The sequence below is a fragment of the Lithobates pipiens genome, unplaced genomic scaffold (assembly GCF_037356315.1).
Source record: "Lithobates pipiens isolate NorthernLeopardFrog02 unplaced genomic scaffold, aLitPip1_a1.2 Scaffold_22, whole genome shotgun sequence".
In the NCBI taxonomy this organism is placed as follows: Eukaryota; Metazoa; Chordata; class Amphibia; order Anura; family Ranidae; genus Lithobates; species Lithobates pipiens.
The window spans coordinates 85,144,929-85,205,835 of record NW_027507784.1 but is presented as its reverse complement, the minus strand read 5'-3'; the positions used below and the strand labels follow the sequence as shown (position 1 = coordinate 85,205,835).

Genomic DNA, 60,907 nt, shown 5'->3' with positions numbered 1-60,907 from the left:
CCTCCTTCCAATGGTAGCCTGACTTGGACCCCCCTCAGTTCTCTAGTGATCACATGGGAGGGGGTCAGTAAAGTAATGGGGACACTTTTGTGCTGGGATGGTCCCGGTAACATGACCGAAGATCGATGCTGTCATGGATCCAGGACCATGCCAGCACAATAGTGTCCACAGTTTTGTTTCCAGTGCCAACACCTGCGCCAGATTGAGACACTGCTATCACTTTAAGAAAACCGCTGCAACAGCTTAAGATAAACAAATTGGCGCTAATGAAGACCAACCCCTAGCTGTACAATGAGGACCCCAGCGCTCCGAGTCGCACATTACTATGTGTGCTGGGTAGTTGTCCTGAATGTGATCGCTTCCTGCGCAGGGCTAGTGGTTGCTAGGGCGCTGGCCGCTGTCAGCTTCATAGCAACTGGTGACTTAATTGACTGCTGGAAGCAAACAAAGGGGCATGGACGCTGGCTGACATCACTGTCCGAAGGTGGCCATTTATTTTTGGATTGTACCGTTAGCCTGTGTTTCATTTGATTTGGCGACCCGCCAGAATATGTAACAAGCAGCATTTCATCGCCGCCATCTTGCTACACCCCACGCTCCTCCACTGTAAGCATACACTGAGAAGGGGGCTAGCGGACATCTTGTTACACCCACTCGAGTTTTGCATTTTACACTTATTTTTAACAGTAACCTGACCTTATATAGTGAAATACAGGACTTGGAATTCCGTCTGACTGTTTAGATGTTGAATTTTAAAAGCAGCGGCGAGCCTGGTGATCCGACAGGTTTGCTAATCGGACAGAAGTTCGCTGCTTTTAAAATTCAACATCTAAACATTTATACAGAGCTCTAAGTACCGTGTTTCACTATATAAACTCAGTATAGTTTATATAGTGAAATACAGTATAGTGTTAAAAAAAAGTAAAATGCAAAACTTCGGTGGGTGTAACAAGATGTCCGCTTGCCCCCTTCTCAGTGTATCCTTATTGTGGACGGGTCACTTTCGATTTATTTTTTCTGTCGTATGAGAATTTTCGTGACTTTAGTAACCTATTCAACATCTACTTGCGACTGTTAAGCGTAAAAAGTCGTACGATATTCGGATCGTGTGTACGGGCCATAAGTTGGCCCTAGTATGTATAAAGCCTCATACACACGATCAGACTTTATACTAACTTTCCCGTGAACTTTAGTACAAAGGGCGGCGGCCGTGAACTTGTATTGCATACACATGATTGGACTTTTTCAGCCAACTTTCACCAAATCACGTGGTTTTTCTGCTCTTTACTGCCATCTTTGGTCAACTTCTGTATTGTAGTCTGATCTTTTGCATTGGTTCTGAGCATGTGTGGTTTGTACTTTGTACAAAAGTCCTATGGTTTTCTGTACACACGATCAGACTTTGCTTCATCGGACTTATGTTGTCACAAAGTTTGTCCGTTCACACAGCCAACAAAAGTCTGATGAAAACAGAAAAAGTTTGTCCGATGGAGTGTACACACAGTCGGATGTTGCCTTAAAACAGCTAATTTGCATGTTTGTTGTCAAAAAGTCTGATCGTGTGTACGGGCCTTAATACATGCGAGATAGTTGAAGTGTAGAAATGTCATCAGCACACCAAGGATTCCTGAAAAGGATCCAAAGATTTATTCACATGGTCACACGGTACACATATGGCAACATTTCAGAGCCACGCACGGCCCCTTTGTCAGGCAAGATGAAGTGCAACACAGATCACCGAGTATTTAAAAAACAATCCACCAATCAGTGCAAACAATTGCGGCCTAAACCCGCCCCCTGGCATCAAAATTATGTCATAAAACCAATTTTTACATGTGAGATAGGGACCTTTTAAGTTCTTTGAGGGCAGGGACTGATGTGAACATACAATATGTAGAGAGCTGAGTAAATCGTCAGTGCTATATAAATACCTGTGAGGGCCGATTCACACTGCTGCGTGGTGCGAGATCGCATCACATCACACTGCAGTGCAAATCACATGGAATGTCTGTTCGATGCGAATTCAGCCATACAGATAGCGGCTAAATTTGCATCGCATTCGGATAAAACTCTCACAGGACCCTTTTTTTGGTCCGCAACAGTGAACACCCGTGTGATTCGATTCGATTCATGTCCGAATTTGCAGATCTGATTTGGGGGGGGGTGTCATTATCTTTTAGGGCCGGTTCATCGGATGTGATTCGTACCGCACTGCAGATCACATGCGATGTCTGTGCGATGCAAATTCAGCCATACAGATAGTATGGCTGAACTCGCATTGCATTCGGACCAAATTCGGCACAGGATCCTTTTTTTGGTCCGCAGCAGAATCAGATCACATGGGTGTTCACATCCATGCGATCCGATTCTCGTCTGAATTTGCCATTCGCACTGCAATATGTGACCTGATTTGGGGGTGTCATTAACTTTTAATCAACACTCCCAGCAGAGGACAGTGCAAACTGCCACCTGGAGACATGTGTTGTGGGAATCCGCAGTGAATTCGCAGGGATCCCGCATCGCAGCATTGTGAACCGAGCCTAATAAATAAATAAAATGCACAGGCATCGCTCCCAGGTGTCTCAGTGACACCGGTGACAGAACCATTTGTCACTTGACCAGTTTACAGTTGAACAAGACCATACGCCGAGTAAACAATCTGTTCTAGGAAACTGATCTCAGTACTTGAGAATTGTAGTGGTGTGCAAGGAAAAAAAAAATCAAGTTTTTTTTATTTATTTTTTTGTATTCTAACCACTTATGGACCGCCCGCCGCAGTTTTAAAGCGGCTGTTTGAAGGAGGATATCGTTGTTGGGTTATGGCAGCAGCTAGCTGCCATAACCCCGGTATCCCCTTCTTCAGCGGGCGGTCTGCTACAAGATAAAAGTGGTCTCTGCGGCGGATTCTCCGCGAGATCACTTTTATCGGTGGCGGGAGAGGGTCCTCCCACCGCAATCCGGTGCCTTCTGCCGCTTACCAGAGCTGTCGGGGGAGGCGATCGCGTCCTCTTGAAGGCTCAGCATGGAGACGAGTGAGGAGAAGTTGGCCCCCACCCGTCTCCATACAATTGCTGGGCGAAAGCGATGTCAAAACGTCACTTCCACCCATATCTCTTAAAGGGACAATTATTTTTTATTTTTTGCATTTTAGTCTAAATATGAAATCTGACGACTTTATGACCCCAGATCTCATATTTAAGAACCTGGCAGAACCTGCCATGTTTTTTTTTTCTATTACAAGGGATGTTTACATTCCTTGTAATAGGAATAAAAGTGAATTTTTTTTTTAACAGTGTAAAAATAAAAGGTAAAATAAATAATAATAATACATTTTTTTATTTTTTTTTAAACGTGCCCCGTTTTGCCGAGCTCGTGCGCAGAAGCGAACACATAGGTGAGTAGTGCCCTCATATGAAAGCGGTGTTCAAACCACACATGTGAGGTATCACCGCGATTGTTAGAGCGAGAGCAATAATTCTAGCCCTAGACCTCCTCTGTAACGCAAAACATGCAACCTGTAGAATTTTTTTAAACATCGCCTATGGAGATTTTAAACATTTGTCGCCATTCCACGAGCGGGCGCAATTTTGAAGCGTGACATGTTGGGTATCAATTTACTCAGCGTAACATTATCTTTCACAATAAAAAAAAATTGGGCTAATTTTACTGCTAAAATTTTGTAAATAGGTATTTTTTCTCCTTCACTGATGGGCACCGATGAGGAGGCACTAATATGCAGCACTGATGGGGTTGCACTGATAACACAGAAGACTGAGGACAACTAGTGGCAGAAAGAAACAAATCCAGTACTGTGGAAAGAAAATAAATAGGATTTTTGTACTCACCGTAAAATCCTTTTCTCTGTAATTCACCGACCGACACAGCTCCTCTCTGGAACAAAATGGGTTGTCAGCCTTATCACTGGAGATTACTAGGCAAGTTGTAATACAACACTTCAGAACTTTCAGTTCCGCTCAGGGGGCGGTCCCTAGGCTACAACCCCACAGCCTGCTCTAGCAGAACTCAGTACATCAACAAGCAGTATAACGTAAAGAGAAAAAGGAGGGGGCGGGTGCTGTGTCGGTCACTGAATTACAGAGAAAAGGATTTTACGGTGAGTACAAAAATCCTATTTTCTCTTATATTCACCAACCGACACAGCTCCTCTCTGTAACAAAATGGGATGTCCCCAAGCAGTGCCAAACGAGGGGTGGGAAAAACAGCATAAGAACTTCATCCACCATGGTAAGTGGGAACTAGTGTAACTAAACCCACAAAAAAACAACAGTGTGTGGAAAAACACCACATAACCGGGTATCCTCAACAGGAGTGATTCCCAAGACCGCAACCATTTGCAGAAGTAATGCAACAGTGCATTAACCTAACAGAACTGCGTTTTTATCGAAAAACCAGGAAAAAATATCGATTGCATATGGAATTGCAACTACACGGCCTCTTGCAAAAATTTGCGGCCAAAACAGGCATCAGTCGATGCACTGACGTCTACCTTGTAGAACTTGGTAAACGTATGGACAGACGACCAGGTTGCCGCCTTACACACCTGAGCGACCGACACCTGGTGTCGGAAAGCCCAAGACGTTCCAATTGCCCTTGTAGAGTGGGCCATGACCGGAAAGGGGGGGCACCTGCCCCTTCAAGGCGTAGGCTTGTACTACAATCTGTCTGATCCACCTGGAAATGGTGGCCGACGAGACCGCCATACCCTTCTTTGGACCAGCCACCGAAACAAACAGCGAGTCTGACTTCCAAAAGGGAGCCGTGGCAGACAAATACACCTTCAGAGCCCTAACCACGTCGAGAGCGTGAAGGGCCACCTCTTTGGGGTGCTTCGGCTTAGGACACAACAATGGTAATACAATACCCTCATTGATATGAAAAGCCAAGACCACCTTCGGTAGAAAGGATGGTTGCGGACGCAACACCACCTTATCCCTGTGGATGACCAGATAAGGCGACTTGCAAGACAAGGCTGCCAACTCCGAAACCCTCTCGGCCGATGTGATGACCACTAGAAAGACCACTTTCTGGGAAAGAGTCAACAGGGGAATCTCCCTGATATTTTCAAACAGCGTTTTTTATGAAGCACCGACAACACCAGGTTCATATCCCATGGGGGTAACGGTGGGCGCACCGGAGGGACAACATGTCGTACCCCCTGAACGAAGGTACCCACTAAGGAGTGCGATGCCAGGGGTCGTTGAAAAAAAGACAGCCAAGGCTGAGATTTGCCCCTTGATGGTGCTCAATGCCAATCTCTGGTCTACTCCTTGCTGGAGAAACAACAGGATCCTTGCTGTGGAAAAGGAACGTGGATGCCACCCTTTCTCCTCACACATGGAGATGTAGGCCTTCCAGGTACGATGGTATATCTTCCGAGAAGAAGATTTCCGTGCCCTCAACATAGTTGGAATCACAGAGTCTGACAGACCCCGGTTCCTCAACACCTGGCTCTCAATAGCCATTCCGTTAAAGCCTGTGATGGTGAAGCAGGAGGAAAGATTGGACCTTGAGATAGGAGGTCCTCTCGCAACGGCAGTCGCCAGGGAGCGTCTGCCACCAGACGCACCAGGTCTGCGTACCAGAGCCTCTGGGGCAACCAGAATTACTGGAATCCCCTCTGCTTCCACTCTGCGAAGCAGACATGGCAACAGTTTAGTGGAGGAAAGGCGGAGCCACCAGAGCATCTGCCCACGGATCTTTTGTCCTGGACACGAATCTTGGCACCTTCCGATTGAGACGGGAGGCCAATAGATCCACATCTGGTGTGCCCCACTTCAGGCACAGCGGCCTGAATATCTCCAGCTGCAATGCCCATTCTCCTGGGTCCAGCATCTGTTGGCTCAGATAGTCCGCCGGCCAATTTTCCACCCCCAGGATGTAAATGGCTGACAGGGCCAGTACGTGTCGCTCTGCCCACCAAAGTATGTGAGCGACCTCCCGAGCAGCGGGTGAGCTTCTTGTTGCCCCTTGGTGATTTATGTACACCACAGCCATGGCGTTGTCCGACTGTATCCCGATCGGACGCCCTTGAAGACACATTGACCATGGGTGGAAGCACAGCCTGATCGCTCTCAATTCGAGCAGATCGATCGGCAACTCTTGATTCTTTCGTCGATCAGAGGCCCTGAGCCGACTGAATCCCCATTACTCCACCCCAGCCGGATAGACTGGCGTCCATAGTGATCACCGTCCATTTCAGAGGAAGGAACAATTTTCCGGACTGAATCACCGGGGACCTCAACCACCAGATCAGAGAGTCCCTGACTGGCTGGCTCATCTGGATCTGTCGATCCAGGGACAACTGAGGCTTGTCCCATTTTAACAAGATCTCCTTCTGCAGTACTCTGGTGTGGAACTGGGCGTAAGGTACTGCCTCGAAGGAGGCTACCATGAGCACCAGTACTCGCATGGAAAACCAGAGCAACGACCACTTGCGGTTCATCAGCAGTTTAACCGCGGACCTGAGAGTCTGCAATTTATCTGAAGGGAGAAAAACGCTCACTTCCCTGTAGTCCAACAGTAAACCTAGGTACTCCAGACGCTGAGTCGGCACAATCACTGACTTCTTTAGGTTCAACAGCCACCCAAATTCTTGCAGGGTCTGCATGATGATCGCCACATTCTCCTCTAATTCTGAGGCGGAAGATGCTCTCAGGAGGAGATCGTCCAGGTAGCCCACGACCGCGATCCCACGTTGTCTCAGCAACGCCAATACTTGAGCCAGTACCTTGGTAAAGACTCTGGGGGCTGATGCCAGACCAAAGGGAAGAGCCAAAAATTGGTAATGGGCTTCCCCGACTGCAAAACGCAGAAACTTTTGATGCCAAAGGCATATGGGTATGTGCAGGTACGCATCCTGGATATCCAAGGATGCCAGGGAGTCCCCTTGATGGAGTGCAGCGACTACTGAGCAAATGGATTCCATTCTGAACCTCTACACTTTACTTTTAGTGATTGAGGGCTTTTAAGTCCAAGATCGGACGTACCCCTTCCTTCTTGGGAACCACAAACAGAATTGAGTAGAATCCCTGGAAGCATTCCGATTCTGGAACTGGTACAATCACCCCTCGATTCAGCAAGTCCCTTACTGCCCCCAACAGGGCCTCCCTGGCAAACCAGGGACACGGGTATGCTGGAGGGGAAGAATCTGTTTGGCGGCCAAGAGAGAAACTATCTTGTAGCCTGTGGAAATCAGATCGCAGACCCATTGGTCGGATAACCGGGAGGAGCCCCGGGCTGCAAAGTCCCAAAGACGACCCCCCACCCAAGACATGGGTGGGGGCAAACCTTCATGCGGTAGCACTTTTGTTCGCAGGCTTGCGGTTCCAGGAACGTTTTTGACCATCCGTGGGCTTCCTGTGGGCCTGGGGACATTTTGTCGAAGCACCGGGCAAACAAAAAAGCCGCTGGTGAGCGGAAAAAGAGGGCCCTTGCCTGCGGCGTGGCTCCTTAGCCTTCCTGGCCTGTGGGAGTAGAGTACTCTTACAACCAGTGGCATTTTTCATAATGTCATCTAACGAGGCTCCAAAGAGCCAGTCGCCAAGGGAGGGAAGATCCGTCAGGGCTTGCAGACCAGCATTTCAACCAAATCAGGCGCCTCAGCACCACAGCTGACACTTAAGCCCTGGATAACAGAGGGAGAATATCCAGGGCCGCGTCACAGACATACTTAAGGCTTTGCACTAGTTGGTCTGCTAGTTCCACGCAGAGAGGGGAGGCCTGTTGCTCTCCCAATTCGTGGTGCAAAAGTTTTGCCCACTCAGTCAGTGTCTGTGACACCAGTGCGGGTGCCAGTACAGGTCACACGGCTGACCCCACAACCGTAAACAGGGAACGAGCCACCGCCTCGGCCTTCCTATCCGTGGGATCCTTGAATGCAGGAGTCCCCTCGACCGGGATCGTGGTTACTTTAACCTGCAAACTGGGGGATCCACGACCGGAGGAGCCGACCATTTCTTGAGAAGGCTTTCCTCAAAGGGGTAACGCACCGCCATGTATTTTGGGACCGAAAAGGTCCATTGCGGGCGACCCCATTCCTTGTTAATGAACTTATCAAAATAAGTCAGATACGGGCACACCTTAGGTGAACGCGCTGGCTTGCGGGACCCAAAAGGGACCGGTACATCAGCAGAGGGATCCACTGGCTCCTGAATCTTCAGGGTATCACGCACAGCTGTGATAAGTGCTCTAACTAGCGCTTTGTTGCACACGGACCCAGAAAGGGACAGGGACTCATCATCACTGTCCAAACGGTCCTGGTCAGCATCATCTGACAAGACAGAACAGGCGTCAGAGCTCTCTCCAGAGAAGGGGGGGGGGGGGGTAGGGGCCGCTTTTTAGCACCTCTCTTCCCACGTACTGCCTCTATCTTGGCAACGAACGAATTGTGGACCGCCGTAAGGGTGTCCATAGGGACCGCGCAGTCCGCAGGTGACCCGGTTGCAATTGCCTGGATTTTGGGGGAAGAAACACCAATTTCTGAAGCCATGCTGACCCTACCCTGTCTGCCACCCGAAGGGGACTTAGGACTGTGACAGTCCCACCCTCCTGCTGCTGCTGTCTGAGGGGCTCTAACCCGTTGGACTCACCACCCTGTGCCATTCCGCGCTGTATTACCGCAATGCCTGATGATCCCCAGCGCTCCCAGATGCAGAGATAGCAAAAAACGGTGTCGGTGGCTGGCCGGTCGCACGATCAGTGAACGATCTGTGGGCAATCAAACGCGTGTTCAGAACACAGGATAACCTTCCCAGTGCTCTGTGATGACGAAACAGGAAGCAGAGGGCACAGGGGCAGCTGCTAGAGCACAAAAACGTGGTCCGGCTACAAGAAGATGGCCACCGGTGTTCTCAATAGGGAATAACCAGGGAAATGGCTGCCTGAAGCCAGTCTGACCCTTGCCCATACATAAAATGGCCACCGAACAGCGCTATGGGGGACTAGAGAGAACATGTGGCAGGCACAGCGCTGCACCTACACAGGGGCATGACTACACAGGCATCCAGCGGGATAACCTGCAGGACCCAGGCACCCAGCACAGCTAAAACCCCCAGGTGAGAGCCCAGGCGCACACACACACCGCTCAGCACATGTACAGCCCCCCTCATGGGGGGAGGAGGGAGTCAGGGACAGGGGGAGAGAAGAGAGGGGGGTGAGGGGGGCCCCCGAATCGACCTCCCAGGGAATGCCCAGCTGCTCCACCCCGACAGGCAGGGAGAGCTGTACTTACCAGTCCTGCAGCTGGCAGACATTGCACGGTAGTCAGCTCCTGATCAGTACAGGGAAGACTACTGGCATTGGCATACTGTGAGGCAGACATCAGTAGCCCGGTCATACGTACACCCCGGAGCATAAAGCTCACCGACCACCTCTGGAGCCGAGGTATGTCATGGCCTGCCGAGCCATAGCTGTGACCTGCACATGCTCGATGGCCAGACTGGGGAGACTACAAGGATAAGTGAACCAGCCTGTCACCCAGCTGGCTATTGATAGATCACAGGATTATTCATCTTGCACAAAAAACCAAGCTTCTGCACCACGGACCTATGGACCCACAGGGTTCCTAGGTCTATCTCCTCACTAGGCAAAATAAAACGGAGTTCTGCTAGAGCAGGCTGTGGGGTTGTAGCCTAGGGACCGCCCCACTTTTAGTTCTGAAGTGTGGTATTACAACTTGCCTAGTAATCTCCAGCGATAGGGCTGACAACCCATTTTGTTACAGAGAGGAGCTGTGTCGGTTGGTGAATATAAGAGAAAAATTATTTTATTTTTATTTTAATCACTTCAATACCAGGCAGTTATACCCCCTTCCTGCCCAGGCCAAGTTTCAGCGCTGTCGGATTTTGAATGACAATTGCGCAGTCATGCAATGCTGTACTCAAACTACATATTTATCTTTTTTTTCCTCCACAAATAGAGCTTTCTTTTGGTGGTATTTGATCACCTCTGCGTTTTTTTTTATTTTTATTTTTCGCTAAACAAATAAAAAAAGGGCAAAAATTTTGAAAATTTTTTTTTCTTTATTTCTGGTATAAAATTTTGTAAATAAGTAAGTTTTCTCCTTCACAGGCGGCACCTGATGGGGCGCTTTGGAAACCACAGCATTAGAAAGTAAAAACACACCAGAACAAGTGTTGCAAGTACTTTTATTGTAATCGTGAATATAAGCGTTTTTCTTTTTACAAAAAAAAAAAAAACTGTGAAAACTAGTTCTTATTACAAAGAGATCAAAAGTGGGTGTTGCACCGTTCATCCCAAACATTTAACCTGCAACTATTTTATTTTTTTACAATCACAGTTCAGGGATTCTTAAGAGATCAAACAACAGTCTGAAAGGAAGTCATATTACAAGCTTAGAACCAAGTGAATGAGCGCCCCCCCCCCCCCCCAAAAAAAAAAAAAACGTTCATGTAAATATTCAGTTTAAATTAGCTACATTCCAGGAGCATAAAAATGTTTTAGTTGGGTTTTCTTTTAAAGCAGCCACAACCTGAGCAGACAAGCCTTTCCCTTTGCCACCATGCTGTAGAGAAGGACCCTATATTTGAGGAAGCAGTGGTCTCTCTGCAGAGGTCTGACACAGCCCTGTTCTGCAATCAACAGATCTCATGCTTGCTGCTCAATGGAGAACTCTACATCCTACTCAAAAAGGGGTGTGTAGGACGTCTACAGAGACTACCAATTGGAACACTGAAGCTGGGCATTGTGAACAATAGGAGCCGTACAGCAGACATGAGGGAGGCGGATATTAAAACCCAGTAAATTGTATAGAACATCTATCTAGACAGATAGAACTTTTCGACTTACCATATATCTTTATTTCATCACTTTCAACATCTTTTCTTTTTTTTTTTAATACGAACATAGCATATAAATGTTACCTTATCGGCAAAGATATAATCAGGATCACTCTTGTATTCCATCATTACATATGGGGCTCGTGGTTCTGTGATAAGCATTTAAAGCAGAACTCCAGACACATTTTTTTTTGTAGACGTGGAGAGTGAAGAGGGATCTTAATTTGACCTGACTTGGGTTCAGTAACGCTGCCGCGAGCTGAAAGTCATTAGACTTTGCCAGGCAACTTGAGTACTACTTAATGTGACTGAGGCAACTTTTAGGTAGTACCTGGGTAATCTTCCTGTAATGTCAGATCCAAATCACATCAATATAGATGAGGATCCGACTTAGAGGCAGCTTCCATTAAAGTCTATGGGCACAAGCCGGATAGAAGTCACCTTGCAGTAGTACTGGAACCTTTTCTAGAGTTAAGGCCCGTACACACGCTGGGACTTTTTGACAACAAACATGCAAATTTGTTGTTTTGGAGCAACATCCGACCGTGTGTATGCTCCATCGGACAAACTTTTTCCGTTTTCATCGGACTTTTGTTGGCTGTGCGAACGGACAAACTTTTTGACAACATAAGTCCGATGGAGCAAAGTCCGATCGTGTGTACACAAAACCATCGGACTTTACAAACACGCATGCTCAGAATGAATGCAAAAGATCAGACAACAATGCAGAAGTTGACCAAAGGTGGCGCTGGAGTAATTGAACGTCCTCTTTTGAAGTGTCCAGCTGGAGTTCCACTTTAACCACTTGCCGACCAGCCACCGCAGTTGTACTGCGGGCAGAATGGCATGGCTGGGCGAAACAACGTTGTTACGTCTCTTAGCCCTGGGGCCACTACGGGCGCGCGCTGCTCGCCCCCGGTGTTGATGCGAGTGCCTGGCGGTCACGATCGCTGCCGACACAGAGAACCGGGATCTGTGTGTGTGTAAACACACAGTTTCCGGTTCTCTGTATGAACAGACGATCAGTCTCTTCTCCCTTCAAAGTATGAACAACGATCTGTCATCTCCCCTAGACAGTCCCCTCCCCCCTTCAGTTAGAACACACACTAGGAACACAATTTAACCCCTTTCCCTGCCAGTGACATTTTTACAGTAATCAATGTATTTTTATAGCACTGATCACTGTATAAAATGCCAATGGTCCCAAAAACGTGTCAAAATTGTCCGATGTGTCCGCCATAATGTCACAGTCCTGATAAAAACGCAGATCGCTGCCATCACTAGTAAACAAGCAAAAAAAAAATGTATATATTTATATTAATTATTATGCAATTTCAAAGCCACAGTCAATGTGAAGGAGGGCTTAGTTACATTTTAACCACTTGCCCCACGGGAAGATTTACATCTCTACCCCCCCATGACCAGGCCATTTTTTGCTTTTTGCCATTGTTACTTTGACAATTGCAGCATCATGCAACGCTGTACGCAAATTAAATTTATGTCACCCCCCCCCAAATAGAGCTTTCTGCTGGTGGCATTTGATCACCTCTGCATTTTTTATGTTTTGCGCTATAAACAAAAAAAAAAAAACTGACAATTTTTTTTATACTAGTAATGGCTGCGATCAGTGACTTATAGCGGGACTTCAATATTGTGGCGGACAAAATAAAAATATGCAGTCACTGTACTAATGAGGGGGGGGGGGGAGAAAAAAAATGGATGATGTGGCTTGCAGCGGGGACAACGCAGGCTTCGTTTGCAGGCAAGTGTCAAATAACGTGCCAGTATGTGATGCATACAAGCACATTATGCCTTTACTTTGCAGGGACGAAAAACCCGCCAGGGTTTACTTCCTCTTTAAGACAGCTCTCATTGACTAAAATGGTATTTTACATGTCACGCGACTTGGGGTTGCAGAAGTCGGATCCAGAGTCGCAGCAGCATGAACCCAGCACAATACAGTGACAAAAATGTGCAAGTCACTGTACTATTGACACCGGCTGGGAAGGGGGTTAACATCAGGGGCAATCAAAGGGTTAACTGTGTGCCTAGCCAGTGTTGTACTGTACAGTGGGGAGGTGCTTTTACTAGGGAAACACATGGATCCATGTCGCTACGTTGAGGGAACACAGGATCCCTGCCTTCCCTACTGACAGAACGGCGATCTGCCCGTTTACTTGGCAGACTGCTGTCCTGCCTCTATATGGAATGATTGGCAGGTGGCGGCAGACATAAAGTGATTATACACAGCTGGAGCGAGCCACCGGTGGTGCACATTCGTGCCTGCTAACCGGAAGAGCTGGATCATGTATATATGTGATCCGGCACACAGCTGCTGCTACTGGGCGGACAGCAAGTGGTTAGGGTTCCTACATACCCAAAAGCAAGGTAGATGGAGGAACCCCTCCCTTCAGCTTATTGTACTCCCCCCACTTAGTGTCTGCAGCCACTGATCAAAAAGTTTTCCAGCATGCCCCTTTGATAGAAGTCTATCTAAGAATCAACATCTATCAAACAGCCACATGCAGATCGAAATGTCACCACTTTCTGCTTAACCAGGCCCAATTTGAGTCCATTATGTCCAGCTTTAGTGAAATGTGAAAGGTGTAGAGCTCAAAGCAAACAAAGTTAGCAAGGCAGCAGGCTAACAATAACGTAAAAGGACTTTGTCCCTCCATAACAAATTGCCAGTGTCTGCACACAGCCTAAACCCTCCCCGCCACATTGCCAGTGCCTCAGCTAACACCACGGGGCTTCAGAGTATGGGTGAGCACATGATCTCTGACACGCCAGTGCTCTGGCTTTAGCAGCCAATCACCAGGCTGAACACTATCACATTCGGTGGATGGGGTGCCATGACACGGTTCCCTTGTCTATCTTCTGACACCAGCAACACCAACACTTAGGCCTGGTTTACACCTATGCAGTTTGCTTTTGATCTGTTTCTGCAGTGCTTTTTGCACACAAGTTTTTGATGCATTTTTAATGAGATTTGCATTTTTTATGCTTTTTTTTTTATTTTGTCCAATTTCTTGTTGGGTGGATTTAAAAAAAACATTTTGGTGCACATACGATTTGAGCCATACAAGCATGTGAGGTCTGTGCGGTGCAATTTGAACCATACATTTATACATTTTGCAAGGCTAAAATCACATCTGCCCTGAAAAAAATTCCTGTCGATTCAAAATGCGGTGTTCCGCACACACTAGTGTGAACCCAGGCTGAACCCTACTGAACCAAAAACGTACTATTTTGCTTTTAAAGAAGACCCTTTCCAAAAACACAGAGGCTAAACAAATAAAAAACATACGTGAACGTGTCCTATTGGAAACCATGTTTAATATACTATGCGCTTTAGTGCATTTCTGAAAAATGCCTTAAAGGCATAGGTGTGAACCGAGACTTAGAAAGGAGAGGATACTGCATGAGGGAGGTGGTGGGGGAGCCTGGCTGAGGAATGGGGATATCAGACACAGTCACGGTGCCCGGTCTCTTTAGTGGTATTACCCTCTGGGGCCAAGAACCACAACTGTACCAAAAAAGATAAAGGCCAAGAAAAGATCAGCACATTGGTGAAACTATACCAATGCAAAGAAGAAAGAAAAAGCAGGGGAGGTACAGCAATGGGATCTCTGCAATTAAACTGCAAAAGTATGTAATGGGAATTAGAGAATTTTGACCCTCTACAAAGATAAATGTCACAAAAAGGTGTTTCAATAAAGTCACACAGCAATGGCATAAAAAGCATAAAACCTCACAGCAACCAGTCAGATTTCACTTCCATGAAGGTGGACAGTTTTTATTGGTTGCTGTGGGTTACTAGGCCCTGCATTGCTGACCATGTACCAACCTTATATTCTCAATTTTTATATAGCTTATTCCAGAAGATAATTTGGACCCATCACCCTTTCACTAAAGGAAAAAAAATAAAAATAAAGTAAAATTGTAACTATGAAATGTATATATGATGACTATAACCTGTGACCTTCTAGTGCCGATTTAATGAATAGGATGAGAGCAACTCTATTACACACACATTATATATATATATATATATATATATATATATATATATATATATATATATACACACACACACCATTCCAAACTAGTCCGACACTTGAGGCAGCCGTGTCCCTACCAATCTATTAAACCTAAATTCCGGGAATTCAACAACTTTGCAAAAAGTGCAGGCACACTATGGGGTTGATTTATTAAAAGGCAAATACACTCTGCACTGCAAATGAAAGTGCAGTCACTGTACATCTGAGGGGGAGCTCTGCCGATTGTATCATCCAATCATGTGCAAGTTAAAAAAAATAAAAAATTGTGTTTATTTTCCTTGCATGTCCCCCTCAAATCTACAGCAACTTTACTTCCAAGTGCGCTTGTAGTGCAAAGTGGATTTTCCTTTCGTACCCCCCTACGACTCCAATTTGGTGCATGTCACCTCCAAGACTTCTCTATTGCACCCCCATCCGGCTGTAAGGGGAGACGAGGACACACAATGCAGCTATGCCCACCCTCCCCTCCTGCTGTCCATTCACAGAAGCCTTTGTATATTGAGAATAAGTTCACATAATACAAAAGGCTTCTGCGAATGGGCAGAAGGAGGAGACAGGTGTTCATAGAAGTTCCAGCAACTCTGCTCTTTAAGGAACCAAGACCACAGTAAGCCGCCTCAGAGCTCCAGAAGTTATCTTCCTGGAGCACAAACAACCTGTTAAATGTGAATAATAGAGGCAGACATCTCGCTAGACTTAAGTAATTTTTTTTTTTTTTTTTTTGCAAAGTAGCCGAATTCTGCTTTAATGCAAAGCGTAATGCTAATGGACCATTGATCCTGACATACAACTTGAGTTTATGTAATAAAAACACCATTTATAAAATATTTCATATTAGAAAAATTTGTGGAATTCTGGACTTTCTGGTTAAGTGGAACTTTTGCCACTGTATTGCAGCAGGGACATCTCTTCTGCAGTAAAGCATTCTTACTTACAACCTTCTTTCAATGCACAGCTCAGTGGACAATTCATTTGCTGGGATGAATGAAGTGCAGTGCATGCACAGGAGTTGTGTCATCCAAGCACAGTCAATCAAGACGACCCAAGATCCTGAATGAGGCCTGGGTGTAAATTTCATAACTGGCGAGGGAGCTTGTGGAGGTCATTTTATTGGAGTGGAATATAGTTCAGATTTAAAGTGGTTGTAAACCCTTACAAACCACTTTGACCTACAGGTAAGCCTAGATTAAGGCTTACCTGTAGGTCCAAGAAATATCTCCTAAACCTATACGGTTTAGGAGATATTTACCCGAAGACAGCCACCGCTGTCTACGGCGCATGCGCCGTAGACATCGGCGCGCAGGTGCACTGGGTAAGCCGCAGATCGTGGCGATATGCCGCGAGTGTCGGCTCCCGTGCACATGCGCGGGAGTGACGTCATCGCTGCTCCGGCGAATCACAGCGCTGGAGCAGCGAGACCCACCAAGAAGATGGACGCTCGGAACTACAGGGGACAGTGGTGACTTCGCTGGCTCCTGTGTCAGGTAAGTGACACATAATGGACTACTATGGGATGCATAATAGACCATTATGCTTTACCTTTGCAGGGAATGAAAGAGGAAGTAAACTCATCAGGGTTTACTTCCTCTTTGAACCCACTATAGTTACCATGGCAAGTTGGCTGCTCTCCTCCAGGTACATGTATGATTTGACAATAGAAGTGTGCATACATGTTTAAGCAACAATTTTTGTCCCAGTCTGTGGAAACCACCCCCCCACTCTCAGAGCCAACCACCATCTAGTGTCTATGGCCAGCTGTACAGATGTGGTTTCAGGTGTTCTCACATAGCATACAGATTGCAAATGAAATGACATGCCTCGAGTGCAATTTTCAGATGCACTTCCTTATAAAAGTTAGGGTACCCCTAAACCAATGCACTAAAAAGTATGTGCATTTTTAACCACTTACCGCAAACCGCTATAGCTGTACGTCGGTATTTTGACGTAGAATACCGGTGTTATGGCAGCAGATAGCTGCCATAACCCTGGTAGTTTCTACAAGGACCGGCGGTCCAATTTGAGATAAAAGTGGTCTCTGCAGCAGATTCGCCACAGGATCACTTTCATCAGCGGTTCATCTTTCTACCCGGAGCCGCCGGTAGCGGTGGAGATAATCCGATGCTGTCCCCTCAGTAGCATGGAGCCAAGTGAGGGAAAGATGCCCCCCCCCCCCCCATTCGGCTCCATAACATTGGGTGACGGAAGCAACCTCAAACACCACTTGCCCCCAATTATTTTTTTTTTTTAATAAGACATTTAATTGCTTTCAAGTGTAAATGAGATCTGAGGTCTTTTTTTTTGCTACAGTATCCAACATTTGAACTCCTCTTTAAGGCTGCCATGTTGCAGCCGGAAGCATTTGTTCTTGGCATGAAATAGGACAGACATATCTATTTTATATATTGCTGATGCAAATTCAAGCTAATTTTATTGTAGATTTATCACGGTGTGCTTGAATGAGTAACTCAAGGGACATCTACAATAAAAACCATGTATTGCTGTGCCTTACCTCCATTTCACTGGGGCTCAAATGTGCAATAGCATAGTCACACTTGGGCATGTATAATCTTTTTAAAGACATACAGCAGCACAGGCAGGTGGACCCCCTCCAATGACGTTTACCAGTGTCTACAAGTGAGGATAATATGATCAACTATAAAAAAAAAAAAAAAAAAACCAAGTAGATGAGCAGAAAGTCTGATCCAGAGATGCACATCTCTTAGGACAGGAACTTCATCTCCCTCATCTTGCATTTCAAACATTTTTACATATTTTTGTAAAAGGTCAATTTGTTCTTTTACATAACCCCAAGCTGTAAAAAGGGTTTACAGGTAGATTAAAAAAAATAAACGCACACAAACATCCAACTAATCTTTCGGTTTGAACTAGCTATGTACATTTTAGGTGCATGAAAACAAAAAGTGTGCAAAGGCCAAGTTTGCTTTAAAAAGCAGGCAAAGCCAGAGTAGAGAGGCCTGCCCCCCTGCCAGAATTCTGTACTAAAAGACCCTTGCTTTGTGTGGATGCAGTGGTCTCTCTGCAGAGGTTCAACACTAAATCAGAGATAGAGCTCTCCAATCAGCAGGGAAACATGAGCTTTGCCAATTGGAAACGCTAGCTCTGACTCAGCAGGGGTTGTCAGGCCACTGCTTCCACACTGAAAGGAAGGGTCCTTCTCTGAGGCATTATTGGTAGGGGACAGGCCTCTATTCATTCTGCATATATGCATTCTTAACATAAGAAACATCACTAACAAACTAAAATGAAAAAAAATGTTTCTAACTTGTCCAGGTGGAATTGTTTTGTTCTTGTTAATATCACCCATACACATGTGCATTTTTTTTTTTTTTTTTTTTTAAATAAACCCTTAAAGAAAATTTAACATGCAACGTAAAGTGCGCTGACCTCCAATTTGCACTGCTGCTATTTAGCAAAATACTAAACGCCACATGCTTCATCCTAAAATATTAATTCCTATTTCAGTTACATCATATAAGAATAGAGAGAAGTGTGTGAATACAGAAATCTGTGAAATAACTAGCATAAAATACAATCTATTGTAGTTTACTTTGTGGCATCGTACAACGACCGTCCATCCCGACTACTGCAAGTTTCGTCAAGAGGGGGGGGGGGGCGAAACCTCCATGTTGGCTAACCTGGAACCAGTAAGGTTTTCAGCCTGCCCAAGCTTGTGTCTGCACCAATAGAGGTTTTAATCTTCAAGGAATCAGACAGAGGAGTCTCAGATTCGTGGCGTTGTTCAGGATATTTTATAGTGCAAGAATTTGGGCAGTTGGAACAGACTAGCAGGTCAGGGAAGCTGTAGAGATCCAGTCCAGGAAAGGCACGAACGAATGGCTGGTTGGAAGTGCAGCGTGTGGCGTTTTTTTGAGTGCTGGGTGGTTTTGGTTTGGAGCAGTATGGGCAGTACCGGCCAGGGGGTTGTAATTCCTCATCGTCAGTGCCGTCGGTGTCCTTGTAGGTAAGTGCTGTCAGCACAGAGCCCCAGAGATACAGTGCAGTAGCCGTAACACTTGACTTTCTCTCTGTGCACTCCTCTTCTAAGGAACATGGAAGAACAGTGGTAGGGGGAGCAGGGATTTCTTCAGCTGGAGCCGGAAAAAACAGAGGCACCGACAAATCTGGGGCTGGCTCTGTGATGTAAGGAAGCAACCTTGTCCCGTTTATCTCCCAGGTAGCCTTGTGCAGGACGGCAACTGAAGCAAATAAAGTGGCAACTCCGGTTAAGTAGACCAGGCCAAGTATACAAGCCAACTGGAAAGGGAAAGGAGAGAAGAAAAAAAAAAAAAAAAAAAAGGAGAAGCAGCTTTTATTCAATAGTTCAAATCTATAAAATCATCTAACAAAACGTCCTTTTTAATTTTATTTCTTACAGGTACTTATATAGCACTGTCAATATACGTAGCCCTTTACACATGTATTGTACATTTACATCAGTCCCTGCCCTCCTCAAGGTGGTTATAATCAGAGGTCCTTAACACCCATTCATACATACACAACATGGGGTCAATTTATACAGCCTTTTTTTGCAATTCCATTATTTGCCAAAGAAAGTTACACGCAACAGTCAAGAAAAATAGTAATTACAGTATCTCAAATAGAAATCAAATAGGTAAATAATCTGAGGTCAGGTCCGAGGACAATGAGCCCGGTGTTGCAGTTTTTTTTTTTTTTTTTTAGCATCTTCAAACCCGTTACCAGAGAGGTGAAGGTCACAAGGCATCAATATGTAGGACAGTATATTTTTATTATGTATGCCAAATAATTGAAATTGAGGTAGGACTAAAGGCAAAAAACAGTTTCACTTTGGACAGAGTAAGGAAGGGTTATAATCTCCAGATCTTTTTTTTTGTGCCCCCCCCCCCCCACAATTGGGGAGATTTTTATATCACTTCCTGTCCCTTAGCCAAAACAGGAAGTCAAATGAAATCCAAAGTGAGGGAATCTCTTGGTGTCACCAAAACCAGTATTTCCAGTGGAAGAATTCCCCTCTATTCCTGTTCTGGCGACAACCCAAAATTTTTAATTTTCTTTCACTCTCTGCAAAAAATAGTAAACAGGACAAATAGAGGTACATCTCAGGGACACTGACAGCAATAAAAACCTCACAAGTGTTCTAACCCCACCCCACTCTATTCAAAACTAAAAAGTTTTACCTTTATGTAAGAAGTACAACCAAAGCACATTTGGATGTACTTGTCCTGTGGATCACAGGGAGTGCAGTTCGTTCTGCACTTCTGTGCCCAGTTTTCAGCAGAAGCTGAAGCCTGCTGACTTCACAGAGCCGGTCCAGGCTGGGGAAAGATCACAACAGTATGGTTGGGAAAAATCCCAAGCAAGAGACCATTCACACCTCTACTGGTTACTGCATCTAAAGCAGTGGTTCTCAACCTCAGTGCTCAAGTTCCTCCAATGGGCCATGTTTTCAGGTTTTCCTTTACTTTGCACAGCTGCTTTAAATCAACGACATGGTATTGAGCTATTTTATCTAAGGTAAGTTCCCAAAACATGGCCCGTTGGGGGTACTTGAGGACTGAAGTTGAGAACCATTGATCGCACATGTTGTATACTGTAGCAGAATTCTTTTCCATAATTTTTCTGACTTAAATGAGTAGTACAGCCAAAGTGCTGTGGATCACAGGGGGTGCAGTTCATTCTGCACTCCTGTGACCTGTTTTCAGCAGAAGCTGAAGCCTGCTGACATCACAGAGCCAGGCCAGGTTGGGGAAAGATAGTGACAATACGGTCAGGCTCCACTCCCAACAACCCTGGACCGGTACCTGGCTCAGTCTCTCAGCGAGCTGCAGAGAGTCAGAGGCAGCTGCTCCCACCCTCTCCACAGCCCAGCACTCCAGTGATTCTATTCTTTTAACATCTTACAGTGATTTTAGTATGTTCACCTTGACAGGGATCAGGATATGATGGTGCAGTTAACCATTAGGCTTAAACTCATATGAAGTTTAGCTATGGGGTGGTTTAGATGGTGGCATTTGAAGGTGTCCGAGGTTCAAAACAGGGACCAACCTGACCAGGTGGAAAGCAGAGTCTATTCTATCAAGGTCTCCAGCCACCAAATTCTCCCCCCCACCCCCTTATTGATCATGCATGGTTGTCGCCCAAGTGGTCAAAACCACCTACACATTCTTAATGTGTATGTAAGCCTTTCTTAAAATCTCGACATGACATTGCACTGTTCCTTAAGAAATGCATACTGGTTACTTTTATTATTGGAAGACATTGCATCCACCCTAAAAACCAAGTTAGTCCCCACAAGTGCGATGCACTCTGACCACGCGGAACAAGCACAGCACATCCATCCTCGAGTGGTCAGTTTGCTTCCCCCTGGCTTCCCCTAATGGTATCTAAAGTAAAGAGAACCCTTTATTTGGTGCCAAACTTGAAGCAAATATGCAGCTCACCAGCACTCAGCATGTAGCCTGTAATTACTATAGGTCTAGAGTACAGCAGACTGCATGTGGAATAACAGAGGCTCTGGCAAGACTTAGTACTGTCAGTAACCGCATCAAGCACAGGGCTCGATCAGTTCCTGGGCTTCTGCTACAAAAGCACTCCAAAGAAGCACCCTGTAAGCAGAGCGCTGTAAACACAATGCATCTGCACAGAGTATACACAGAAGTGATCAGAGCCATGGGTGAGGCAGCCATAACTGGCGGTGACTGAGAAGATATCTGCAAGTGGGCAATCTGTAGCTTGATCTGTGCAGTGTATGTCATTGCTTTCCTCTCACATATGAACTCTCTTCTCTTGTTGGCCAAAGAAGTGCTATGCAATATTACCTATGCCTTCATTGTGGGACATGCTCTGTGTGAGGATGGCTCCTGGCAGGACAGGACTACTGTCAACCATATGTCATTATCATGCAGAGCACAACCAACAGTGGAAGATTGGTGAATAAATGGCATTGTTCCAGCTAGTGAGAGGGGAGCACAGACTGCCAGAAGTGCCAGCATTAACATACTGTATAATAGCGGCATTTAGTGGTCAATTACCAAATCCTCCACTAAATACACTTATATGGCAAATCTATGAAGATGCAATCACAATAAAATTACAAGGATTATTAAAAAAAAAAAAAAAAAAAACACTTACAAAATATATACTTTTAAGAAACCATTAAATGTATCCCTAAGTTACAATACAATTACAGAGCAAACTATTTAAATCTAACCCCATACTGAGAATATAAGGATATCAAGGAACTGGAGAAAGTGCAGAGAAGGACAACCAAACTGAGCTGGAGGAGCTCAGCTATTAGGAAAGATCAGAGGAACTGAATTTATTCTCTTGAAAAGAGAATATTGAAAGGGTGATATGATCACCATGTACAAATAGATAAGTGGTCCATATAGTGAACTTGGTGTTGCGTTATTCACTTTGAGGACAGAGGACAAGGGGGCACTATGTCTGGAGGAAGAGAGATTTCATCTTTAACCTCCCTGGCGGTACGATTATTTCGGATTTTAGGTGCTAAAAGCAGTACAATTATTTTGCATGAAAATTTGCCGTCTTATATTGTAGTCCTGTAATTCTTAGGAATAACTCTCTTAAATCTGTTCAGACTAGCAGGGATCCCGGGTATGATAAAGTTTTAAAAATGAAATCATAAAATTATAATATAATAAAGAACTATAAATAATTATACCAAATAATAATATAACAATAAAAATTATTCAATAACGTAATCAAATCAAAAACACTGAAATTTGCTCAGTTGCAGAATTGTCACTGTCATTACTTTTCCATATTTGATGACGGATTCCCCCACAAATCGCTCTCTTAATTCTGCGAGTGATTACAATTTATTATCGCTGTTTTCTAGCTGGTCCAAAATAATTTTTGATGTAAAGGGACAGTTTTGGTTGCTATGGACAATCTCCAGTTTCCAGGCAGAAAGAATAATATAAAACTGCATGCAGGACACTGGGCAGACCACTAGGGACAAAGGGGATGTGAAATAATTACATACAGCAATGTAATCTGTAAGATTACATTATATTGTGCGTTTTACTTTTTGAATATGGCGTCATTCTCCATCCCTGTGCGCCGCAACGCTCGCAGGGAACGGAGTTCGGCTCCGTGATAGATCCGGCGGAGGACGAGCCGCTCGTTCAGCGCGGGGACATCCCTGGATCCAGGGGAGAAGGTATGTAATCTCCTCCTGCATTCAGCGCTGCGGTCCCGAGTCTGGCTTGGGGTTACCGCTTTTGGTACAAAAATTCCACTCCGAGACAGACTCGGGAACACCGCCAGGGGGGTTAAATACGGAAAGGTTTCTTCACAGTAAGAGCTGTGATAATGTGGAATAGACTCCAACAAATGCTGGTTGTGGCCAGCTCAGTAGATTGCTTTAAAAAAAATGCCTGGATTCTTTCCTAGGTACAGAATATAACTGGGTACTGACATTTATAGGTAAAGTTGATCCAAGAAAAATCTGATTGCCGTTTTTTTCCCCGAGCATGAGTGTGCAAGGCATCGCCATTCGGTGAGTGTCTTACCAAAGGGGACACTGAGTGCACGCGGTGTGTTGAAAGTTTTGTAGATTTCACATCAGGATTTATTCAGCTTTCCTTGTTTCAGACAATCCAGTCCTATGTATGGACTATGTTTGCACAAAAGTTATTATTGTTTATGTATTAGTGTCGATCACTATCATCGGGTTTATTTTTTACTGCTTAGCACTACTATTTAGTTGATACTGTAAGGGTTCCATGCACACTGGACGTTAAAATAACGTTATAAAAATGGCAGTAGCTTTGCAATGAGTCTTTCAATGTTTTTGCAATAGTGTTTATTAGCGAGTTATTTACTTTAGTTTATACTATAAATGCTTATTTACCTTTATGGACACATCAGAGGTCTATTGGACTCTTAATGTCCCCCGTGACCGATCCAGACTTGCCATTTGCTTGGTCTCAGCCAGCCGGGATCCGAAAGTTCTGAATTTGAATTCTCCACAGAACTGTTCCCAGATGACTGCTACCAGGTTAACTGTACACAGGAAGGCTGCAGAATTTGGGTTCCTCAATTTACCTGTCCATCTTCTGGTAGTTTTTGATGGTCAGACACCCATGAAAAGACAGGCAAGCCTGGGGACAGCGTGTGATTTGGGCAAAAAGAAATAAAAAAAAAAGAAAAGAAAAGAGAAAGCATTCCTGAGTAGCTAAGGCTCTTGTGTGTGTTTAGGTTCATTGCTGGAAGGTGAACCTCCAACCCCAGGTTTAGGTCTCTTACAAACTAAAAACATGTCCTGTAGACATTGATGATAAAGTATAGAACAACAATGCTGCGTAGAGTTGTTGTGCCACATCCGATATAGAAACTACAAAAAACAGGACTCCTGGTGGTGGAATTTAGAAGCACATACAACCATAAGATAGAGTAAGAACAATTTTATTTATTAAATTGATATAAAACCATATAAAAATAATTTATACACACCAAAACAAATTATGCAATACAATGAAGCAAATCACCTATACAAGGTATGATCAGCTACAGAATTAATCACCCTACGTGTTTCGGAGCTAATGTGATCTCCTTCAGGGGTGGAGATAAAGCATGAAGTATGATTCTAGTGAAGGATATAAATGACAGGATATTAGAACCGGAACATCGTAGACCAGAAATAGTAATAGGTTATCTTCTCTGTTTGTACTTATATAATCAGATAGAATGTCATGAGAGTATAAAAAAAAATATTTGATTATGTTTTTAATCGATGTTTCTAATATCCTGTCATTTATATCCTTCTCTAGAATCATACTTCATGCTTTATCTCCACCCCTGAAGAAGGAGATCACATTAGCTCCGAAACGCGTAGGGTGATTAATTCTATAGCTGACCATACCTTGTATAGGTGATTTGCTTCATTGTATTGTATAATTTGTTTTGTTGTGTATACATTTTTATATAGTTTTATATCAATTTAATAAATAAAATTGTTCTTACTCTATCTTATGGTTGTACGTGGCTCTAAAGTCCTGTAGACATTATGCCACTTCTATAATCGAACACATTCCTCACCTTGGTGACTTGCTGGCAGAGATCATTGAAGACTTTCTGCCACAGGTCCTGTTCCAGAAGCACTGAGAGGTCTGTGTAAGTGAACCAGCCCCGCTTCATACCTTGCTGCTCTGCAACCCTGGGAAGGTGAGACAAAGAACCAGATTACACTTCCTGCAGTATAAAGTGCTCAGCAGCTTTGTAAGGGGATGGCATTATGGCTTTCACAAACACAAGGTAACAGAAAAAGAAGAACATACAGGGTTTACTTCCTCTTTAATACAAATACAAGGGAAGACTCAGGAAGTGGGGAACGACCTGGGCAATACAGACAGCACAGCAATAAAAAAAAACCAAACAAAGTTTTGTCTAGAGTTCCACATAGATAAAAGATACCCACCTGCCCTCCAGCCATCGCAGCACTTCAAAGAACTCCCCTGGATGTGTGTAGAGTCCCCAGTCCTGTATTCCCATATAAAGAAAGATTTTACATACACTCACACTAAAACAATATTCTACTTTTTCATAATTTAATTCTTTAATACAAAAAAAGAACAAACAGGCAGTTTATTACTAACATACAAATGGCTACAAAATTTACTATTCAGGAGATGAAAGTATCATTTAAGTTTTGGATAGAGTGGAGAGGAATTAGAACACCTGTCAGGTTTTTAATCCTAGTCTGTGCCCCCATTTGGGAGATTCACCAGAAAAGTAATAGAGGAAAAATATTCCACACGTCTTGCTTGGTTATAGGACAGGTAGTGAAGGGAAATCTCCCCAATGGGACACAGATGGCAAAAAATCTGACAGGGGCTACAATACTCCCTTGCTCTATCCAAAATAAATAAAATAAAAAATACATTTCGCCTATAGTTCTACTTTAAAACAGAGTTCCACTCCTTTTACAAGTTTATTAAAAGTCAGCAGCTACACTCTCCTGTCCCCCGGTCCAGCGACACGGCCGCCCGAAGCTTTGCCCCTCTCCTCCGCATCGACGCCACTGCAAGTGTGGGCACCCAGCTGCGACGGCCTGCGTGTCCCCGAAGATTGCAGAGAGGGAGGGGGAGAGGAGTCGCCGCCTAGGGAGAGAGGCGTTGCCTAGGTGGCGAGAGCAGGAAGTGGGAGCTGGGTACCTGTCAAAACTAGGTACCCCCCCCACAAAAAAAAAAAAAAAAAAGAAGGACATGCTAAATGTGGCATGTAAGGGGGCAAAGGGTGCTTAAAGCGGAGGTTCCACCTTGGGGGTGTAACTCTGCTTTAAAGAAGCTCCTGGGAGACCCACTTTAGGCTTAATGTACACTTGGGCGTAATGCACCGTGGCCAAACAGCAAAATTGTGGCGTGGTTTTGCATTTTTCCCCCACGGCCAGTGAACAAAGTGTTCCTATCCTGAGCGCGATTCTCCCACGTTCAGGAGAGGGAGGTTAAACCTAACCTAGCCACAGCAGCTCCTAAACTCTACTAAAAGCCTACGTGTACACTGACATACAGGCTTTTATGGAGTTGAGTTTAGGAGCTTTGGGAGAAAAAAATAAAAATAAACCACTCCTAAACTCAGCTTTGCAGGTAGTGTACATGAAGCTTTAAATTACTAGAAACAAATATGGTTTGTGTTTATGTTGACAGACTTCCTTTGTACACATTCCGTAACGCATAATAAAAAATAAAATAAATATTCTTTCACTCAAGTACAAACCATTAAATATGATTATTTTCTATTTTTGCATGCTGCCAGTAGGCAGTACTTTCAACCTACTTTTTGCATTTTCCTGACTCTCCTTAGCTCCTCCATTGAACAAAAACCTGGTTACAGAGCTCAATAGCTAATACTAACTACATCATGACTTCGATAAATGAGATCCTTCATATACCTCTTTCAAATCTAGTGTAACAAAGCAAGACATAGAATATCTGGAGTGGAAGAAGCAACTTACAATAGCCCGGAGGAAATTCATCTCCATAGTGTTCACTGTCTGGACGTCCAGTTTCCCAGCTGCTGCCCATTCGTCATTAAAAACCTCTTCCTCTTCGCCTTCATCGTACAGATACTTACTGGCAACCATCTGTAACCAGACATGTCATTTAAGATAAATGTGATCCATAGTCACCGAACAGGGTGGATAGAAATCAATGATTAAAAAAAAAAAAAATTAAAAAGTTTGACTTTTATCAAATTTATTTTAATAAAATGCTTTTGCAATAAAAATCTATCTAAAGATAGTTTTCTATTTAGGAAACATTAATAATTTTGTTTATTCAGCATGAAATTGAGCTAAAAGGCTTTATATTCTGCAATATTTACAGTAACCATGAGATAAACCAAAGTTCAGGAATATTCCTTTATCCCATTGTTCTGCAAATCTATGTACACTACAAACTGTATGATTGAATCGGTTCTGATATTGCTGTTTTACTAACCTGACCGCTTATTATTCTAAATGGAAAACCTTAAATTTTCTTTGCAAATATTAACGATTCTAACTACCAGCAAGAATAAGTCCCTACATTTAAAGAGCACCTGTCATTTCATATCCATCAAGGCAGTGCCTGTTAGCGGGCATCCACTCACCTGCTGCCGCCAAGTCCCTCACGTTGTGTTACTGCCGCATCACCAGCCGTCCCCCATTAAAGTGAATGGGACTCTGAGTCAACAGCGGGTCAGGGGATAGGGACAGAGATGACAGTTGCCCTTTAAAAAATATATGATTTAAATCAAGCCTTTTTACTAGTGATTTAAATAAAATTCACCCTGCTGAACGATGAGCAGTCGCCCATACAGCACTGATCTCTTTTCAGAACCACAAGGAATGCCACAGGAAAAGCTGGTTCTCTTTGCAGCAGTTCAAATTCTCACTCCTTACAGAGTGGACCTCGGCCATTTAACTTTGTTGTTCATTTTTATCCAGTAGATACCAACCAAACCACGACACCACTCTCGTAAGACAGTCAATTAACCACTTAAAGAGAAAGGAAACCCCACCGAAAAAAAAAAAATCGTAATTTTCAATTGTTTGTATTCTACTAAACATCAGCATTCATAGGATCTATATTTTTTCACAAATCGAGCGTTATAAATACCTTTTTTATAACATATAAAAATCTGTGTCTTCCGGGTATCGCCTGCGCCATTGCTACGTCTGGTTTTCCTCTCCTTCGCGGACGTCATTTCTGCCCTTAGTTTGAGTCCCCTCAAGAAATCTCGCCCAGCGCCGTAGCGTCATAACAATCCTAACCAAGCCTCGATCTCGGTTGCCGTTACTAAGGCAACAAAGCATTTCAAGTGTCTCTCTCTCTCTCTCTCTCTCTCTCGCTCTGCTCTATGATTCATTCCCCTGCGTGACGTCTTGTTCAGTCACAAGGGGGAGTTATCAGGAAGAGCAGGGAGATGTATACATCGCGAGACTTCTCCTCTGCCGCTCTGAGGAGAATGTCACGTACTAGCAAAGGCCGAGAAGCAGGAAAGACACAGGCGGCAATACAATATATGCCGTGCTCGCAAGTCCATACTGTGCAAGCACGCATGACGTAATGGACATCAAAATGGCGGTTTTTACGAAAATGACACAAGTGCGTGCACTTTCTCAGGCAGCGATCAGCTGCCTGAGAAAAGTATTATCTACCTAGCTAAACATGTTTAGGAGGGTTTACAACCACTTTAAGCCCCGGACCAATTTGCAGCCAAAGGACCAAGCCCCTTTTTTCGATTCGGCACTGCGTCGCTTTAACTGACAATTGCGCGGTCGTGCGACGTGGCTCCCAAACAAAATTAACGTCGTTTTTTGCCCCACAAATAGAGCTATCTTTCAGTGATATTTGATCACCTCTGCAGTTTTTATTTTTTGCGCTATAAACAAAAATAAAGCGACAATTTTGAAAAAAAAAGCAATATTTTTTACTTTTTGATATAATAAAATATCCCCAAAAAATATATAAAAAATTTTTTTTTTTCCTCCGTTCAGGCCGATACGTATTCTTCTACATATTTTTTGGGGAAAAAAAATAAAATCGCAACTAGCGATTGATTGGTTTGCGCAAAAGTTATAGCGTTTACAAAATAGGGGATAGTTTTATAGCATTTTTATTAATATAAAGCAAATAGTACATGGATAAAAATCAGTTCATGTCCTGAAAATATCAGTACTAACACAGCGCTAAACAATAAACAAATTAAAGTCCCAAATAACAGCATAAAAATCCAAAAGGAGATTGTGCAGAAAGGGTGACAATGATGGTATAATCAACGCTGTGAGGTGATAATAATGTTCATCAAAAAGTGCTGTAACTACTCCATCCACCAGGATTGCACCAATATTTCACCGCGTGAAGTTCGTATCCCCTCAGGGGGTTAAACTCACCAGATATAAGAATAATAAGCGCCTTTAAGGGAATAATCCTGTTTTTATATACCGCAATTCAAATGTCTTCCACCAGGGTTCGTCTGCCAAACACGCTTCCTTGCTTGCTTCTGGGCTCTCACTCTCTCTTTCTGCTACACCCTATCTTCTCTCTTCTCGTGCCAGATGCAGACATTATACCATCATTGTCACCCTTTCTGCACAATCTCCTTTTGGATTTTTATGCTGTTATTTGGGACTTTAATTTGTTTATTGTTTAGCGCTGTGTTAGTACTGATATTTTCAGGACATGAACTGATTTTTATCCATGTACTATTTGCTTTATGACTTTTTCTACTTTAACGGCTGCTGCCCTATAGACCCTCGAGACTAATTCGATAGGTCGTTATTATATCTGTTTACTATTTTTCTGAATGTTTGGTCTGCTGAAATAGCCGCTGAGTGGGGTACTGTGGGCCTATCTTATTTTTTTTTTTTTATTCTTTATTTAAATTTTTCATTTAAGTTGCGTACAAAACATAATCAAGTATTATAAAAGAAAACCATAGGACCAAAATACATTCATGCCCTTAAATTTTTCACATTATCCTGGTTTTCTTTCTTTACTTCTCGAGTTCTTCTAAAATATTTCCCTCCCACCCCTCTCCCCACCCCTACCGACCCATTACCTCGTTAAAAATCATAGATTGTCTAAAGATTTTCCAGTATTTCCATTTCACATGGAATCTCTTTCTTTCTCTTTCTTCCTCCATTCCCAGCCCTTCAATACTATACATTTCCTCAACTTTTCCTAGCCATTCCTTTACTTTGGGTGCTTCTATTTCTTTCCATTTTTTCGGAATCAGGCTTTTTGCCACGTTTATTAATGAGCTTGTGAGGGAATTCCTATACTCCTTAATTGGGGTATCTACTGCATGGAATAGGCATAACCATGGGTTCTCAGGTAACTGTATTTTAGCTATTACTTCTATATATCTTATTATTTCTCTCCAATATTCTTTAATCTTGGGACAATCCCACCATATATGGGCCAAACTTCCCGTTTGTCCACAATTCCTCCAACATTTCCCAGATTGTCCCTCCTGGTACTTTGCCATTATATCTGGGGTCCTATACCATCTTACTAAAATTTTATAATTTGTTTCTATCATCTTACTATTTTCCGTGGATCTGTGCACCATCTTCAATATTTTTTCTATATTTTGGTTTTCACCCCGTGCTCCTATCTCTTCTTCCCATTTTTGAATGAAAGTTGGTACCTCCGCTTCACATTCCCGTCTCAAGACCTTATAAAGCTGGGCAATACCTGCTCTTGGGGATTTCCCCTCACATATCCGCTCCAAGGCAGTCAAATTTTCTCCATCTCTAAGCGGTTGTGGTAGTCTTGAGACGAAATGTCTAAGTTGCAGGTATCGCCACTCATTCAAACCCATCCAATCATTTTCTTTCTGTAATATTGCTAGTGTTTTCAATTTCCCCTCTTTAATTATGTGTCGTAATTGCATATTATCTTGTTTTATCCATTTCCCTCCTATTGTACTTTTACCAGGTGCAAAAAAATCATTATCTTTTAAATAAATTAAAGGGGAATTATATTTCCACTTATTATGTTTGTGTATTCCCTCCCATACTCTAAACACATTTTTTGTGACCAAAGGTGTTGTCTTCCCTAGTGATCTATATTTTAAAGGAGTCCAGATTTCTCTACCTAAATTTGTGCCTGATAAACTGTGTTCTATTTTTCCCCATCTTTTTTTACTTTCTAATTTTGCCCATTCCACCACCCGTGTTAACACTGCTGCTTCGTAATATTTTCTAAAGTCTGGGACATTCAGACCCCCCTCGTCTTTTCCCTTTTGCAAAGTCTTCAGTGGGATTCTAGGTTTCTTGTTGTTCCAGATAAATTTAGAAATTAAAGAATTTATCATTTTAAAATATAGGGGGGGGATATATATTGGTAATAGCTGAAATTTATAAAGGATTTTAGGTTGAATAATCATTTTTAAGGCATTAATTCTTCCTAACCATGACAGGGGCTTTGTTCTCATTCTCCTTATTTCTTCTCTCAATTCTTCTAGAAGGGGGATATAGTTTATTAGGTACATTTTTTCTATTGATGCAGTCAGTTTAATCCCTAAATATTTAATTTCCTTTTGCCATAGAAATGGGAATTCTCTCTTAATGTCAAGTTCTTCTCTCGGATTTATATTTACGTTTAAGATTTCTGACTTGCTTGGGTTGATTTTAAAGTTAGATAATTCTCCGTATTCCTGTAAAGCCTTTAACAAGTTTGGCATGGAGATTCGTGGGCTGGATACATAAAACAGAATATCATCCGCGAATGCGGCTGTCTTATGTATTTCCCCCTCTATCTCAACCCCCTTTATATCTGGGTTTCTCCTTATCGTCTCCAGGAGTGGCTCCAATGCCAGAACGAACAATAGGGGGGACAGCGGACACCCCTGTCTAGTCCCATTGTTCATTCTGAAGGCTGTTGATAGTACCCCATTAACTCTTACCACTGCCTTGGGGCTGTTATATAGTGCCTTTATCCACTTCAAAATTTTGGGACCAAACCCCATTCCCCTTAGGGTACCCATCATGAATCCCCAGTCTACTCGGTCAAAAGCTTTCTCAGCATCTATTGATAGGAGTAGACTGGGGATTCTACTCTCCTTCATCCTCTGAAGCAGTAATAATGACCTTACTCCATTATCTTTTCCTTCTCGCCCCTCAATGAATCCCACCTGATCTGCATGGACTAAGCTAGGCATTAACTTCTTTATTCTAGCGGCCAATATTTTTGCGAACAATTTAATGTCCGTATTGAGTAGTGAGATCGGTCTATAGTTTGAGCATATTGTATTCTCTTTTCCCTCTTTCAATATCGTGGAGATTGTCGCAGTGGAGGCCTCCTCGCTCAGTCCATATTTTGTACCTAGTCCATTATAATATGCACATAAAATTGGGGCTAGTATGTCTCCAAACTTTTTTAGATATTCTATTGTATAGCCATCAGGCCCTGGACTCTTTCCTCCTTTGGTCTCTTTTATTGCCTGTATTACTTCTTGGACTGAGATTGGATTCTCCAATTCCTGCGCCAATTCCCCCGGTATTCTAGGGATATTTGCTTGAAATATATAGTCTTTGATTTTTCCCCTTCTCTTCATCTCTTGCTTTTCTGTCTCTTTTTTTCTCACGGAATATAACTGCCCATAATATTCTCTAAAAACTTCTGCTATTTCCTTAGTTTTATAGACCGACTCTCCCTCTTTATTTAATATTTTCTCTATATAATTCTTCGATCTTTTTTTCCTCAATATCTTTGCTAAGATCTTACTATTTTTAATGCCGCTATAATATCTCTCTTTATTAATCCTATTATATATCGTCCTCATTTCCTGTTCCATTAATTCCCCGAGTTCCTCTCTTTTCATAGCCAGTTTATGTAATAGGTCCACTACCTGTCCACTTTCCCTGCCATTTGCCTTTTTATGTTCTTGCTCTAATCCATGGATTTCCTCCCTCAACTCTCTACTCTTTTTAATACCTTCTCTCTTCCTATTTGTACCTAGTGAAATATATATCCCTCTTATATAAGCTTTATGTGTCTCCCAAATAATATTTTCCATATTCTCTTCATTTAAATTAGTGGTAAAAAAAAACTCCAATTCCTTTCTAATTATTTCCTCTCCCTTCTCGTCCAACAGTTCCCTATTCAATTTCCAGGAAAAAGGAGATTTCTGAAATCCTGGGATTTTGATCTTCAGGCATATTGGAGAATGATCAGACAATGTTCTAATTCCTATATCTGTGGATATCACCTCGTCCAGAACCCTATGTTCCACTAACCAGTAGTCGATCCTTGTGTACGTCCCGTGTACCGGGGAATAGAACGAGTAGTCTCGTATCCTTGGGTGCATAGTTCTCCACACATCCATAAGCTGGTACTGATATAGCCTGTGTTTTATTATTCTCCTCTGCTCCTTCCCAATCCCCTGCACACGGGACGAACTATCCATTTGCGGATTCATACAAAAGTTCATATCTCCAGCTATAATTACTCTTCCTCTTTTAAAATCCCATAATTTCTCCAATATTCCTTTCAGAAAAACCGTTGGACTTCTATTTGGGCAGTATATGTTAGCGAGGGTATAGTCTACTCCCCATAGTTTCCCCTTCAGAAAGAGGAATCTACCCTCCGGGTCGACTAATCTTTCTTCTATTTTATAGTATACCTCCCGTCCTATACCGATAGCTACCCCTTTTGAGTTCCTTGAGTAAGAATCTCCATAAAACCACACCGGGAACCTAGGGGAGTATATTCTAATCTTGCTTTCGTATGATAGATGGGTTTCCTGTAAGAACACTATACCCGCTTCATATTGTTCTATTTCTTTCAGAATTTTAAACCGCTTTGCTGATTCATTTAGCCCCCTAACGTTATATGACAAACAATTAACTATAGACATAGCTTTTAGTCAGGCTGGTTTCTCCTCTTTTCTCACTTAACGAGGTTCTCTGCTGTCGGGTCTTCTTTCTCCCCCCACCCCTCCCACCCCCCCTCCCAACCTCCTCCCAACCCTCCCAGACCCCTCTTTGGTCCTTGTACCTATATCCAGAATATATCCCCATCCTGGAATATGTACCTCACCCCTTGGGGTGAAGCTCCAAGCCCGGCATTCCGTGTCCCTCCACTCCCCCCCCGGCCTTGAAGGCCCGGTAGACATAGGGGGGAGAGGAGGGAGCAGATAGTCCAGGGAGGCTCTTCCCGTTTTCACCCATACCCACATTAACTTTTATTTACTTTACCTCTCCCATCTCGTTTCTTTTGTAATAAATTACACCAGCCCCCCCTCCCCCCCTACCCCCCCCCCCCCCCCCCCCCCTTACATTAAGCTCTCTGCCCTATTCCCTCTTCAATTAGTCTTTCTTCTCTTTCCGATCGCTTAGGTATACTAATGGTTGGAATCTGTAACTCTGTACAAAAGTCCTGTACTTCTTCCGGAAATTTCAATCTAACCGTCTTTCCGTCCCTATGTACTATCAATGCTGCAGGAAACCCCCAACTATATTTAATATTAGCTTGTCTTAAATGTTCTAGTAATGGTTTTAATTGTCTTCTTCTGGATAATGTTTCACTTGACAAGTCCGCAAATACTTGCAAAGTTGTTTGCTCGTATTGCAACGGGTGTCTCTCTCTGAGGTTCCTCCATATTTTCTCCTTATCTGTATACCGATGGAATTTAACAATGACATCTCGTGGGGTCTCCTCCTTCATTCCTAGAGGCTTTCTAATTCTATGTACTCTATCGATCTTTAACTCCTCGTCCTCTTCTCGTCCTAGTAGGGGGTTAAATATTTTCCTTATTTTTTCTTCCAGTTTCTCTCCATTTTGCTCTGGGAGGGCTCTTATCCTTAGATTTTGGCGTCTATTTTGATTTTCCTGTGCTTCCATTTTATAGAAGGTATTTCTTTGGTTTATTTGCAGTGCTTTCACTTGCGATTTTAATTCTGCGATTTCTTGTGTTTGTTTCTCAGTTCTCTCCTCAGCCTCTTCTACTCTCCGCAGCAAATGGCCCAGATCCATCCGGACATTTGTAATCTCACTCTTAATTAAACTTTCCATCCTTTCAAACATTGCCATCATCTCGATCTTCGTGGGCATTTGAGCTATACTTCGCTGTTCTTCCCCGTCCCCCTCGTAAGTTTCCATCTCTCTCTCTGTTTGTGTTTCTTCTCTTGTTTTATCTCCTTGGGCTCCTTTTAACTTAGCCATTTCCTTTTTTGCGTTTTTAGTTGGCAAGGATGTTTTTTTTTCTACATCTGGGCTTTTTTGGTTACCCTCTTTAGTTGTCAAGTATTTTTGTATTGAACTAGCGGTTACACTAGTATTTAAACTCTCCCTCGGGGTTTTAGATTCTGTTGTTTTATGTGATCTTCCCCTCATCATGTATCTTGTTCACTTGTCTTGTTTGACAAAATAGTTGTCCTGTATAGAGGGGAGTACCTCTCGGTTCCAATCTTTGCTTTTATTGATTTGAATGGAGGGGCAAGGGGAGAGAAGAATATCCTGCCGTTTCACCTCTCAGGCACCCTAGTTTAGATGGAATACTTCTCTTCACTTTTGCTTTAAGAATGGAAAATTCTGCGACTTGATGGATTTTTTTTTTTTTTACTTTTTTTTTCTTTTTTTTATTAGGGCACCTGTAAAGATCCTGTAAAGGAACAATAAAAAAAACAAAACGTACCCTTCGTCCCTTTTTTCCGATCTCTATATAGCGTAAGAGGGGCGGGAGCACACGTAGAGAGAGAGGAAAAAAAAAAAAAAAAGAGAACGCATAAGGAACAAAAAAAAAAAAAAAAAAAGGGGAATGTCCTTATACTTTTGCAGCTCTATTTCTACTTGATCCAATTGTCTAATCAGCTGCTATCCACCACATAATGGAAAGTTACTCTCCAGAAAATATCGCTCCAAGCTTATCGCATAGTTAAATCGCAGAGTTCATCATTTAATTTGCAGCTTAGTTCATAACATAGTTCATAACCTTTTCAGTCAGTACTAAGCTGTATCAATACTTAGTCCTTAAGTGAGCTTAAAACTCAGTACTAGTTTCAACTATCAGTTTAGTAGTTTCCAGTACTTCCAGCATTTAATCAATTGAGCCACTCCTGGATTCATAGTTTTCAGACAAAATCATTGCTCCATCAAGACCTCTCTTATGTCTCCAGTCACTTAACCCTTTCAGGCCCCCTAGTTTAGATGGAATTGAAAATTCTGCAACTTGGTGGATTTTTTTTTTTTGTATTTTATTTTGCTGGGGCACCTATGAAAATCCTATAAAGAACCTATGAAAAACGTACCATTCATCCCTCTTTCCCGGTCTCTGTATAACGTAAGAGAGGCGGGAAGATACGAAGGAAAAAAAAAAAAAAAAAAAAACGCAGAGGGGGGGGAGGATTCGGGGGGAAGAAAAAAAAGGAATGTCCTTATGCTTTTTCAGCTCTATATTAGCTTAACCCAATTATCTAATCAGCTGCTATCCACCACAGGAAGGAAAGTTACTCTCCAGTAGATATCGCTCCGAACTTATCGCATAGTTAAATCGCAGAGTTCATCACTTAATTTGCAGCTTAGTTCATAGCATAGTTCATAACCTTTTCAGTCAGTACTAAGCTGTATCAATACTTAGTCCTTAAGTGAGCTTAAAACTCAGTACTAGTTTCAACTATCAGTTTAGCAGTTTCCAGTAATTCCAGCATTTAATCAATTGAGCCACTCCTAGGGTTATTAGGCAATCATTGACATTTAAACAAGTCCTCTCATTGGTACGTTCTTACAAACATTTCAATTCCGTAGCTCTCAGATTCATAGGTTTCAAAAAGAATCATTGCTCCATCAAGACCTCTCTTATGTCTCCAGTCAGTTAAATTTTAGCCAGTCCCAGCTGCTGCATCTCTCCCTCAGTTAGTCATCAAATCTCTTTAGCTTCCACAGCAAACACAGTTCAAACACAGTTCACGATGCAACAGCGCTGGATAACCTAGGGGCTCTGGAGGGTAGTATGCAGAGCATAATATACAGAGGACACAAAGGCAGAGATAAGAGGGGGGGCGTATGGAGGAGACAGAGGGGAGGCCAGCAACCAACAGTCACTCGTGGGGTCTCAGGATCAGGTGTTTTCTCTTGCAGCCATTTTTTTGATTGAACCAGGGATATCTCTCACTTACCCCTGTTCAGTTTCCTGCATCCTTTACTGCTGTCCACCCCGATCTATCAATCGCTCCTCCTTGGTCTCCTGATCCAATATCATGGGGAATAGGCATCTGCGGGGGTCACCATGTGCTGTCCTCTAACACGGTGTTCTATCCCACTTCACCAGCATCTGCATCAGACTTGCTGCCATGGATCTCCTGCCTCCCCTTCCGTCCTCACAGACACCGCCTCGGGCTCCTCCCCCAGCTTTCCCACATCACATCCTCCCCCAGCTGAGCCCAATGCTGCCTGTTCAGAAAATGCACGCACTATCTCCTGCTGTGGGCCTATCTTATACCCTTTTTGTTCTATATTTTTATTAATATGTATATATATTTTTTTACTAGTAATGGCGGCAATCAGCGATTTTAATTGTGTCTGCTACATTATGGTGGACACATTCGACACATTTTTGGGACCATTGTCATTTATACAGCAATCAGTGCCATTTAAATGCACTGATTCCTGTGTAAATGGCAGTGAAGTAGTTAACCAATAGGGGGCAGGGAAGGATAAGTATTTTTTGTTTTTTAACTGTAGGGGGGCGTGGCTTGGCGTCTGATGTCACTGATCGTCTTTCCCTATGACAGGGAACAGACGATCAGTGACAAGCTCAGTAGGAAGCATGAGGATAGATTTGTTTACACAGACCTCTCCTCATTCTTCAGCTCTGTGACCCGATCACAGGACACCAGCGGCTATCGGGTCCACTGGTCCCACGGTCACGGAGCTCAGAACCGGGTGGGCACTTAAAGCGCAACGTACCTGTACGTGCTTGTGCCCAGCTGTGCCATTCTGCCAACGTAAATGTGCAGGAGGCGTTCCTTAAGCGGTTAAGCATGGGAGCTACCCTCAACCCCATCCCCTCCCACCATTCACCCTGAAATCCAACCACTTCTCTCCTCCCCATCCTTACCCATTCATTACCCCCCAGCATTCAACCCCCCCCCCCATCCCCTTTTCTCCCCCTCCTAATATCTAACAGTCCCATTTCCTGCCCCTCATATAGCCTCAAACGCACTATGATACCCATAATGCGCACCCTGTGGTAGTACAACTAGGAGAGCACTATCGGTAGGGTACCTATACATACCAGATTTATGTAGGTTACATAAAGCAGAACTTCAATCAATTAACAGTTTATTTATAATCCTTATGCGGTTAGCATTAGCAAATAGATCAGAAAGTATAGATTTTTTTCCTGAAAAGGATTTGATTGATATAAACCAAAAAACATCCAATTCAACATTGTCGATTCCAGATACACCATCGTCATTCACCATCAGACAGAATAACATCAGCCACCATTGTGACAATTATTAGTATATTAAAGCATGGAGACAAATGGATGGGGGGGTGTGCTTTGAATATTAAAAATGAAATAAATAGCATCTTTGGTTTGTGGTGCTCAGATGCAGCGTACTTCCGCTTTAACTCCAAGTCTTGTTGTGATGTCAACTCCTTATTCTCCACAATATGTACCCTCCTCTAGGGCAGGGGTAGGCAACCCTGGCCCTCCAGCCGTTTTGAAACTACAAGTCCCACGAGACATTGCAAGACCCTGACAATCACAGGCATGAATCCTAGAGACAGGGGCATGATGGGATTTGTAGTTTTATCACAGCTGGAGGGCCGAGGTTGCCTACCCCTGCTCCAGGGTTTGTTCGATCACATTAATTACCACATCATCCAAGTTATCTGTGGCAATACCTCTTTGCCTGTATTCAAAATACTAAGAAAAATAAATAAAAAAATGACAATGTACTTGCATTTTGTGGCTAATTAAAATGCAAATAATTTTCTGCAAAGTTACACATTCATAAAAAAATAAATAAAAAAGTGTGGCATCATTAATATGGGTGGGTGGGGCATCTGACTGACTGAATCTGGGGTACATGGGGTAAATCAAAATGGTTTTATCCATCAACATGTATTTAGCCAGGAACACGTCCAAACCTCCCAGCCACAATATAATGGGCAAAAAAAAAAAAATCCTACTCAACACATAGCAATCTGCTCAATTCCAGATGACTATTGTTTTTTCTAACAGCTGCCATCACACACTTGGTCTCGTGCATCATACTCTCTGCTGTGTGTGTCACCCGCAAGGCACTTCCAGCTGTGACAAGCAAACGGGAAAAGCGGGTTTGCTGTGTAATCCCCAGTGAGAGAAAAGCCGGAGGACAAAGATCACATGACTGGGCCTCGCCACTCACCATGGATATGAGAAACAGATCAGATGATGAAATTTGCTGCAAATATTCCGGGTTCCTGTGGCGAAGTCTTTCTATGTAAACCAAAGCCAGCATCATGGAGCAGGGGGAGATACAAGCTTCCCTACAAAACAAAGAGAACCAGCGATCAGAAACGTGGTCAGTCATGTCTGCCAGTCTAAGGTCAGGATTTAAAGGGACCTCTCTCCAGACATTTCCAAAAAAACATTCTTCCCATAAGATTACATAAAGGGCTTAACTTTTGCATGTTATTTACCTGTAAGAGCCTTCCTGTGTGCAGACAGCCAAAAGTCCCAAGACTTGTTGGGTGCCACCATCAAAAGTCAGCAGTCCCAGCAGACTCAGATGTCACGTAACATACATATCATACCTCCACTGTGCAACTCGTTTTGCACAGAGTTGCCCCGAACCTGCTATTCTGATGTTCCCCCGGCGGCTCTCCACATCGGAGAAGTGCTTCCCCGAGGGGGTTACCTTGCGGGCACGCTCCCGAGTCCAGCATACGGTGTCCATAGAGGCCGAATGCAGGACTTGGGCCCCGCCCCCAGCACTCGTGTCATTGGATTTGATTGTCAGCAGCGGGGGCCAATGGCTGCGCTGTCCAATCAAGAGCCAAGAACCCCAGGCAGAGAGACAGCGCGTACCCGCCGGGTCAGGGTCGAGGGTTCAAGTAAAGGGGGGGGGGGGGTTACCCCTAATGCACAGGATGCATTAAGGTGAAAAAAACAAGAAGGTTTACAACCCCTTTAAGTGGTATTCAACTAATATCACACCTCTCTGTATGGCACTGCATGTCACTGCACAGCAATTCGCAGGTGGGTGTGCAGTGACACCAATGAAGTGTCACTTTGTGCACGTCACATAAAACACACACACACACAAATAAAAAGGGACCTGTGTGATGCGATAAAACGTTTATCACACCTCCCCTGCCACACATCTCTGCAATCCAAACTTGATTGCTGCTGGCACACAAAATGCTCCATGTGCTTTAGTGTGTGGGCAAGTGTGAACAAGACCTTAAAGTGCACTTTTCCTTTAAAGGGAAAACCTATTAAGATCAAGAGCTCATGCGTAGATATTTTAAGGGTAGATTACCCCAGTAAAGCAGCGGCACTATTTAACCAGTTCCCACCTGGGTTTTTTCGTCAATCCAGGGGGACATTAGACGATGTCCTCCCGGGGGCCACGCTGCTCCATGATAGACAAAGGCGGTGACTGATCAGTATACCAGCCCACTGCTGGTACCACGTGACCGCTCTGACCAATCAAAGCAGGTCACATGACAATTGTAAACAATGGATGGCTTCCTTTCATGCCATCCATGGCGTACTACTACTATTTTATACACACGGTCACTAGTCAGTGTCTCTGATCACCACCATACCCAATATGTGCGAATGCTGGGTGGGCTTGTGGCTTTTTTCAACCAGACTATGCAACTGGTAACAAATATGAAAAAAAAAGAAAACATTTAGAATTTTTCTTTCCATTTCTTTATTTTCCACAAAAAATTGTGAAAGTGTAAAACTTAAAAAAATAAATAAAAAATTGCCGTGCCTCTTACTAAACACCTTGGACTGCCTTCTTTCCAAAAATGGGTAATTTGGAGAGTATTTCTACTGCCCTGGTGTTTTCGGGCCTCAAGTAATGAGATCGGCCGCCAGTACTTTAGGATTGATAGATTTTCAGATATATACCAAAAAGTTTGTGGAAGCTATAAAACTTTCCTACAAACTACATAGTATACACTGATTTTAGTTATTTTCACCCTAAAAATGTAGCATAATATAGTTTGGCCTAAATTTCTGAAGATTTATTTGCAAAAAGAAACGCAGAAATTTTTTTTTTTTTACAGAAACAAAGAGCTAATTTTATTTTCAGTTTTTTTTTTATTTCTTTAGGGGGAAAAAAAATAAATAAAAATAAAACAGTGGTGAATAAATACCAACAAAAGAAAGCTTAATTTGTGTGGAAAAATAAAAGGGTACTGCTTTGCATGACCGTGCACTTCATTTAAAAGGTGTGACAGCGCTGAAAGCTGGCCTGGGCAGGAAGGGGGTTAAGCATATACAATTCTCACCTGGATACATGAACGGCATACTTCTTCTGCAGGCGACGAATGGGGTTGGGAGCAACTTTCTGAAGCAACTCCACGGCGATGTCTTGCATAGCGAGAGAACAAAAAAGGAAAAAAATAAAGAAAAAAGAAAAAAAGATAAGTAACTGCAAAAAGGTGCAACTCAACCCTAGAAACCGGTATAGACACATACACACAACAGATGAGGTTTACCATTAGTGTCCCTATTGGAGAGACTGAACCACACTCCCTGAACGTTTTTAGTACTGTAGGCAAGTTTTTTTTTTTTTTTTTGCCTCTGACAGAAATGACCACACCTACCTTTTCTTGGACGGGCATCACAGGGGCAGGAAGTGAGAGAAAATCTGCCCCATGGAGTAAAAGGCAGAGAAAAACCCGTCAGGAGGAGATTTAAAATGTCTACTAAAGCAGACAGCTATTTATGGGAGAAGAAACATTCAAGTTCTCTTCTACAATAACAAGCACTTTCCTTACTAATGCGGATTCTTCGGATGACTAGTTAACACTTGGATAAGTAATTATCGGTATATATTGTTGTACAACTACATTTATGCTTCATTAGAGATGCATATGATATGGGAGAGTGCGTATTTTCATAAATTCCCGAGTTGAGTTCTGTAGGGTGTTTGAGAGGGAGAGTGGCCAATAAGAATCCTAATATTTCAGCCTGCGCGGGCGGTTAGAGCGTACCAATTTTTCGATCGTTTAGAGCAGGGTTTCTCAACCAGGGTTCCACGGAAGTCTAGGGTTCCTCCAGAGGTTGCTAGGGGTCCCTAGAGCAATGTGCAATGTTTGCCTCTTAGACCCCTTTCACAATGGGGTGCTTAGCAGGCGCTATAGCGCTAAAAATAGTGCCTACAAAGCGCCCTGAAAGAGCCGCTGCCGTGTCTCCAGTGTGAAAGCCCTGAGGGTGCGCTGGCAGGACGGTAAACAAAGTCCTGCTAGCAGCATCTTTGGAGTGGTGAAGGAGTGGTGTATACACCACTCCTGCCCATCGAAATCAATGGGGCAGCGCGGCCATACCACCAGCATACCGCTGCTGCAGCAGCGCTTTGCTGTGATTTTCTCTCTCTCTCAGCCACTAGCGGAGGGGTAAAAGATCCCCGCTAGCGGACGAATAGCGATGCGAAATTGCCGGTAAAGCGATGCGAAAAATAGCGGCATTTTACCACCGACGCTGTCCCTGCCCCAGTGTGAAAGGGGTCTAATGCCGTGTACACACAAGCAGAATGTCCAACAGAAAAAGTCAGACAAGAGCTTTTCATCGTATATTCCAATCGTGCGTATGTCCCGGACTTTTTACGTCAAAAATGTTCTAAATATTTCCGACAGAACCAATTCCTATCGGGAAAACCGCTGGTCTGTATGCTGTTCCCACAGACCAAAAACAAAGCATGCTCTGAAGTACGAGACGGAAGCTTTTGGCTACTGGCTATTGAACTTCCCTTTTCTAGTCCCGTCGTACGTCACCGCGTTCTTGACAGTCAGACTTTGGTGTGATCATGTTCAAAGTTTATTCCCATGGGAAAACCACGATGGATCGTGTGTACAGGGCATTGGAGGATTTCCCACTAGCACCATTAATATTTTTAGTTATCTGTCAGGGCTCTTTCACACAGACGTGTCCGTGTACGGAGCCCGCTCTGCTCAGTGGGGGAATTGCTCCGTCAATCCCCGCTGAGCAGGAAGATGACAGGTCCATCTCTGCACACTGTGTAGGAATGGACCTATTAGAGGGCCGCTCTCCCCTATGGGGGAATCGGATGATGACGGACCGTAGAGTCCATCATCACACGATCCGATCCTCAGACAGATGGAAAAGTAGGTTTTTCATCCGTCACACTTTTTCGGATCAGAGCGGGTCGGGTGTCAGCAGGCATGTCATCGCTGACATCAGACGTTCCACAGAGCTCTATGGAGCATCCGTTCAGGTCCGCCTAAAAAAACTGACAGGCAGACCTGAAAGGACAGTCCACGTGAAAGGCCTAAGAGGGGATTCTTCCCAATGACCACAAGTGTGAGGAGCATTCTTCCTACTGACCATCACACTAATGTATCATGAGTTGTAGAAATCCGTTATGTACTTGTTAACTTCGAAACCAGCAATAAAAATAATTTTCAGTTTACGGACTGCATGCGCAGCTCAACGTGCATTTCCGCCACACTCCGTCTGTCCTGGAATGACTGAAGCCCATAAGTAGGATGATATTTCACAAACAGTCCAAAAACCTTGCACCTGTTAGTAGTCAGGGAGGAGAGGTCAGTGGTCAGCAAGTGACATAACCACCACATTGCTGGAAGCAAGTTTCCCCACGCATTTCAGATCTCAAATGACTGGAGCCTGGCTTGAATTATTTGCTGCAAAGTCACTGTTTGTAGTAATCTCATGACACCATCTCTTGTACAACAGGAAATTGCATGACGCCCTCAACAGTCATCAATAAAAAGGGACATGCCAGGGTATAATTTTTCCCAGCATTACTTTCTTCACATGTCAGAGACAAATCAATAGAGTGAAAAAAAAAAAAAAAAATCTTAAAGCGGGGTTCCACCCTAAAGCGGAACTTCTGCTCATCGGAACCCCCCCCCCCCTCCGGTGTCACGGTTGGCACCTTTCAGGGGGGAGAGGGGTGCACATACCTGTCTAAAGCCTCATACACACAATCAGACTTTGTACAAAATTTCCCATGGACTTTTGTACAAAGGGCGTAGTCCACAAGTTTGTATTGCAGACACACGATCGGACTTTTTAGGCAACAAACACAAACGTAGTGACGTTTCAACGTACTGATGACACTTCAAAAGAGGACGTTCAATTACTCCCACGCCACCTTTGGTCAACTTCTGTATTGTTGTCTGATCTTTTGCATTGGTTCTGAGCATGCGTGTTTGTACCTTGTACAAAAGTCTGATGGTATTTGTGTACACACGATCAGACTTTGCTCCATCGGACTTATGTTGTCAAAAAGTCTGTCCGCTCGCACAGCCAACAAAAGTCCGATGAAAACGGAAAAAGTTTGTCCGATGGAGCGTACACACGGTCGGATGTGGCTCCAAAACAGCCAATTTGGATGTTTGTTGTCAAAAAGTCAGATTGTGTGTACAGGCCTTAAGACAGGTATTTGCACCCATTTCCAGGCATAGCCTCCCACGGGAATCTATGCTGTTTCATGTCTCGGCGCGCTGTCTGCTGGAACACACACGGGTCCCAGAGACAGCACAGACCGTTCCTATTGCGCTGTGCGACTCGCGCATGCGCAGTAGGGAACCGGGAAGTGAAGCCGCAACGCTTCACTTCCCGATTCCCTCACCGAAAATGGCTGCCGACATCGCTGGACCCTGGAACAGGTAAGTGCCCATTTATTAAAAGTCAGCAGCTGTAGTATTTATAGCTGCTGGCTTAATATTTTTTTTTGTAAGTGGAATCCCTCTTTAAAACCAAGGACAATTTCCAAGACAACTGTAAAATTATTAGACTGCAGTGTGTTCCTCCTGCCTGCTCATCTGTGCCTAGGGCTTTCACTGTAAAGCAGATGTATTGAACACAAGGCCCGCGGGACATTTCAGGAGGCCCTTGCACCTCTCCTGCAGCTTCAGCACCCCGCTCATCTCCGCCTCCACCTTGTATTAGCAGTAGAGGACAGAACAACTCCTACAGATCCTGTGCCTCTGTGCAGCCGCAGCACCGCCTTGTCTCCACCTCTCATGGTCTTTGCATTCAGAAGACTCCGGGGCAGCTGACTCCAGCCCTCCTCCAGACGCGGAACTTTCCAATTCCCAGCGATGCCTCCAGCTTGTTCCCATCAGCAGCACTGTGATGTAAGGGAGGGTGGGGGACTCTACTTCTGATGATGGGCCCTTTGAGAGCAACCATAATGCTGATGCCAACCGTGATGAAACTGGTTCACACCACATGCAGTCCAGCATGCGGTTTTTTTTTCTGCATCAAAAATGCATGGAAAGTAGGTTATATGGTTTCCAATGGCATTATTCACACCAGTGCGGTCAGCTCCAGGGTGTACCAGATTTTTTATTTATTTTTTTAAAGCAGAACATGCTGCATTTTTCCTGCACTGGACCCCAGTACAAAAAAACAAAACAAAAATGCATTTGGTAAGGCACTGCTACAAAAAAATAAAAAAAAACACATCAAAAATGCACTGGAATGCGCCAAAAACATGCAGAAACATATCTGGAACAGATCTGGAGTGCGTTTTTGTAGTGTGAACCAACCTGAGATAAAGGTATAATAAAGCAGCATCAGAAAGAAAACTAAAAATAAAGACTGTAGTGTACTTGTTTCTAATACCATTTTATTTTAAACCAGGCCCTGGGCAAAGCTGAGAAGGCAGGAGGAAAAACGATGTCGGACATACTGAGACAACTGTGTTAAAAAAAAAAAAATAAAAAAAAAAAAAGGAAAGGGGGAATTCACAGACATGACATATTGGGGTTGATTTACTAAAACAGAAGAAGTGCAAAATCTGGTATAGCTGTGCATGGCAGCCAATCAGCTTCTAACTTCAGCTTGTTCAATTAAGCTTTGAGGGAAAAAAAAACAACAACCTGGAAGCTGATTGGTTACAATGTGCATCTGCACCAGATTTTGCACGCTCCAGCTTTTATCACCCCCCCCCCCCCCATATTGTCACAACTGTCCATAAGTGACCTGCATAAGCGACGTCACTTATGCACGTGGGATCACGGCACCAACTTCTGAGGAAACGGCACAGGCGGCGGCTCCTTCAGAGCACATGTGTCAATGACATCAGTGCAGTATACTGTAAATATCTCCTAAATGGCGCACGTTTAGGCAATATTTACAGTACCTAGGGTAAGCCTCATGCCCCGTACACACGATCAAAAATTCCTCCAGCAAAAGTCTGATGTGAGGTTTTGGTCGGAAATTCCAACCGTGTGCGTGCTCCATCGGACTTTTGCTGGTGGATTTCCGCCCAGCAAAGGATTGAGAGCAGGTTCTCTATTTTTCCGACTGAAAAAGTTCAGATGGTCTGTACCAATTCTGACGTGGAAAATTCCTACGCATGCTCTGAATCATTGAACTTAATTTTCTCGGCTTGTCGTAGTGTTGTACATCACCGCGTTCTTGACAGTCGAAAGTTCAGAGAATTTGTGTGTGACTGGGTGTATGGAAGCCAAGCTTGAGCTGAGTCGGAAAAACCATCCAAGATTTTTCAGACAAAAACCCTGATTGTGTGTACGGGGCATTATTCTAGGCTTATCTATATGTACAAATACAAGAAGGTTTACAACCTTCAAGTCACTGCTGTTCACATAATCTTATTGCTATAATTTAGCCCCCTGTACACTTGTCACTACCAAAACATAGCACTATTTTGCAAACGTTTTGCCATGGTGCACCATAATAATCACTTGAATAAATGTTATTTAGCATGGTTGTTATCCCCATGTTGTTGCGCATTACACCATTTCATGTGTTCCTCAGCTATGTATCTTTGCTTTACCTATATAGTGGTATGCAGGTTACATAGTGCTGGCTCGTAGTTCTGGCTGAGATTTGTTCAGGTCTGCCTTAAAGTGTTGCTAAACCCCGGACCCTGCATTCACTATATCTGGTCTCCCACAGTACATGGAAATGTAATCATTTTATTAAATATAAACTGCTAAATATCTTTTCTATATAGCAGTCTTGTGACTTCCAGCAGTGTCTGGTTAAAGCCTGTAGGAGTTTTCATTCTACTTGGGACTGTCCTACAAGCCTGCAGGACCCCTGACACTGTCTGGACAGTGCCGATTGGCCCTGTGCTGGTCACATGCACTCTCCCCAAAAAATAAAAAGCAATACACACCAATCTGAGCATGTGCAGAGTGTCCCCAAGGCTCTGGTTTGGGGACTGTGGAAGAAGGGAAGGATCAGAGAAGGCAGAATCAAACAGCCTTTTTACACAATGTGCAGGATTAACCCCTTAGGATCCACAGCGAGTATAACAAGCATGCTTCACTGCATATACAGACCGATTTTACGGTTGTGGGTTTAGTAATACTTTAAATAGCATTCCTTTTTTTTTGCTAGCTCAGTTGTTGCTCACTGATTAATTTTAATCTGATTAAAGTGCACACAGCTCAGCGCACGGACATGTGGTGATGTCTCCCTGGCTCTACTGATGTCCCCATAACATGGCCACGTCACCAGTGCCTTCCAGGGAAATCTCATGCATGCACTGTACAAGTTGTGGAACAGGCTGCAACTGTTTATTAACTGCTTCACAGCTCATACTGAACAACAATACAGCCAGTGAAGTCCTGTTTGGCATGGCTTCCAATCTGCCAGGGTTGGGGGGAACCGACTAGGGTGCCTGCATTGCATAGAAGAAACATCCCAGTAATTATATCTAAAGTTCTTGCATTTCTCTTAAAAGGTTGCATTGCTGTTTTAAGGTAAATTATTTTTAAACTAGCAAACATGTCATACCTGCTCTGTGTAATAGTTTTGCAGAGAGCAGCCCTGATCTGCCTATCCTCAGGTTTCCCCGACAGCTCTCCTGGCCCCCCCCGCCAAGTGCTCCCATAGCAAGCCCCTTGTACCTCTCTTTGCTCCAGAGCCCCACTCTCCATAATAGAAAGAGCAGTGCTCCGCCCCGCCCCCACTGGCTGTGATTGACAGCATAGGGAGCCAATGGCTCCCTGCTGCTTCATCTCAGCCAATGAGTAAGAGACCCAGGAGAGCAGCTGCTCTCATGCACATCACTGGATTGGGATCAGGCAAGTATTAGGGGGGGACTGAGGGGGGGGAAGCTGCACCCTGATGGTTTTTTACCTTCATGCATAGAAGGTAAAACAACCAACAACCAAGAGGACCGGAATTTCGCATATACGAACGTGACCAGGTACCGCCTCGACGTAAGTTTTGTTTTCACGTCTTCAGGAAACATTTCCTGAAGGCGTGAAAACGAAACGTACGTCAAGGCGGTACCTGGTCACGTTCGTATATGCAAAATTCCGGTCCTCTTGGTTGTCGGTCGCATTCGGTGGAACGCACGTCGTACACAACGAGGAACCACGAAACGATCTGATAAGAGAGCAGCCCCAGTGCCAGGTCAGGCACTGAGTAATGTAAGCAGCCATTTGGCTTTATGTTTTTACATTTTTGTTTTAAATAGTATTATGCCATGGATATTGTTTGCTCTTTCTTCATGCCCCGTCTGAGCCTATGAGGAGAAAGTTGTTTTCCATAGAGTCCATATCATATGCCATGTGAGCAGGCATTCACCTGCACAAGCTCAACTGACTATCTTTTTCTACGGACTACTGTATGGATATATGTGTTTCTCCAGTATCTAATTGGGACTATTTAATTATTTTTGCAATTTCTTTTTGGTTTTATTGTATGTTTAGTGGGTTGGTACACCACCCCAAGCACTTATAGGTGTTATTGTAGTATTTTTCACTCATTTAATGTAATGTTTAAGATATGAGTTTTTTCTTTTTTTTTTAAGCGCCCTTATTGTCACCAAATCCCAGCAAATTAAGTTTCTTACTATAGATCCTTTCTAGGGAGCAGCTATAAAATTATCACAATATTAGTTTGATAATTAGAGTATTCACAATCAGTATCACAAGGTATTTTAGTAAGTGGAGCGGAGTTTATTTGGAGCTGTTATCAGCTGCATGCACACATTATCTGCATTTTTTTTTTTTATCAGTCCCAATATATTAAAGCAGAACTCCAACCAAAAATAAGAGAATAGAATAAGGTAAAATAACAGAAGCAGCATTTTATTTACAGTTATCCTTCAATCCAGAGAATTTCACAGCTGGGTGCCCACAGTTAGAATGCCGGCGCCATCCAGCAGAGGGGGGGGGGGGGGGGGGGGACGAGCAGGGCTTTGTTCCCCCGCATCGCTGGACCCTGGGACAGGTTAAGTGTCCTGATTATTAAACGTCAGCAGCTGCAGTATTTGTAGCTGCTGACTTTTATTTATTTTTTCTTCAGGGGAACTCCTTTTTAATTGCTCTCATTTGGTGTATATAGACTTATGGTCAGCATTCATCATTCAACCCACTTCCTCCGAGAGAAGCAACTGATGAGCTCATCTCTCCGTCACTCTGCTTTATACTTCCATCAGCATCTTCCGTCTAAGCATGTGAACCGATTGGCTTCTTTTACGGTTTCTTCCTCTCACACTCTGGCCCTGCTGTACAGGGAATGCTAGAGGCTGGTAACAGATCACATTCAGGTTCTTACATGGCTTGTATTATAATATACACTTAATGATGTATCAATGATTACAGAGCTGCACTCATTTTTCCTTTTAATCTGCCCCCTCCCCCACCTCCTCTCCATTGCTGCAGCCTCTGTTGGATTCTTCAGCAAGTGACCCTTCTGGAAGCATTGAATATCCGTCTCCCCCCAAATGTCATAAGTGTCCAATTCATCTGGGAGGAGTTCTCCTTTAACCTCCTCTGACACAAGTACAGGTATAGAGATGGGACTCACCGGCCACGGGACTGGACAGGTTCTCCATGGGGCACTCCACCTCCCAGCCATAGTACAGGCGCTTCCTTACTCTCTCCGTCAGCTGGGGGTGTCCGGGCAAAAACTGCAGGAAAACCAAGGAAAGGGTCACTGCTAAAGACAGATCCAGATGTGAGAAACACCACCACCACCACAGGAATTATATATACGGACAGGTGAGGGAACTACACACAGGTGGTGGGGAATATCTATGGACAGCTGGGGGTATATACATACAGGCAGTGTGTAGGCTCAGTATACAGAAGAGGGATCAGGTATATTGGGGCAGTGGGAATGTATACAAGAAGCGTGGGTGTATACAGGGTGAGGTATACAGGGATGGGGGGGGGTGGGGTGAGGTGTATACAGGGGTAGGGGGGTGAGGTGTATACAGGGGTAAGGGGGGTGAGGTGTATACAGGGGTAAGGGGGGTGAGGTGTATACAGGGGTAAGGGGGGTGAGGTGTATACAGGGGTAAGGGGGGTGAGGTGTATACAGGGGTAAGGGGGGTGAGGTGTATACAGGGGTAAGGGGGGTGAGGTGTATACAGGGGTAAGGGGGGTGAGGTGTATACAGGGGTAAGGGGGGTGAGGTGTATACAGGGGTAAGGGGGGTGAGGTGTATACAGGGGTAGGGGGGGTGAGGTGTATACAGGGGTAGGGGGGGGGGTGAGGTGTATACAGGGGTAGGGGGGGGTGAGGTGTATACAGGGGTAGGGGGGGGGTGAGGTGTATACAGGGGTAGGGGGGGGGTGAGGTGTATACAGGGGTAGGGGGGGGTGAGGTGTATACAGGGGTAGGGGGGGGGGTGAGGTGTATACAGGGGTAGGGGGGGGGGGGTGAGGTGTATACAGGGGTAGGGGGGTGAGGTGTATACAGGGGTAGGGGGGTGAGGTGTATACAGGGGTGGGGGGGGGTGAGGTGTATACAGGGGGTAGGGGGGGGGGTGAGGTGTATACAGGGGGTAGGGGGGGGGTGAGGTGTATACAGGGGGTAGGGGGGGGGGGTGAGGTGTATACAGGGGGTAGGGGGGGGGGTGAGGTGTATACAGGGGGTAGGGGGGGGGGTGAGGTGTATACAGGGGGTAGGGGGGGGGGGTGAGGTGTATACAGGGGGTAGGGGGGGGGTGAGGTGTATACAGGGGGTAGGGGGGGGGTGAGGTGTATACAGGGGGTGGGGGGGGGTGAGGTGTATACAGGGGTAGGGGGGGGGTGAGGTGTATACAGGGGTGGGGGGGGTGAGGTGTATATAGGAGGGGGGGAGTATATAAGGAGGAGGGTGAGGTATACAGAGACCGGGGGTGTATACAGGGATGGGGGTATATAAGGAGGAGGGTGAGGTATACAGAGACCGGGGGTTATATAAGGAGGAGGGTGAGGTATACAGGGATGGGGTGGTATATAAGGAGGGTGAGGTATACAGGGATTGGGGGGTATATAAGGAGGGTGAGGTATACAGGGATTGGGGGGTATATAAGGAGGGTGAGGTATACAGGGATGGGGGGGTATATAAGGAGGGTGAGGTATACAGGGATGGGGGGGTATATAAGGAGGGTGAGGTATACAGGGATTGGGGGGGTATATAAGGGGGTGAGGTATACAGGGATTGGGGGGGTATATAAGGAGGGTGAGGTATACAGGGATTGGTGGGGTATATAGGGTGGGTGAGGTATACAGGGATTGGGGGGGTATATAAGGTGGGTGAGGTATACAGGGATGGGGGGTATATAAGGAGGAGGGTGAGGTATACAGGGATAGGGTGGCATATAAGGAGGAGGGTGAGGTATACAGAGACCGGGGGTTATATAAGGAGGAGGGTGAGGTATACAGGGATCGGGGTAAGGTGTATATAGGAGGGGGAGGTATACAGGGATATGGGTGATTATACACGGGCGATGTCCGGGCTCACTGATAGCACACAGTGACGGAGGAGGGCTCACCGGGAAGTCTATGAAGGGGGTGGCCGGCCGGGGGATGGCGCTCTCCTCTCGCTGGGCTCCCCGCACAGCTCCGGCCTTCCTCCGCTCCATGTCTTCTTTCTCTCCCGCCCTCTGTAGGCCTCAGCTGGCTGTCCGAACTTCCGGGATGTCACCCTGAGGGGAGGAGAGTAGGAGGAGTCGGATAATATATCACCTCTGGACCCCGCCCCCCCTCTCCCGGTTGGTTGTTGTCATTCTCCCACGCAGATCTGACCTATGAGCAGTACTCAGATGGTGTGGTGGAATGTTGTCAAAACTGGAGCGTCTGTGCATGTCAACCAATCAGCTTCTTTCTTACATGTGTAATGCTTAAATAGACCCGCTGAATAGAGATGATAGTTGGTCGCTCTTGTTCTGATAAATTCAACCCCCACTGTGATTGGCTGATGGTATCATGGAAGTTTGGGGGAAACATTCTTGGAATTGGATGTGAAAATATTTGCTCTGCAGGAAGGCTTTATAGGAAGTGATAAGGCTCCATTCACAGTGCTATCAAAGGAATAAGGGCCGGTGTAGTGTCACAGTTTGCTGCCTATCACAGGATGCTGCGGAAGTGACGTTGTTGCGTACTGCGCATGCGCGATGCGTTCCAAACAGTCGCGCCGTGTGTTCCAACATAGTTTCGGCAATACAGTTCAGCGAAACCATCACATAATGTTACGGAAGTGATGTTACACACAACACAAACACGGCCACGTTGTTGCGTACTGCGCATGCGCGATGCGTTCCAAACACTCGCGCCGTGCGTTCCAACATAGTTTCGGCAATACAGTTCAGCGAAACCATCACATAATGTTACGGAAGTGATGTTACACATAACACAAACACTGGGCCATTCGTTACAACACTAAGGCTCCATGCACACTGAAGCTCAAAAAAGCTATTTCTGGACGCCAGATTGCTGGCAGAAAACGCTGGTTGAAAAACCTGCTTTTAACAGCGTTTTATACTAGCGTTAATGAGCGTTTTACAGCGTTAGCGTTAATGGGCGTTTTTTATAAAAATACACAGAGGACACTCCAAAAATCCCACAATGCATTGAAAAATAGAATGCCGAACACTAATGAACGAGCGTTAACGAGCGTTAATGAGCGTTAATGAGCGTTTGTCGTTTTTTGCCGCTGAAAAACGGCACTTTGAACGCGAATTTCTGGCGTTCAGAAAAAAGCCCATAAACTCCACTGCTCATTAAAGCTGAAAAACGTCCATGTGTGCATGGACACATAGGCTAACATAGAGTGGAGTTTATGGGCTTTTACAAAAAATGCCCAAACTCCAATAAACTGCAGTTTATCAGCTTCAGTGTGCATGGAGCCTAATACTTCCCTTGTTACCTAGTAGGTTTTGCATTGCTGGGACTTGTAGTGCCTATCCTGAGCTACATGCTTCAATGTTCAGTGTCCTCATCCTTATCCCCGAGCTTCAATGTCCATCCTTATCCCCCAGCTTCAATGTTCAGTGTCCATCCTTATCCCCGTGCTTCAATGTTCAGTGTCCTCATCCCTATCCGCGAGCTTCAATGTTCAGTGTCCTCATCCCTATCCCCCTGCTTCAATGTTCAGTGTCCTCATCCTTATCCCCGAACTTCAATGTTCAGTGTCCTCATCCCTATCCCCATGCTTCAATGTTCAGTGTCCTCATCCCTATCCGCAAGCTTCAATGTTCAGTGTCCTCATCCTTATCCCTGTGCTTCAATGTTCAGTGTCCTCATCCTTATCCCCGAGCTTCAATGTTCAGTGTCCTCATGCTTATCCCCGAGCTTCAATGTTCAGTGTCCTCATCCCTATCCGCAAGCTTCAATGTTCAGTGTCCTCATCCCTATCCCCAAGCTTCAATGTTCAGTGTCCTCATCCTTATCCCCGAGCTTCAATGTTCAGTGTCCTCATGCTTATACCCGAGCTTCGATGTTCAGTGTCCTCATCCTTATCCCTGTGCTTCAATGTTCAGTGTCCTCATCCTTATCCCCGAGCTTCAATGTTCAGTGTCCTCATGCTTATCACCGAGCTTCAATGTTCAGTGTCCTCATCCCTATCCGCAAGCTTCAATGTTCAATTCAAAGCACGGGGATAAGGATGAGGACACTGAACATTGAAGATCGGGGATAAGGATGAGGACACTGAACATTGAAGCACAGGGATAAGGATGAGGACACTGAACATCGAAGCATGGGGATAAGGATGAGGACACTGAACATTGAAGCACGGGGATAAGGATGAGGACACTGAACATTGAAGATCGGGGATAAGGATGAGGACACTGAACATTGAAGCACAGGGATAAGGATGAGGACACTGAACATTGAAGCTCGCGGATAGGGATGAGGACACTGAACATTGAAGCACGGGGATAAGGATGGACACTGAACATTGAAGCTCGGGGATAAGGATGAGGACACTGAACATTGAAGCATGGGGATAGGGATGAGGACACTGAACATTGAAGCAGGGGGATAGGGATGAGGACACTGAACATTGAAGCACGGGGATAAGGATGAGGACACTGAACATTGAAGATCGGGGATAAGGATGAGGACACTGAACATTGAAGCACAGGGATAAGGATGAGGACACTGAACATTGAAGCTCGTGGATAGGGATGAGGACACTGAACATTGAAGCACGGGGATAAGGATGGACACTGAACATTGAAGCTCGGGGATAAGGATGAGGACACTGAACATTGAAGCATGGGGATAGGGATGAGGACACTGAACATTGAAGCAGGGGGATAGGGATGAGGACACTGAACATTGAAGCTCGCGGATAGGGATGAGGACACTGAACATTGAAGCACGGGGATAAGGATGGACACTGAACATTGAAGCTCGGGGATAAGGATGAGGACACTGAACATTGAAGCATGGGGATAGGGATGAGGACACTGAACATTGAAGCTCAGGGATAAGGATGAGGACACTGAACATTGAAGCAGGGGGATAGGGATGAGGACACTGAACATTGAAGCTCGAGGATAGGGATGAGGACACTGAACATTGAAGCACGGGGATAAGGATGGACACTGAACATTGAAGCTCGGGGATAAGGATGAGGACACTGAACATTGAAGCATGGGGATAGGGATGAGGACACTGAACATTGAAGCTCAGGGATAAGGATGAGGACACTGAACATTGAAGCAGGGGGATAGGGATGAGGACACTGAACATTGAAGCTCAAGGATAGGGATGAGGACACTGAACATTGAAGCTCGGGGATAAGGATGAGGACACTGAACATTGAAGCATAGGGATAGGGATGAGGACACTGAACATTGAAGCATGTAGCTCAGGATAGGCACTACAAGTCCCAGCAATGCAAAGCCTACTAGGTAACAAGGGAAGTATTAGTGTTGTAACGAACGGCCCAGTGTTTGTGTTGTGTGTAACATCACTTCCGTAACATTATGTGATGGTTTCGCTGAACTGTATTGCCGAAACTATGTTGGAACGCACGGCGCGAGTGTTTGGAACGCATCGCGCATGCGCAGTACGCAACAACGTCACTTCCGCAGCATCCTGTGATAGGCAGCAAAATGTGACACTACACCGGTTCACACTGCGGGCGATGCGAGGCGACACCGACTTGCCTCGCCGCGACCTGCCGCGACCTCAGCAGCGACTTGCAAATTACTTCTGTATAGAAGTCAATGCAAGTTGCCCCGAGGTCGCCCAAAAGTAGTACAGGAACCTTTTTTCTGAGTCGGAGCGACTCGAGTCGCTCCTCTCAGAACGGTTCCATTGTACAGAACGGGGGCGACTTGTCAGATCGCAGCGAGGCAAGTCGTGTCGCCTCGCATCGCCCGCAGTGTGAACCGGCCCTAAAACATCTTTGTTTCAATCGTGGGACTTTAACCCTTTCATGACTAAGCCTATTTCTGACATTTGGTGTTTACAAGTTAAAATCCGTATTTTTTGCTAGAAATTTACATAGAACCCCCAAACGTTATATATATATTTTTAGCAGAGAATCTAGAGCAGTGGTTCTTAACCTTGTTGGAGGTACTGACCCCCACCAGTTTCATATGCGCATTCATGAACCCTTCTTAATTTGAAAAATAAAATATGATTTATTCAACTTCAAAACATAGGTATATATTTATACTTAGGTATATTTTTTATACATAGGTGCACAAAATGAATAAGACCATGAAGAACAAAGAACAAAACCATCAAAATATTGAAACATGATTTTCACACAAAAACAAAACCATAATAATGAATATTTACTGCAAATCAGTGTGACTTCTGCTGTTGCCTTTCAGAGACCAGTTCAGAAATGCGCGGCTTTACCTTGGCAAGTACCACTCTCATGTCATTTTCGCAACAAAGTCTGTTCCTTTTCTTCGTTTTTATGTCCAGCATCCTCGAAAAGTATTGCTCGCAAAGATATGTTGTAACAAACGCAATAACAGGGTACTTTACCATTTGTTGACACCAAAACGTTGAGAGCGTTGTTGTCCTGAAGAGTTGCTGTTGAATCTGGCTTTGCTGAATTTCAATGATTTCATCAAGGTATTCATCATTGACATCTGTTGTCTCAACACTAAACGTGAACGGCTGTCTCACCTATGCTGGATATGACTCTCTTGTAGGAAAGTATCCGTTGAGAGACTTTGCAAGCGACTCTAAGTGTGTGGCACTTGCTTTCTTCAGTTCCACGGGTACAGAAATGTTTCCGATTCCAGATACATCTTCGATCTTACTTACACAGTCGTCTAGCAGGGGAACGTTTGCAAAGTTATCGTTCTCTATTCGTCGTTTCCATAACGGTAGCTTTTTTTGAAAAGCCTTCAGGTTTTCTTCCGCTTCGATGATGTTGACTCCACCGCCCTGCATCTGTTGATTGAGATTATTGAGAGCTGCGAAGATATCAGCCATGTACACTAAAATGAGAATGAACTCAGAATTTTTGAAGCAATCTGCATCACAATGTTGGTGCTCTTGCAAAAACAGGGCTAATTCCACACGCACGGCAAAAACACGATTCAGTACCTGTCCCCGGGATAACCACTGAATGTTAGAATGGTACAGAAGTACCTCGAATTCAGATCCCATTTCTTTACACAGCTCCCTAAAGATGCGGTGCCTCCGAGCACTATTTTGCACATAGTTCACGCATTCCACTACAATTTTTAATACTTCTGCCAGTTTTAAAAGCAAAGTTTTTGTTGCCAACGCATGCCTGTGCAGAATACAATGCGTAACAATGATGTGTGGTGCATCGGCTTTCACTAGCGCACCAAAACCAGACTTTCTTTCCAGCATGGCTGGAGCTCCGTCCGAACAAACTGCAGAAACCATATCCCACGAAAGATTGTTGTCTTTGAAGAAGTCATTCACAAGTTTCTTCACAACGGCTGCCTTAGTTGTTGTTCTAAGAGGCTTACAAAATAAAAAATCTTCGTTTATCATGTCGTCTTTCACATAGCGCACGAATACTGCAAGCTGGCTTAGATTGGAAACGTCTGTGCTCTCGTCGAGTTGAAGGCTGAATTTTGCCGGGCTTGAAATCAGATCTGCAACTACTTGAGCCAAGATGTCTTTGCCCATGTCCTCTACTCTGTCGCTGATGGTGTCATTTGAAAGAGGAATTTGGGATAACTTAACTTCAGCCGCTTTTCCCAGCATGATATTCGCCATCGTTAGCACATCTGGTTTTATGAGTGTTTCAGCAATTGTGTGTGGTTTGCCCTGCTTTGCGGTTTGTTGATGGGTACAAAGCCGAGAACAGGCAGAGTAGCCTTTTCATCGAATCTAGCTCTCTCCACCTTGAATTCAGCGAGCGTTGTATTCTTGTGATTTCCATGCAGCTTAAGGAAGTGCTCTCTTAGTTTTGCCGGTGCTAGACTAGAATTGCTCAACTTGGCATTGCAAATCATGCAGTTAGGACGCTGACTCCCATCACGTTCCGTTATACATGTGAATCCATATTGTACATATTCGTCCAACCACTTTCTTTTTTTGCTTGACATAGTTAGTATGAAGGGATTAAAATATTAAGAAAGAATTCACACGACGTACCATCACGACAGTTACAATTCGACTGCGGCGTTATCACCTGCAGCCAATGATGAACGAGCGGGGCGTGTCATCATGAATCATATGAATCGGATGTGTGTCTTGACTTCCGCTGAACGCATGAGACTGACTCACCGAACCCCTGGTGTTCGATCGAACCCAGGTTAAGAACCACTGATCTAGAGAATAAAATGGCGATTGTTGCAATATTTTATGTCATATGGTATTTGTGCTGCGGTGTTTTAAACACAACATTTTGGGAAAAGGGACACATTCATTAATTAAAAAAAAACTGTAAATTTATACCAATTTTTTTGTATAATGTGAAAGATAACGTTACGCCGAGCACATATATACCAAACATGTCACGCTTTATAAGTGCACACACTCGTGGAATGGTGACAAACTACGGTACCTAATAATCTCCATAGGCGAGGCTTTAATTTTTTTTTTTACGGTTACCAGGTTAGAGATATAGAGGAGGTCTAGAGCTAGAATTATTGCTCTCACTCTGACGATCGCGGCGATACCTCACATGTGTGATTTAAAGACCGTTTACTTATGCGGGCGCGACTTTCGTATGCGTTTACTTTGCACCCATATGTACACATGTATAGGGATTGCTATGGACATTGATGGCAAGTCCTCCTCCCCATATGTACACATATAAAGGAATTGCTATCGACATACCTGAGGGATCACCCCACCCCCCATATGTACACATGTATAGGGATCACCATGGACATTGCTCTGGGGGTCCCCCCATATGTACACATGTATAGGGAGTGCCATGGACACTGCTGAAGGGTCACCCCCCCATATGTACATATGTGTAGGGATTTCCATGGACATGTATTTGGTTGGCCATGGACATTTCTGAGGTGTGCCCCCCCCTTATGTACACATGTATAGGGAAAGCCATGGACATTGATGAGGTGTCCCCTTCCATATATACACGTGTATAGGGATTGCCATGGACATTGCTGAGGGGTCACCCCCCCCATATCTACACATGTATGAGGATTGCCATGGACATTGCTGAGGGGTCACCCCCTCATATGTACACATGTATAGGGATGGCCATTGACATTGCTGAGGGGTCATGCCCTCATATGTACACATGTATAGGGATGGCCATTGACATTGCTGAGGGGTAACCCTGTCATATGTACACATGTATAGGGATGGCCATTGACATTGCTGAGGGATCACCCCCTCATATGTACACATGTATAGGGATGGCCATTGACATTGCTGAGGGGTCAGCCGTCAATATGTACACATGTATAGGGATGGCCATGGAAATTGCTGAGGGGTCACCCACTCATATGTACACATGTATAGGGATGGCCATGGGCATTGCTTTATATAACGCCAACAGTTTGCTCAGCGCTTTACAACATGAGGGCAGACATTACATTTACATTACAATTTGGTACAAGAGGAATAAGAGGGCCCTGCTCATTAGAGCTTACAATCTAAAAAGGAAGGGGCAATTGATACAAAAGGTAATAGCTGTGGGGGATGAGCTGATGGAGGAAGTAAAACAGTGTTAGTTAGAACCAGGATAGGCTTCTTTGAAGAGATGGGTTTTCAGGGATCTTCTAAAGATGGATAGATTAGGGGACAGTCGGACAGATTGGGGTAGGGAGTTCCAAAGGATGGGAGAAGCTCTGGAGAAATCCTGGAGGCGAGCATGGGAGGAGGTGACAAGGGAACTAGAGAGCTAGCTAGAGAGCAGGATGACCGTAGAGGGCGGTTTGGTTGGTATTTTGGGACTAGGTCAGTGATGTAGCTGGGGGCAGAGTTATGGATGGCTTTGTAAATTATTGTTAGTACTTTGAATTTTATTCGTTGGGTAAGTGGAAGCCAGTGCAGGGATTGGCAGAGAGGGGTGGAGGACACTGAATGGCTGGTAAGGTTTATGAGTCTCGCAGCGGCATTCATTATGGACTGGAGGGGGTATAGTCTGTGTAAAGGTAATACAACGAGGAGGGAGTTGCAGTAGTCGAGGCGAGAGATGACCAGGGAGTGAATAAGAAAATTGGTGGTGTCATTAGTTAAAAAGGGGTGTATTCTGGAAATGTTGCGGAGGCTAAGGCGGCATGATTTGGACTGTGCTTGTATGTGGGCCTGAAAGGACAGTTCCGAGTCTAAGGTTACCCCTAGCACCCTGGCATGTGGGGATGGACTGATAGATGTGCCATTGATCTTGACAGAGAAGTCAGGCGAAGGGGTACGTGGGGGAGGAAATATTAAGAGCTCGGTTTTAGATAGATTAAGTTTGAGGAAGTGGTGTGACATCTAGGCTGATATGTCTGTTAGTAGATCAGCGATGCGTGAGGAGATTGATGGGGTGAGCTGAGGGGTAGAGAGATAGATTTGGGTTTCATCAGCATATAAATGGTAGTGAAAGCCATGGGAGGCTATCAGCTGACCCAGGGAGGACGTGTAGATCGAGAATAGTAGAGGTCCAAGGACAGAACCTTGGGGGACCCCAACGGTAAGAGGAGTTGGAGAAGAGGAAGTGGAGTTGTAAGTGACACTGAAGGTGCGATGAGATAGGTAAGATTCAAACCAACGAAGAGTGCAGCCATGGAGACCAAGCAAATTGAGTTTTTTGAGGAGGAGGGGGTGGTCAACTGTATCAAAGGCAGCAGAAAGGTCCAAGAGTAAGAGTATGGAATAATAACCATTGGTTTTGGCTGTTAGTAAGTCGTTAGTGAGTTTTAGAAGGGCAGTTTCTGTGGAGTGCTGTGGGCGAAATCCAGACTGAAAAGGATCGAGAAGGTTATTTTCAATGTGGTGGTTGCTCAGTCGGTTGTAGACTAAACGTTCAAGGAGTTTGGAGGCAAAAGGGAGTAAAGAGATGGGTCTTAAGTTGTTAAGATTGGTGGGGTCTGAGGCCTTTTTTGGTATGGGAGTGACTAGTGCATGTTTTAGAGGGTTGGGGAAGATGCCAGTAGAGAGTGAGAGGTTGAAGATATGAGTTAAGAAGGAGAAGGAACAGGGTCCTGGGGGCAGGAGGTTAGGTGGGCATTAGA

The 60,907-nt window shown here is 44.4% G+C and overlaps 1 protein-coding gene across 1 annotated transcript; it reads right to left on the bottom strand.

The window, feature by feature from the left end:
* Positions 1 to 10,149: 10,149 nt before the first annotated feature.
* Positions 10,150 to 51,975, bottom strand: CNPPD1 (cyclin Pas1/PHO80 domain containing 1). Its single transcript, XM_077447828.1, has 8 exons — positions 51,809 to 51,975; positions 49,853 to 49,955; positions 41,356 to 41,437; positions 39,255 to 39,375; positions 26,862 to 26,990; positions 25,326 to 25,387; positions 24,947 to 25,064; positions 10,150 to 19,156 (listed from the first exon to the last, which is right to left on the bottom strand). The coding sequence occupies exons 1-8, from the start codon at positions 51,896 to 51,898 to the stop codon at positions 18,533 to 18,535; spliced, it is 1,329 nt and encodes a 442-aa protein (XP_077303954.1). The 5' UTR covers positions 51,899 to 51,975; the 3' UTR covers positions 10,150 to 18,532.
* Between the last annotated feature and the right edge of the window lie 8,932 nt (positions 51,976 to 60,907).

Bases quoted from the DNA above. Each gene is read 5' to 3' on its own strand.
- CNPPD1 (XM_077447828.1), bottom strand. From the start codon at position 51,898: ATGGAGCGGAGGAAGGCCGGAGCTGTGCGGGGAGCCCAGCGAGAGGAG. The intron at 49,956-51,808 runs GTGAGCCCTCCT...GTTTTCCTGCAG, and splicing joins CCCCCTTCATAGACTTCCCG to TTTTTGCCCGGACACCCCCA. The intron at 25,388-26,861 runs GTAAGTTGCTTC...ATGGGAATACAG, and splicing joins TGAATTTCCTCCGGGCTATT to GACTGGGGACTCTACACACA.